This window comes from Chenopodium quinoa, unplaced genomic scaffold (genome assembly GCF_001683475.1).
Source record: "Chenopodium quinoa cultivar QQ74 unplaced genomic scaffold, ASM168347v1, whole genome shotgun sequence".
Classification (NCBI taxonomy): domain Eukaryota; kingdom Viridiplantae; phylum Streptophyta; class Magnoliopsida; order Caryophyllales; family Amaranthaceae; genus Chenopodium; species Chenopodium quinoa.
In genome coordinates, this window is record NW_018743722.1 from 2189303 (window position 1) to 2261391 (window position 72089).

Below are 72089 nucleotides of genomic sequence, written 5' to 3' on the forward strand. Positions count from 1 at the left end.
TCAAGTTTCCAAAAGGTAAAGTGGAAGATGTTCCATTGAGGGTTGGGAAGTTTGTATTCCTGGTGGATTTTGTTGCACTTGAAATGTATGAATATGCTACCATTCCTATCATCTTAGGTAGACCCTTCCTTGCTACCTCGGGTGCTATGATAGATGTCAAGAGTGCAAAGATTTTGCTTAAGGTAGGAGATGAGTTCATTGAATTCGATTTGAATGAAAGCATGAAATATCCATGTTCTTCTCTAGAAAATTGCATGATGATTGACTCTCTTGATCATGTTATGTCTTCCATGCATGAGCACTTGCTCACCTCTAACGATGCTCTTGAGAATGTTTTGTTGAACAAAGATATGATAGGTGCACCATGCAAGGAGATGGCATTGTATGAGGAATTGCTTAATGGAACATGGAGGAAGTGGATGAGAAAATGTGCTTGAAGATCTCAAGCCAAGAAGCTTTGCAAGCGGCCGCGACAAAAGAAGGTAAAGGTGTGCCTATGGTAGAGCTCAAACCTCTACCATCACACCTTAGGTATGAATTCTTACGCCTAAATTCCACTTACCCCATAATTGTTAGTGAATCCTTGAGTGAAAGCCAAGCTCAAGTGTTATGTTTTGTCTTGAGAAAGCACCAAGGTTCTTTGGGCTATACTATTGACGATCTTAAGGTATAAGCCTCGCTTTGTGTACACACCACATAACGCTTGAGGAAGGCACCCTTCCTTCTGTTGAACGACAAAGAAAGCTACATCCTCAAATGGGAGAGGTGGTGAAAAAAGAGATCACCAAGATTTTAGATGCGGGAATCATATTCCCTATCTCAAGCTCTAGGTGGGTTTCTCCCGTTCATGTCGTTCCTAAGAAAGGGGGTTTGACTGTAGTCAAGAATGAGAGAGGTGGGCTTATTCCTACTAGGACGGTCACCGGTTGGCGGATGTGTATAGACTATAGACGTCTAAATACATCAACCAAGAAGGATCACTTTCCCCTTCCATTCATTGATCAAATGCTTGAGAGACTAACAAGGCACAAGTTCTATTATTTCCTTGATGGCTATTCGGGATTTTTCCAAATCCCAATCCACCATGATGATCAAGAGAAGACAACATTTAAATGCCCCTATGGAACCTTTGCTTATATGAGAATGCCTTTTGGCCTTTGTAATGCCCTCGCAACTTTCCAAAGGTGCATGATGAGCATTTTTGGAGACATTTTGGAGGAAGAAATTGAGGTGTTTATGGATGACTTCTTCGTAGGTGGGGTTTCATTTGAAGAGTGCCTTGTGAATCTTGAGAAATGTCTGGCAAGGTGTGTGAAGGTTAATCTTGTCTTGAATTGGGAGAATTGCCACTTCATGGTGGAGGAAGGAATTGTGCTTGGACACAAAATCTCTCCTGAAGGAATAGAGGTGGATAAGGCCAAGATTGAGGTTAATGAGAAGCTTCCACCTCCGGTGAATGTTAAGGGAGTGAGATCATTTTTGGGACATGCGAGCTTCTATAAAAGATTCATCAAGCATTTCTCACACATTGCCAAGCCCCTTAATGATCTTCTTCAAAAAGATGTTGAATTTGTGTTTGATGGTAAATGCTTGGAGGCCTTTAATAGATTGAAGAAGGCTCTAATCTCTACCCCCATTGTTTAATCCCCAAGATGGGATCTACCTTTTGAATGGATGTGTGATGCTAGTTATAGACACCTAAAAATGTCTTCCCAAAACCAAACTCGATGATGAACAACCTTTCACCGCCACTATTGGTCGGGTTCAGTATTTAATCCCGAGAGTGCTTAAAAAATCGTATATAATTACATTCAATTTTTTGAATAGTCCATGGATCGGTCTTGATGTTTAGTCAAAGCATAGTTTTGTAAATTTCAGCCCAAACCTTTTTTTTATTTTATTATTTATTTTAGCCAAAATAATAATAAATCAGAAATAGCCCGAAATAATCAATCGGCACTTAAAATGCTGAAAGAAATTAGGGTTAAAAATGAATTTAGACGGAAAAAGGACTACAGACTCCCGTGTCACGGCATTTGTCCACCGTGTCACGGGAAACTGCCCCGTCTGACGGTGGGATTCCCCGTGACACGGTGCACCTGCTGTGACACGGGGAATTTCGTGTCCGTTCCGCGTAAACCCTTTACGCGTTTTATTCCCCGTACCCTAAAATATTTCCCACGTCACGCAACTGTTCACTGCCTCACGGGAATGTTCCCCGTCTGACGGTGGGATTTCCCGTGCCACGGTGCCCTTTGCCGTGTCGCGACGCATTTTTTTTAGGGTTTTTATCTTTTTAGGGTTCCGTGTGTTCCCTCATCACATTTTTTCTATAAATACCCCCTCATTTCTGATGTACGAGGCATCAATTAATTCTCTATTTTTCTCTCCAATATGCTCTAGCCTAAACACTAGCCTACCCTTCTTCTTTCAAAATTCCTTCTTCAAGCACTCCAAGGAGTCCATACATTACTCGTGGTTCTTCCTTAAGCCAAGGCGTGAAAGGTAGAACTGTTTGAAGGTTTGGCCCCAAATTAACTCTATTTAATTTAATTTAATTATCATATTATTATTATTTGCTTGAATTTACTAGCTCGTTTATTATTTTATAGTTGCAAGCAAACAGAATCAAAGTAAGAATTATGCTTTTTTTATTTCTATTATTTTTTTAACGATTTTATATTGTTGGATTTATTGTTGAATTGCTTCCAATATTAATGTTAATTCTATTATTGTTATTATGATCACCATATTGCATGTTAAAGGGAATATGTAATTGAAAATCACGTCTAATAACATAATTTGGACAACTGGTTTAGGTTCCTTTTTAATCTTGTTGTTTAATCAAGTGATCACAATATTTTAGAATTATGTGTTGCATTAATATTAAACTAATTTAGCATAATAATAGATTGGAGCGAATTGAATCTTTGTTTGTATGCCTTTGAGATCGCAGGAATGCTTTTCGCAATAAGAATCGAGTAGAGGCCAATACGGGCGAATGTGACTCCATGATTCACTTCGTACCATCATCCTCGATCCTCCTTTCGTGGTTCCGAACCATATGGAGTTAGTAATCTCGTGGATTATGAATGGGATGTAACCTTCACGGGTCAATCGTTGTTGCCTATCGTTGTCCCTTATCGTGGTTGCCTTTTTATGATCCGTGAATGGTTTACAAGTTCCTTAAAAACTTGTTGGAGGCTCCCTACTTTCTTTGTCCCTAATCGTGTTATGTCAATTCCCACTTCCTATGACTGCCAAGCATATTCACACATGCTTTTAACGTAGGCGCACTTCGAGCGACGCCTAAAATAGTTATTGGGAAATTAAAGGCGTTTTGGGACAACGTGTGGACAAGAAGCTTCATGTGATTTAGTATATGTCCAAGACACTAAATGGGGATCAAAAGAATTACACAACAACGGAAAAGGAATTTTTGGCCATTGTTAACTCTTTTGAGAAATTCCGTTGTTATTTGTTGGGTTCCAAGACCATTGTCTTCACGGATCATGCGGTTCTCAAGTATCTCTTTGCCAAGAAGGAGTCCAAGCCAAGGTTGATTCGTTGGGTGCTTGAACTACAAACTTTTGAAATAGAGATTAGGGATAAGAAGGGTGCGGAAAATGTTGTGGCGGACCATCTTTCTCACCTTGAGGGTGGTCAAATTCATGATGATGGTTCACCAATTGAATATAGAATGGTCGATGATGTCTTATATGCCACTAAGGTAAAGAAGCTCCCATGGTTTGCCGATTTGGTAAATTTTCTAGCATGTGGGGAGTTTCCACCTTCTCTCTCCAAGAACCAACGAAAGAAACTCAAGAGGGAGGCAAGACATTACTATTTGGATGATCCCATCTTGTATAAACGAGGGGTTGATGGCTTGCTTAGGCGTTGTGTTCCGAATGAAGAGGTGCGTAGTGTTCTAAAGATGTGCCATTTGGATCCTAGTGTTGGCCATATGGGTGTTTCCAAAAACCGCTACTAAGGTTCTTCAAAGTGTTTTACGATGGCCTCATGTCTTCAAGGATTCATGGGGTTTTGTCAAGTCATGTGATAGATGTCAAAGAGTTGGGAATATCTCCAAGTGGAATGATATGCCACAACAACCTATTCTTGAGTTGGAGGTGTTCGATGTATGGGGGATTGACTTCATAGGACCATTCCCATCTTCATATGGGAATCAATACATACTTGTGGCGGTGGACTATGTTTCTAAGTGGGTTGAGGCCATTGCTTCCCCAACAAATGACCACAATGTAGTGTTGAAATTGCTTAAAAAAACCATATTCCTAAGATTTGGTGTGCCTAAGGCGGTGATAAGCGATAATGGTTCTCATTTTGTTCACAAAGCCTTTCAAAGATGTTGAGAAAACATGGGGTTCATCAACGCTTTGGCCTTTCATATCATCCTCAAACGAGTGGCCAAGTCGAGGTCTCCAATTGTCAAATCAAGCTTTTTCTTGAGAAGACGGTTGCAAGGAATAGAAAGGATTGGTCGGACAAGTTGGATGATGCTCTTTGGGCCTATAGAACGGATTTGGAAATGGCGGCATCATATATCGCCTTGTCTACGGCAAATCATGCCATCTCCCTGTAGAGCTTGAACACCGTGCTTTGTGGGCAATCAAGAAGATCAATTTTGATTTGGAATGGCGGGGGGAGAAAAAGTGGTTTTATCTTCATGAGCTAGAGGAGCTTAGACTTGATTCTTACTGTATGGAATAGTTTCAAGCCTTTAAAAATCCCACTAGTTTGAACCCCACTGTGATCATACACTAAAGTACGGTGGCGTCCAAAAGGGAAGAAGATAGAGCAAAAGAGTCGCCAACAAGTTTTTAAGGAACTTGTAAACCGTTCATGAGGTGAAGGTTACACCCCTTAACGATCCAAGAGATCGCCAACTCCATAAGGTCATGAACCAAATAAGGGTTCGCGGATGATGGTACAAATCCAACCTAAAAGAGATTGAATCTGCCCTAATAATAGGCCTCTACTTTATTCTGCTCGTATTCATGTGCGCTTTCTAACTAACATACGATCAATAGGATTAACTCTAAACCTGTTTAATCTATGTTGTTTGAATATTAATGCACAAATGAATCTATTATTGGCGATAACTTGAAATATAATCACAATTAACCTAACAAGATTATTAATTATCTTATTAAGCGTGATTGTAAATACCAATTCACTTTAACCATGTAATAAAAGGTGATCAACCAATAACAATATAAAATAATATGCATATCAAGCAACATAATAAATAATAATAATAAATCATAATCATAAACATTAGAAAGAACATAGGAAGCATCATACTTTATCATACTTAATATAAGTTATCCCAGACATAATACTAGGAATAAAAATAACGACCTAAGCATGATATCTACATCATAAAATCAATTAAACCATTAAAGTACTTACTTGCATGCCTCGTACCTCTTTCTAATTACAAAATACACACGTTAGTAACTTCAAGGAAAATAATAAACAAAACAATTAAATTAAATAATTGAAATAGAGATTTGGGACCAAACCCTCAGAAATTAAAACCTTTCACGTCTAGGGCGAAGGCAACTTCGAATATGGCTAGGTGTTTCAAGATCTTGTGAATGCGGAATTTTGTATTAAAGAGCAAAGTTTAGAAAGAATGCTAAAAGATCAATGATTCATAAAGTAATTGTTGACGATTGATGATGAATGAAAACGAAGTTTATTAAAACTTAAGAATAAAAGAATTGGTGAATGATAGATGTAGATGATTATTGAAAACGGAGTTTTGAATACGATATTTATAGAGAAAAACATCCAAACAAGATAATTTATCAAAACAGAGTATGAAGATCGAAAAACTAACTTGGCGCCAGCCCTGGCTCATTGGCGCCAGGACCAGTGGCTAGCGCCAGGCGCCAATGGCTGGCGTCTGGCGCCAATCCTGATTCCAGGCGCCAAGGCCTGGGGTTGGACGCCAAACCGGCTTTTAACGCGTTTTCGAAAATATGATAATTTTACTGTACTGGAAGATAAAATAATATAATTTCGGTCGAAAATGCTATTTGATCCAATTAAAACTCTGAAGAATCCTAATTAAATTAAGAATGATAAGACCTTCTAGAATGTTCTAGAAGACCAAAACCATTCCTAATTACATTAGGAATGATAAATCATATTAGGCCCTCCCCTAGATCATTGGGTCGTACTTAAAACTCAAACCGGGCCCAGTTTAGTAAATTGGCCATAAATTCCTCAATATTCATCGGAATTGGGCTTATAATATATCGTTGGAAAGGTCTTTGCAAGCCCCATCCAACTACACCACTATTGGACCCATATCATGGACCAACCAAACTGGATTGGCTGTTTTCTTAAAATAAAGTTTTCAAAATCAGGGAGAAGAGAAAAGAAAAGAAAAGAAATAAAACTTTCCGCAACAATAGACCTTTCCACACTTTCGTTTCATTAGATTATGATTCGACATGAAAGGCACTCATCACTGGGTTTGGTTTTGGGGAGACACAAATGGGTGTCTACACTTACGATTGTGCTAGCACCTACAAAGCTCGTTCCAAGGAAGCTCGCGACAAGATTATTGAGAAGAAAGGGTTTTGTGTTGGTGATAAAGTCCTCCTCTACAATTCAAGAATGAAGTTGTTTCCCAAGAAGCTCATGTCAAGATGGAGTGGCCCATTCTTGATGAAAGATGTTTTTGATAATGGTGCCGTGGAGATTTCTCCTTTGGATTTCTCATCTTCTTTTAAGGTTAACGATCATCGCCTCAAGAAATATTTTGATGGAGTGTTCATTGGTATTGTTTAAAAAAATGATTTTTTCTAGCAACCTTGAAAGGGCGGTAAACGTCGAGCTAACGACGTTAAACAAAAGCGCTTACGGGAAGCAACCCGGAATCTCACCTCTATTCTCTTTTCATTCCTTTCTTTTATTTTTCTTTGTTGACTTTTGTTCTTATCTTTCCTTTTGTTTTTGGTTTTTTTTTTAGTTTATCTTCAATCATCAACTTTGGACTCAAGGTGTTTGATGAGAATGGAAAAAGAAGGATTTGGGAATGCATGGGAGAGGGCACCCGCGGGCTTGGATATGCCTTGGGTGCCCTTGATTTTAAAAAAAAGAGGCAAAAACCGATCAGTTTCAACCCGTCGTTGCCCCGCGGTCTCCTCGCGGGCGCGGGTGGCGTAGAGAGGTCGCGGGTAGAGTAGAGAGGGCGCGGCTTATTTGTTGTAAAAAATGATTAGTTTCTCCTCGTGGTTGCCCCAAGGGCTTCCCGCGGGCGCGACAACTTTGGTGCGGGCGCAACCCTTCTAGAGATGGCGCGACCCTAGTTAATAGGTAAAATCATAAATTTTGGCAGTTTCGACCCGCGGGTGCCCCATGGTCTGCCCGCGAGCGCGGGCGATTCTCCGCGGGCGCGACGAATGCGAAAGAGGGCACGGCTGGCTGGGTTTCTTTTTTGTCCGGTTTTCTTTCTCTTTCTCTCTCCTCTCTTATTTTTCAATCTCCTCTTGTTTTTCCCCTTTCTCTCTCTTCCTCCACTTAAACCCTAACCCCTAAATCATTATTCTCACACAAATTCACACAATTCCTCCTTGTTTTCACTCAAATTTCCACCATATTTTCCATCTTACTCCATTTTCATCAACTTCAGTCTCTTTTCTCGTGGTTTTTCGGGAAATTCGGGTCCTTGAAGCAATTTTGAGCATTGTTTGAGTCTTCAATCTTGGTATACTTCTAACCTTTGTTTTTTTTTTTGTCAATTTCATTAGATTATTATACATTGGTTTTGATTTACCTTGATTAAGCATGACTTTGATGTTTATGGCTGTTTCTATGGTGATTATGGAATTATTTTGAGTGATTTGTGCTTATTTTTTAAATGGATTGTTAATTTTGTTGGTTGTTGGTTGTTATTTAAAATTTGGTTGTTGTGTTGCTTGTAACAGGTACTTTGTAGTTTATGGTGGTTTTGGGTAGAATTGTAAGGTGGTTTAAAGAATTGGTGGTAGTGTTGGTATTGATTTTGGGTGATTGTAGAGTTTCTTGTGTTGATTGAACTTTGTGACTATGGATTTGGTAAGAAAAGTTAAGAGTAGCAAGAAACATTCTAACCAATCCCCCGGTCAATCCTCCCAAGGCCAATCCTCTCATGGCCAACCTTCAAACACCAAACCTCCTCACAACCAAACTCCCAAGATGATTCCCCACCTTCTCCTTTACCCCCTCTCAAATTTCACAATCGGTCAAAACAAGTTCCAATCTATAACAAAATGAAAACCCGGAAGTTTAGACCAACCCGCAACTATCTTCCCGATGATATGGTCACGTTAGGAGTTGATGCCGATCTTGACATCCTACTCCGTAAACTTTGTTTGGATAATTTTGTAAAGTCTTCTCCGAGAACCTATTTGGAACCTTGCATTGAGTTTTTCTCTACTTTTGAGTATAATAGGACGGGGGATACCGACTATATCATCTCTTTCCAACTATTCAACGTCAAGCATACCATGAACCTTGCTGAATTCAATAAAGCCCTTGGTTTCAATCCCAATGCCGATATCTTTGAGCCTTTGGTTTCCCTTATCAAGTCCGTTTACAATGAGGTTGCATGGTGGAGAGCCATTGCTCATAAGAGGGCTTTTAACTCTAAGAATTCGCTTACTAGTGAGATTATTCACCCGGCTCTTAGAATTCTTCATAGGGTTCTTGGTTATGCCGTGTTTAACAAGCAAGATCTTGGGAAAATTTTGAGGGAGGAGATCTTGTTTCTTTAGATGGCTACGAAGCCGGATTTGGGGCCAAGGTTAAATCTTGGGTACATTTTTATGGATTGTTGCAAGGAAATCATTCATGAGAAAAAAACAGGTGAGATACATTGTGGAGGTATGATTACGAGATTGGTGTATCATTTCAAGCAAGAAAGGTTCTTGAAGTCTTGCACTCCGGTTGGAGGGAGTGATGACGTGTATCTAGATTTGAAGCAACTTAAAAATTTGCGCTTCATTACTAGAACTAAGAGAGCAGGTGTTTATTCTTGGCTAGTGCGTAATGAGCACCATAGTTTACTCCCAAACCCGGCTGCCACCTCCATTAATCGAGATGCTAGGACTGTTTGGAGGATTCCTAAGGACAATGGGAGAATTGAGGATGATATGGAGGAGGATGATGATGATGTGAATGAGGGTGACGGTGATGATGATATGAATGAGGGTGATGGTGATGATGATGATAATGATGATGAGGGTAGAGAAGGAGGATAAGGAGAAGAAAAACAACAATTTTAACAACAACAACAATTTTAACAAGTACAACAACAACAACAACAACAAAGAAGAAAAAGAAGACAACAACATCAAAAACATGACTACCAAGGAGATGCCTATCTCCGTGAGATGGAGGCTATGCGAGAGCATATCGAGCGCATGCAGTGGAGCATGAAAGGTATGTATTCCAACCATCAAACATTGTCTTTTCAAACTAGCGCCCTATATGACGCTAGTGTGTGTAGGGGGAGGTCACTCCTCGTGAACTACCCTTATGCGCCACCCCAACAAGGGCCTGTGCCATCTTGGGGTGGTGACAACCTCCCCACGTACCCCTATTGGCCCGGGGTTTCACACCCCGATGAGCCAAGGCGGAACTTCCCAGATGAGTCCGGTCATTATGACTACTGGGTTTCGGGGGGAGTGATTATAGGGGTGACCCCGACTACTACTAATTCACCCCACTCACCCCGAGCTCTGTATGCAGCCTGAGCATTTTGACTAATTGTCCGCGTCCTAACTTGACCTTTTCAAGGGTCGTTTTGGGTTTCCTTCCGGTTTTATCGGAGTTTGGGATGTGGGTGATGATGGTGCCGACCCTAGTGGCCAATAGTCCCCCCCTTGGTTGTTTGATTCCCTTTTTGTTTCCTCCCCTTTAGCTTTGCATGTTTATGAGTATCGCAGTCGATGCCCTTATTTTGTGAGGGAGGGACTCAAAAGGATGTTTTAGGGTAGGTTTTGGGGGAGGCACCTTGGACTCAGGGGATGTGTTTGTGTAGACACCCATTTGTGTCTCCCTAAAAACAAACCCAGTGATGAGTGCCTTTCACGTTGAATCATAATCGAATGAAACGAAAGTGTGGAAAGGTCTAGTGTTGCGGAAAGTTTTATTTCTTTTTTTTTCTCTTCTCCCTGTTTTTGAAAACTTTATTTTTAAGAAAACAACCAATCCAGTTTTGTTGGTCTATGATATGGGTTCAATAGTGGTGTAGTTGGATGGGGTTTGCAAAGACCTTTCCAACAATATATTATAAGCCCAATTCCGATGAATATTGAGGAATTTATGGCCAATTTACTAAACAAGGCCCGACTTTAAGTACGGCCCAATGATCTAGGGGAGGGCTTAATATGATTTATCATTCCTAATGAAATTAGGAATGGTTTTAGTCTTCTATAATCTTCTAGAAGGTCTTATCATTCTTAATTCAATTAGGATTCTTTAGAGTTTTAATCAAGATCAAATAGCATTTTCGACTGAAATTATATTATTTTATCTTCCAGTACGGGAAATTTATCAGATTTTCGAAAACGCGTTGAAAACCAAATTGGCGTCCAACCCCAGGCCTTGGCGCCTGGAATCAGGATTAGCGCCAGACGCCAGCCATTGGCGCCTGGCGCTAGCCACTGGTCCTGGAGCTAATGAGCCAAGGCTGGCGCCAAGTTAGTTTTGTGGTCTTTAGACTCTGTTTTGATAAATTATCTTTTTTGGATAATTTTCTCTATAAATATCGTATCAAAAACTCCGGTTTCATTCATCAACAATCACTTTATGAATTACCAATAATCAAAATTATTCATCAACTCTCTCTTCATCTACATCATTCATTCATCAATTTTCAATAACATTAATCTTTTAGCATTATGTTCTAAACTTTACTTTTTTCACTCAAAATTCCGCATTCACAAGATCTTAAAACACCTAGCCATATTCGAAGTTGCCTTCGCCCTAGACGTGAAAGGTTTTAATTTCTGAGGGTTTGGTCCCAAATCTTTCTTTCAATTATTTAATTTAATTGTTTTGATTATTATTTTTGCTTGAAGTTACTAACACGTGTATTTTGTAATTAGAAAGAGGTACGAGGCATCCAAGTAAGTACTTTGATGGTTTAATTGATTTTATGATGTAGATATCATGCTTAGATTGTTCTTTTGATGATTTTTAGTATCATGTCTAGGGTATCTTTAATATTAAGTATGATTAAAAGTATGATGCTTCCTATCCTCTTCCTAATATTTATGATTATTAATGATGATGATTATTATTATGTTGCTTGATATGCATATTATTATTGTTATTGCTTGATCACCTTTTATTGCATGTTAAAGGGAATTGGTACTTGCAACCACGCTTAATAAGATAATTTAATAATCTTGTTAGGTTAATTGTGATTATAATTCAAGTGATCGCCAATAATAGTTTATTTATGCATTAATATTCAACCAACATAGATTAAACAGGTTTAGGGTTAATCTATTGATTGTATGTTAGTCAGAAAGCGCACATGAATACGAGCAGAATAATGTAGAGGCTTATTATTAGGGCAGGTTCGATCTCTTTTAGGTTGGATTTTTACCATCATCCCCGAACCCTTATTTGGTTCATGACCTTATGGAGTTGGCAATGTCTTGGATCGTTAAGGGGTGTAACCTTTATCCTCGTGAACGGTTTACAAGTTCCTTAAAAACTTGTTGGCGACTCTTTTGCTCTATCTTCTTCCCTTTTGGACGCCACCGTACTTTAGTGTATGATCACAGTGGGGTTCAAGCTAGTGGGATTTTAAAGGCTTGAAATTATTCTCTATAGTTTTTGGCGACTCCACTGGGGAGGATTTCTATTTTAATTCCTGAATTTGTTTCGGCAATGATTTAGAATGAGTGGATGAGACTCGAAAGGTTCTAAGTATTTCATGTGCGTAATTTTGATTAACATTGTGACATATGCATAAAAAGGTTCTAATTGGAAAGACCATCCGTAATGAGTCAAAAACATAAGGATTTTACACGTAGGAAATTTGAGAAATGTCTTTCACAACTAGGACTGAAATAACATCGCGCGAAACAGGATGATTTTATTGAGCACAGAAAGCTGCTGAGGCATGTGGGAAGTAGCGTCAGGGGCCAGAGCTTGGCACCAAACTTTTAACCTTAGCGCCAGACGCCAGTATTGGCGCCAGGAGCTATAGTTAAAAGTTGGCGCCAGTCTCTGTTTGCTGGCGCCAATTTCCCCCAATACCGAGCCAGAAATATGCGTTCTAATTTCGACCGGTTTTTTCGTATTGTTTGCTCGATCCTACTTCCTGATCGAATTTTTTCTCACTTTTCTGAAACCCATATGTGTTCTACATATGGACATAACCCTCTGGTATTCATGCTCTATCTACCTGATTGAACGCTCCTGGCAACAAAGGGTACATCTGAGAGGTTGAATTCACCAAACCATGGAAGTGAGTTTTTTTCTAAAAACTCGCGGTGTCCTATCCACACGCGTTAACCCTTCACGGTTAGGCTTCTACGCGATGCATCTGGACAATTAACCATGGACCCTATTTGACTAAACCATATCCTTTAGAGAACTAGAGCCATGGTTAGGTTGCGAACTCATTGCATCATGTTGTGCCTACTTGACTAATTGTGCATTATTTGTTGTGCATATATATTCTATGTTTTTCTTAACCGTTTGTTTGACTTGTGTTAAGACTAAATAAACTGATTAATGACTAAAGGACTTTGTTTAATTAATTAATTAATTAATTAATTTGAGCTAATAAATAAACATAAAATCGAGTCATAGTTCCTTTAAGTCAACCCGAATTTTTATTCCCGTATACTGCACAAATATCAACCTGTTTTGGTCATATCTAGAGTTCTAGAAAGAACTACGATTCGTAAAACCTATGGATCTGTAGCCCCGAGTTTTATCTTTAATTCTGAGTTGGTTTCATCCCAATCAAAGTCGCAGATAAAAAGTTATGACTAAAATACCACAGTCTGTCTAGTTTAATGCATATACGTGAAGTCTTAACTTAGTCTTTGCTTGAGTCTAGTCACATAGTCTAGCCACATGGTCATGACACGAGTCTTAAAGTACCATCTACACTCACTAGTCTTAGAACACACTTTGAGCACATGTCACCATGGCCATGTCTTAGGTTCATGCATGAGTCGGTCTTTTCCGTCATTTGAGTTGGGGGGTACATTCTATTCCTAATTCTTCATATCCCTCCATCTAAATATTTCCTTACATTCTTCCATTTTTCTTCACCTCCTCCATCCATTGCATGTTGAATAAAGTTTGAGTCAAATAATTAACAATAAGTATCCCCAAATTCCTTTTCCACAGTACTTGGTCGAGGAGAGAAGGGCGATTAATCAAGGACAACCTCTTTATTCAAGTCTCTCTTTTTGATAAACCAATTCGTCAAAAGAGGAAGGCTAAGAAGATAATGGCAACTCAAGAAGAAGTCAATGAGCTTAGGAACCAATTGGTTACCATGACTGAAACACTGAAACTACTCACCCTCAAAGTTGATGATCCCGCGAAGCAACAACGGATGGACCTCATGCAAGAAAGCTTGAGCAAGCTATTTAGTGACTACAAATTTCAGGGCATAAGTTTACAAGGGGTCTCGCTGGACAAGGAACTTCTTCCGCATAAGTTCAACGCCACTGACATCCCTAAATTCAAGGCAACAGATAACCCTTACTTCCATCTAAGAGCTTTTGAAACTATAATGACCATTAAGGGTATCGATAAGAAGGTTTTCCCCTCTCTTTTCTCACTATCTCTTGAAACCGTTTGCCAACAATGGTTCTTCTCCCTTGACAAGGAGAAAACCTCTACCTGGGAATCGATAGCAAACGCTTTCGTTGATAGGTACAAGTGCAATATTCAAGTTGAAACCGATCATAGACAACTTGAGATGCTAAGACAAAAAGAAAATGAAGGCTTTACTTTTTTCTTTAATAAGTGGAGGGAAACTTCCGCTAAGATGATTGAAGTCCCCACCGAAAAGGAATCTGTGAGGATGTTTATCAAGAATCTCCAAGAAAAGTATTCGAAGAACCTAAAATATCAACACAATTTGAATACTTTCAAGGCCGTTTATGACATCGGAATTGAAATCGAAGATGACCTTGCAAAGCAAAAAGCTACTAACAATAGTAACCACGGTGGCTGGAAAGGAAAGAAGAACGACAATCCTTCTTCTTCCGAAAACGCCCACTCTAGTAACAATGTTAGTACCTTTGATCTCAGTGAAGTTTTAGCCATAGATAACCAAGGATCTAAGAAGCAACTAAGGAAAGACTTCACCCCCATTGGGATGATCTACGATACTGCCTTCGATCGACTCCATGCCAAAGGACTCATTACTCCCATTGGACCTATTCAAGATCCTGTACCTGAAAAGAGATTGCCTAGTTGGAATCCAGACGAACACTGCAAGTATCATCAAGGTAGGGGTCATACTACTGAGAGCTGTTGGAAGCTTAAGGAGGCTATCCAACATTTTATTGATAATAACAAGCTTCCCATGCCTCCAGTTAACAAGAAGAGCGAGTGATGATAAAGCAAACAACACAAGACAAGAGGCGAGCTTCAACGATAAAATTTCATGGCCTCTTTTTTCTATTTCTTTTTCATCTTTTCTTTCCCCAACAAGTCTAGCATAGGCACCTTTTCTTTTCGTTTAGATTAATTTTGTAGATTTTTCCTTTTTCCCTTAATAAAATGAGCATTTAATTCCTTGCATATGATCATTTCATTACATCGCCTTCAAAAAAAAAAAAAAACAATCCATGTCAAGCTAAGCACAAGGTATACCAATGATTTGAGGCACCCCTTGTATCCACATCATATCTCCTTTTGCCTTTCAATTTACACATCCTTTCTTCATAAACCACTTTGAGCCTCGTCTAACGATAGACCTTTTTTTTTCAACCTACATCTATCTCACCTTGGGATGGGATGGCGTGCAACTTATGCAATTCTAAAGAGAGCTTGAGCAAATTCAAAATAAAGCAATAGTAAAAAATAAGCAATAATTAAAACGAAAACAAGTGTACAAAAGGGCAAGTGTTCCAATGTCTTTGATATGAAAGTATCTTAGATAAGAACACATCTCAGATTGCGTCTCTTATCGAGTGCTCGGTACTGTCCCTGAGAAACATGAATGCCAAGTGAGTGATAGACCGCATGATCGAGATTGCTCACACTTATAAAAATAAAATAAATGCTAAAGCAAAAGAGCTAAAAAAGAGTAGAAACTCAAGCATAAAATTATAAAGATTCAAAAGTAAGGTTGCACACCTTAGGGGCTTATCTAGGGTCTTGAGCCTTTATCCCCTTCTTCTTTAGCCTTTAGCCTAACCACGTTACAACCCTTAAAAGACCTTTTTGAGGTATACACACTTGTGCGAGGTTTGGCTAGAGCTACGTTCGGCTTGATTCCTAACGGATACGTAGGCAACCTCACATCGAGGTGCGGCCGTAATAAACATGCATTCATATTCACATTCACACACTTGCACCATGATCATATCAAGGAATCGCCAATGCTCATCCCTTTTCACTTAGAGCTAGACTTGGGGGCTTGATCCGTACATCATTAGCTTACCTAGCCTAAGAGTCACCCCCATTTGACTCTTTTCAACAATATATTTTTCCACACACTTAGCTCTTGCGGCCTAGCTTTAGTGTCACTTTCACACACTGCACAGATACATGACCAAATATACTTTCCCTTAGGAACCCTTTGTCATGAAATCTTAACGCTGAAGCATGCTTCGTCAAAATCGCTCATCACTCATTATCATCATTGCATCACAAAGTATGAAGTGTTTAGCCTCCGTGCCTAAGTTACCTAAATACCTTCATCATGGAGTCAACAGTTGAGATAGCCTAGGATGAATTAATCCTTGAACCTTGAGAGATAGCATCAAACAATATTTGACTAAGCTCATTCAACATGCATCTTCAAACTTTTGATTTTCTTTTTTGCGTCTTTCTTTTTCGGGAGAAAGTCAGTACCCTCCACAAAAATCCACAAAAATGACGGAAAATTAATCAAAGTTACTTCATTTTTGCATTTTTGCATTCAATAATTTTTGCATTTTTGCTTTTTGCATTTTCGAGTTGCACGATCACATTACAATGCACACACGAGTCATGAGTCACTCGTGTCATGTTACTTCGAGCCGAGTCAACCTCGAGTCAATCACAGCGAGTCAATTTTTTGCCTTGAGTCGTGTCAAGTCAATGAGTTGAGTCAAGCAACGTTAAGCCTTAGGTCAACCCTAAGATGATTAAAGAGATTAGCAAAGTTCTATAATCAAAATAAATACAGGTGCAGCAGAATAAGGAAGACCCTATCGCAGCGATCGCAAGAAATAAAACGGAAAATTGAATTTAAAGAAGAATTCGTGCTGGCGCCAGTCCCTAGGAATTGGCGTCACTTTTTGTTCTTGGCGCCAGACGCCAATTCCAGCGCCTGGCGCAAATGCCATATGTTTGGCGCTGATTGATTTTCAGCGACGCCAAAGCAGCCAGCCACCTGTTGATGTTGTGCTAGCCTTCTGCGATATATTTTGGGTTCCTTGGTACGCCAGTTAGCCCCTCTAAGAAATTTGACACGATTAAGTAATCGGCTTGATTATGTAAAGTGATCGACCTAATGAAAAGATCGTCTCACTAAGCTTAAAGCGCCCAAGCATTGGCTCATTAACAAAAAGCCACGACATACTGGTTCATTCGCAAAAGGACATCGACGTATAGGTTCAAAGCAACGAAAGCGCCGACGTACAGGCATAGTGGAAGCAAAGTTCTAGCAAGCTTTAAAGATCGACAAGTGTTGGTGTTCGGTAATTCTCTTTGGAATATTATCGCAACAATTGAGGATGACTTCAAGTAAAGTTATTTTCGATGGCATTCGCTAAGATTGTGGAGGTTGTCACCCAAGATTTGAGAAGATAGCACGAGATGGGCGGTCTTCGACGGCATTCGCTAAGATTGTGGAGGTTGTCACCCGAGATTTGAGAAGATAGCACGAGATGGGCAGTCTTCAATGACTTTTGCTATGATTGGAAAAGTTGTCACTATGATTCAAGAAAAGGCTCAAGATGTAGCAACATTGATCGACGGCGTTCCCTAGATTACGGAAGATCGTCAAAACAAACAGCAAGATGGCGTTCCCTAGATTGTGGAGAGTTGTCACAAACAACTGAGGATTATTTCAAGGGAAGCAATTTTCGATAGTATTCCCTTGGACGTGGAATATTATCAATGCGGATGAGGATTGTTTCAAGAGAAATAATCTTTGGTGGTATTCCCTTGGACGTGGAATATTATCAATGCAGAGGAGGATTGTTTCGGGTGAAGCAATCTTCTAATTGGAAGCAGTTACGGGCATAGCAGTTTCCAAGCGGGATGACATTCTCTAGCTTCCAGGAGGTCGTCACAACAACAGCAGCAGCAACAATCGGTTACTTTTAGAGACGTGTGCTCGGCGGTGCAAGATACGCGTTTCTTAACTATGTTATCTGTTTAACTAATGCTAGTTTGGCACGTATCGACGTTACAAGTTTGATTTAAGACCGCAGAACGTTCTGAATCATTCTCCGTCCCTATCGCTACTTTGACTTTCGTTTTCGAAACTTGCGTTTCTCCAATCTCAGTCAAAGTGGGGGCTTCTGTAGACACCCATTTGTGTCTCCCCAAAACCAAACCCAGTGATGAGTGCCTTTCACGTTGAATCATAATCGAATGAAACGAAAGTGTGGAAAGGTCTAGTGTTGCGGAAAGTTTTATTTCTTTTCTTTTCTCTTCTCCCTGTTTTTGAAAACTTTATTTTTAAGAAAACAGCCAATCCAGTTTGGTTGGTCCATTTTATGGGTCCAATAGTGGTGTAGTTGGATGGGGTTTGCAAAGACCTTTCCAACGATATATTATAAGCCCAATTCTGATGAATATTGAGGAATTTATGGCCAATTTACTAAACTGGGCCCGGTTTGAGTTTTAAGTACGACCCAATGATCTAGGGGAGGGCCTAATATGATTTATCATTCCTAATGTAATTAGGAATGGTTTTAGTCTTCTAGAATCTTCTAGAAGGTCTTATCATTCTTAATTCAATTAGGATTCTTTAGAGTTTTAATCAAGATCAAATAGCATTTTCGACTGAAATTATATTATTTTATCTTCCAGTACGGGAAATTTATTAGATTTTCGAAAACGCGTTGAAATCCAAATTGGCGTCCAACCCCAGGCCATGGCGCCAGACGCCAGCCATTGGCGCCTTGCGCTAGCCACTGGTCTTGGCGCCAATGAGCCAGGGCTGGCGCCAAGTTAGTTTTGTGGTCTTCAGACTCTGTTTTGATAAATTATCTTTTTTGGATGATTTTCTCTATAAATATCGTATCAAAAACTCCGGTTTCATTCATCAACAATCACTTTATGAATTACCAATAATCAAAATTATTCATCAACTGTCTCTTCATCTACATCATTCATTCATCAATTTTCAATAACATTAATCTTTTAGCATTCTGTTCTAAACTTTACTTTTTTCACACAAAATTCCGCATTCACAAGATCTTGAAACACCTAGCCATATTCGAAGTTGCCTTTGCCCTAGACGTGAAAGGTTTTAATTTCTGAGGGTTTGGTCCCAAATCTTTCTTTCAATTATTTAATTTAATTGTTTTGATTATTATTTTTCCTTGAAGTTACTAACGCGTGTATTTTGTAATTAGAAAGAGGTACGAGGCATCCAAGTAAGTACTTTGATGGTTTAATTGATTTTATGATGTAGATATCATGCTTAGATTGTTCTTTTGATGATTCCTAGTATCATGTTTGGGCTATCTTTAATATTAAGTATGATTAAAAGTATGATGCTTCCTATCCTCTTCCTAATATTTATGATTATTAATGATGATGATTATTATTATGTTGCTTGATATGCATATTATTATTGTTATTGCTTGATCACCTTTTATTGCATGTTAAAGGGAATTGGTACTTGCAACCACGCTTAATAAGATAATTTAATAATCTTGTTAGGTTAATTGTGATTATAATTCAAGTGATCGCCAATAATAGTTTATTTATGCATTAATATTCAACCAACATAGATTAAACAAGTTTAGGGTAAATCTATTGATTGTATGTTAGTCAGAAAGCGCACATGAATACGAGCAGAATAAACTAGAGGCCTATTATTAGGGCAGCTTCGATCTCTTTTAGGTTGGATTTGTACCATCATCCCCGAACCCTTATTTGGTTCATGACCTTATGGAGTTGGCGATCTCTTGGATCGTTAAGGGGTGTAACCTTCATCCTCGTGAACGGTTTACAAGTTCCTTAAAAAACTTGTTGGTGACTCTTTTGCTCTATCTTCTTCCCTTTTGGACGCCACCGTACTTTAGTGTATGATCACAGTGGGGTTCAAGCTAGTGGGATTTTAAAGGCTTGAAATTATTCCCTAAAGTTTGAAAAGGCTTTGTTGGATTTTTCTTGCTTCGCTCTTGGTATTCTAGTTGGCATGATGTTTGTCTTGTTGTCTTGATTTTGATGATGATGTTCTAAGGTTTCTTTTGATGATGATGGTGATGATGGTTTCTTTAGGTTTTTGTACATAGTTTTCAAGTAAGCTTTCTTTTGTTTGCTTTTGTTTGGAAGTTACTAACAATTTCGTTTTGTATATAGTCCTTTTCTTTTTCTCACCTTGCTCGTAGCTTATGCTTTGGTCTTCGGAGCTTCTTGAAGGAGGTCGTTCATGCCCCTTGGTTATTGTAGCATAGCTTGGACGCTTGGTGAGACCCTTCTTGTTTTATCTTTTTACTTTAATTCCTTTACTTTTCTTAGTTGCTTAGAATAGGATTAGTTTTAAGGGAGTTGAATGGTTCGAGGATGTATGATTATAACACCTAGTGTGTTTGGGGTCTTTAGCGATGTGGCCATTTGACCGCTTGTTTGTCGATTGGGAAATACGTGTTATGATTGCATCTTTGTCCTTTTCTTTGTTCTCCTACCTTTCCTTTATCTTTGCTTTCCAACTTTTATTCTCTTTTCTTTTTTTTTTCTTTTTGTTCTTGGTTTTGTATATAGCTTTTTGAGGCTTTATTTTTCACTCTTTCTATTTTGAATTGGACTTATAAACAATGGACTCTTGCTTTTGAATAATAATTTTCCTAGGTAGTAATGGTATGCACGGTTTGAGAGTACGTTTGGTTGATTCTAGGATAAAGCATGCTAAGGTAGTTGTCTAGAACTAGGGGGATCATGAAGCCGGATTCTACTTGTTTGTGGCATGTTTAGTAGTTTCTCTCTATCTTTGATTTGACAACCTTACTGAGTATTTGCTACAACCATGTGAGATTCATACTTTTTTAAGCTTTCAACATATTCTTTCATGAGCGGCATGGATCCTTGACTTTCGCAAACCTAATCTATAATCTTAACGTATGATTCCTAAGACCGAACCACCTAGGGAGGACAAATGCATCTTTTCGGGGAGGTATTTTTCCTTTTTTCTAGGATAGTGTCCTTCTTTTTACTTTTGTTTTTGGGATACATATGCCTACTTGCTATCCCTTTCAGCCTTTTCCCTTTTTTCAAGCCACATCTTTAGATCTTGAGCCTTTTGTTTCATTTTCATTTTTGGTTTTTGTGAAGCAATGGTCATTGTTGTTGGAGATTTTGGTCTATAAGTTTAAATCTTGGTTCAAGTTTGTGAGCAAGTTTGTGTTGTATATACATTGCGAATAATGGCAAATGACTAGTAAAAAGACGTCCCAATTCAAAAAGGCAAGGACAAAATAAATGCAAGTTTGAAAAGAAAAGTCGTCCAAAGTCAAAAGAGGCGAGGACTAATGCTTTGAACAAGTGAAGGAAAATTAAAAAATAAAAATAAAAATTGAAAATGAGAACAATGAAAAACAAAAAAACAAGAAAAAAGAAGAGAAAAACATAAGTATTCAAGTTAGTGTCTTTCTCCCTTTTGTGCATTGAGGACAATGCTTCTTTTATCTTGGGGGGAAAGAGTTTGCGCTTTTTGTTTATATGTTTGAAGATTGTTGCTGTAAATAAGCTTGGGGGTGTTGGTATTTTTGTTTGGTGATTGCTTGGTTATGGTGTAAAGAAATGCGCAATCTTTGCTTCACAATTTAGGTTAACCACCAAATTTTAAATTTAGCCTACCTTAACCCTTTTTGCCTTACGTTACAACCTTCGGGAAGACCTTCTGACCTAGGGGTTGAGTCATTCATCGATGGGGGGAATCATGGGTCATAGCCTAAGGAAAGGGGATGTGTAGTCAAGATGTCAAGTAGCCCAAAATTTGATATTTTTCCGGTTCCTTCGAGGAACCTATGAGATGCTCACTAAGGGGAGATATGAAATTAGTAGGGGGAACGCGGTAAGATCGTTTGGGATGAAAGTGGAGTGTGACAACTAGTTCCTATGCTTAGCATATTTATGTTTCAATCAACCTTAGGTATCTTATAACCTCCATACCATAATTAATTTTAGAAAGGTTGTTATTCATTTAAATTATAGTTACTTTTTAATGTCCATTTCACAAAGATTTTTTATTTAGTTTTTCAAACTTTGCTCTTTATTCTTGTATTTTGCCTCGTTTTTGCTTCTTTTGTTTTACTTAATAAGAGTTATAGGTTAGCTTTAGGAAACCTTTACGAGAGCATCACTCGTCTTCTAGGGCGATCTAGGGGTTTAAATGGCTTGTCTTTAGTTGCTAAAATTGACCGTGATTCCTACGAAATTGAGTTAGTGTATATTCTCACCTCCCTCTTTTTCTTTTTACTTTGAATAAGCCCTTCTTTTTCCTTTTTCTCCTTTGTTTTGCTCATGATGAGAAAAAGTCTATCTTGGGGGAATTTGATGAGTGTCATTTATGGCACTTATAAGGTAGTTTTTTAGGATGATTTCATCCCTTTTTCATGCTTTCTTCTCTTATTTTCGGTCCTTTTTCCTTTAGTTCCTCTTTTTCCTTCTTTCTTTGTGTTCTTCGTGTTTTCCTTTTATTAGGATCATTTTCCCTTTTATTCCTTTTCTTTGTTTGCTTTTGTAGGTACCTAGGAGTTGTCTTTACAAAGGGATCAAGATCAGCAATATTGACTAAGCAAGGAGGAAGCAAACTGCTCAAAGAGGGCTTGGAGAGGCCTTGGAGAGGGCGTCAACTTTTTCCAAGTTGCCGCGGGCGCGAGTCTTGAAGGCCGTGGGCGCGGGTTGTGTTTCACCAAAACAACAAAAATCGACTGGGAACTCCCCGCGGATGCCCCGAGGGCTCCCTGCGGACGCATGTAGATTAGAGAGGGCGCTCCAGATTAGAGATACCGCTGGCCTCTAATTACTCTTTGGGAGCAAGACAATTGTCGCGCCCTTGCCGCGGTCATGGTGCCTTTTGTCGCGGGTGCGGGTGTTGCCCAGACAGCCCGCGGAGTTTGTTATGGGTTCCGTACCCATTTCTCCGCGGGCGCGGGATTTCTTAGAGAGGGTGCGGGGAACCTGTTTTCCTTCTTTGCTTATAAATACACTTGTAATTCCTTTTTGAAAACCAACTTTTAGATAATTTTCATTAGCTACTTTTAGTGAGAGAAGTTAGAGAGAAGTTCTTGGATTTTGATTTGTATTTTCAACATTGGTTCAATCAAGTTTGGATTTCTTCATCTTCAATCATTAATATTAATGAGAATCTCTTCTTTTTGTTCATCTCTTTACTTGTTTGTCTTAGATTCATGTTTGATTGTTTGATTTCCTTGGATTTGAATTTGATATTGTAGTTAATATTGCTTTCTCTTGATTTTGATTTAGAATGATGATTAATGCAATTTCTAGTGATTTGTTCTTGAGTTACACCATGAGTAGTGAGTAGATTAATTAGTTTCTAGGGAGAAGGGGAAGCATGCTTGATTGATGATTTGTGCTAGCTGATGATCATTGATTGATTGAATTGTTGCAATTAAATTGGTAGACGTAGTTTTGCACGTGAATAATTAGATTATGAGTGATCAACCTATAAGATTAATTTAGATTGCATTGCAATTCTTAATGACATGAACCATCAATTTAAGAATTGCTTTAATTAATTGAGTTTGATTGTGATTTTCCTTGATTAGCCATTCATAGTGACCCCTAGCTTGGCCTATAGGAGATAGCTTTTGGATTGTTTTGATTGCTACTATTTTTTGTCCTTTGTAACGATTGAATCAATTGAATGAACTATTAATTAGCATGGTTATTGAACTTACATGTGGAACCTATATCCCTAGTGTTTAGCTTCTTGAATTACTTGATCAATTTATCTTTGTTATCATAGTACCAACCATTTTCTCACTACAATCTTCGGAGTAGCTTGACTTAGGCTATAGTTAGTACCAACTCACTCCTTTGGGTTCGACCCTTGACTTTCCTTATACTCGTATTAGATTTGTTTAGGTTGTATAAATTGTATTTGACCTAGGGATAGACTATTGACGACGCTTTTATTCCTTTATCAGATGTCCTGGCTTTTTTAAGCCCCCAATTTGAGGCAAAGAGCGAAAAAATTATACGATTTTCGAGTATTTTAGATATCATATGGGAGGGATCATCCCGACTTAACCCCTTAAAAAAGAAATGAACAAAAAAGACAGATTTTTATAAAAAGGAAGGGGAATCCAACTTTCCCATAGAAGTATAAAGAAAGAAAACTAGACATGTTTTTGAAAAGCAAGGATTATTGACTTAATATTTGAATCATCGTGATGACTTGGGAGTGAGGTATACGTGTGATAGCGATAACGATCATTTTTTTTTCATTTAGCGATCATTTTCAATCAATATTCCTTGCTTAGAAAATATGGAGATATTCCACGTAGTCGGACATTTTAGTTGCTCTTGACAAGTGAAAAGACCAATTCTCAAGAGTTGTAAAAAACATCTAAAATTGACGTCGAGGCTGTCGATATATCAAATCAATTTATTGTATTAATTTTTTTCTCTTAGGCAATGTATATAGAACCTGAATTACCTTGGTAATAAATAGCCCTATTATTAAAAGAAAATAAGATGATTGTGATTTTTTTTAAACTGATAGTCGTCTCATTTTTCTTTGGCAAAGGATATGGAAAACATCAAATTTAGTTTGATTCAATTGCTTTACTAACATGATGTAATCAAGCCAATGACTATCAAATCATCCAAATCATTTAAATTTTTTTATATGATCTTGTAATCATAACTCAACACTTCATGCATTTTATATATGGGCATGACTACTTAATAGTAGGTCCATATGTGCAAACGCCAAAGATTGGCCATATTTTCATGGAATGATGATTTTGGTATATGGTTATGGTCTACCTCAAGGAGGGCCTTTCCAAAGTCGTAACGTGGCTACGCTTGGGGTTATGAACAATGGGCAGGCTCAAGTATACTCCCAAAATCCTTTACTTTTGGAACTTATCAAATTAGAACCTTTCTGCTTTGTGTGACAACTCCTACATTAGGTGCCTTTTCCTTGTCATCTCTCCTTTCTTTTTTTTTTGACAAGTTTTGTTTTGGGTTTAGAACGATTTTTTCTTTTTTCTTTTGCATTTGATCTTTCCTTTTGGATTTAGACTAACTTTGTGTCCCCCTCTTATGTTTCGTTCCCCCAATTTCCTATTTGTATCTTTGCACCATTCTCATCCCAAGGTATGGAATAATGTAGGTTGAATAACTATGGCTCAATTGACGAGGCTCAAAAGGGCTGCCAAAAAGATGGATTTTCTCTAAGGTTAAGAACATGGGATTATATTTATGGAGTTTCAAGTTGCATCCTGTGTTAGTGAAATCTTCATATCCTTTCTTTATGGGCCACAGATGGGCCTCTTTTCGTTCGGTAAATCTAGTAAGCCAAAGCTTATCAAGATTCTCAAAGTGTTGAGTATGTATGCCTTTTGATATTGCCTGTTTGTATGTATACGTTTTATTTAATTCAAGTCAATAACAATAAAGGGATTGAAAAGAGAACAAGATAGACGTACTTGAAAATATACTTTTTATTCATTAATTAATGAGAGTACAAAATTAGTATATTCGACAGCATGAATCTCTTAGTCTATCATAAAAAACAAAGGAAAGAAACAAAACAAGACCTAGGGTGCTACATCTTGAATTGTTGACAACTTCTTGAGATTTCGTCTTCGAGCTTTGTCCGTTTTCTGACGTAGGTGAAATCCTCTCTAAAAATCAAGTCCATCTATATGATTCATGGTTTCATTTATCAAGTCCCTTTCAATTAATGTTCCCACAGTATAGACTTTTTGAAATGTGTCTAAACCAAGGTATTGTAAATGGCACTTGTATGGTGGAGACATATTGTCTACGAACTTTTGGACAAGTTCATGATCTGGAGGCCTTTGTGGAATAAGAGCAACCTTTGATCGCCACTTGGAAAGAATTCAATGAAGCCTTCTTTGTTCCCCTTGCTTAAGCAATTCGAGATCGCGCAAGGTAGTTGTGAGCTCAATGTTATCTCCATATTGGGTTAAAAACGCTTTTTCAATGTCGCTCCAAGTGGAAGTTTGTTTTGCATCGAGGTTATAAAACCATGATCTAGCAGTTGGGTCCAATGAAAGAGGAAAATTACATGCATATAGACTTGGCTCAACCCCTTTCAATGCCATAGTTCCAATAAAGATCATTAAGTGAGTTCTAGGATTGTCTGTAACCTTAAAGGTTAGCAAATCCGTAGTCAAGAAATTTTCTGGGAGAGTCTTTCCACTAGGTTGTGGTGCAAGCTTATAATTGAAGTACTTATTCCCTTAATTAGCTCGAAGGAAAAGTTTCTCCATGGCCTCTACTCTTTCGGCTCTTGATTTTTCTTGCAGAATGTTTTCTTTTTCTTTTTCTGCATTTATTTTAACCTTTTCTGCTTTTTTATGAGCCTTCATTTGGGCTCATTCTTCTCGTAGGGCCTTTAGGTTTTGAAGTTCCTCTCTAAGTTTCTCCAATGCTGCTTTTTCACCAATGATTGGACTAGTATGCGAATGTGGAAGATGATCTAGTAATGTGTATCACGAGAAATTGAGCGCATTCACTTAAACCTTTTATGCCAAGCATTCAAACAAAGAACCAAATTCAAAATGATTGTTTTATTTCTTTTTTTTTTAATCCTTGTAATACGAATTCACTTGAAGCAAGTTTGTTGATGAAGAATTTCAAAAAATTCACGAACAATCATTAATGGAATGTCATGATTTGTGTTCACTTCAACAAGGTAATCATATAAGGATTTTACTTTAAATGAATTGTTTTAGAAAAAGGTATAAGAGAAAGTCAAGAAAGTTGGATTGAAAATGCTCATCAAATTTTAGTAATATTAATCAACCCGAACATACTCCTTAAAATGACCAAATATAATATGGTATTTGTTAATCACTTACATTGCAATGGAGATCTATATCATTTTTTTTTCAATTATGATTCTCGTATTGCTCATCTTTAAAGGGTAATATTTTACTATTTTCTTAAAAAGAATGATGGCCTCCGAATGTAAAATCCAAGAAATAATTAAATCATTTTCTCGGTTTTTTCATTCATTATCTTCTCTCTCTCTTTTTTTTTTTGTGAATAATATTTTTTTTGTATCATACTATCTTTTTTTTTTTTTATTATTTTTAAGAACAATATTTCTTTTTTTTTTTTTCGTTCTATTTCTCATTTTTTTTTGTGAGGCAGTCATCCCAAGTAAAGTTCTCGGGATTTTCTTTTTAAACCATAGAAGAGGTAAATAAATTATAATCTTAATCAAGGTTGACTAATTACAACTAAAAAATGATGAACACGAAAGTAGGCACGTTTAAGAATAAACATATTGATGACGTCCTATTAACAAATGCGAACTTCTAACGACAAACCTCATAAAAAGTAATGTCATTAGTTTGATTATAAAGTACATAAATGAATCATCATAATCAATAATAGTATCGCGCGCAATTTTCCGTCTTGCGCTAAGGTGGAAAGTGCAACTTCAAAAGTAGCATCTGCCACGTTTTTTTTTGGCAAAAACGCAAAAGGAACGATCAAGAGTAGCATCAAACATTTTTTTTCGATTTATTTTTTTTTGAAAAACGAAATCGACGATCAAAGTAAAGGTAACTAAGTTAGACAACGTTGTTAGCCAAAGAGATATTTTTAGAACCTACTTAACGATTAACCTTGAAGCAGTAATATCGTTTTCTCCGTTTGATATTGCTCGTAATGAGTCAAAGTCAACGTTGAATAGTGGGTACGCGCGCGCAACTTCAGAACTTGCACTTGGAGGGCGCGCGCATCTTTGACAGTTGCGCGTGCCACCTGGTAGGTTCTACATTTTAATTAATTAATTAATTTTTTTTTTTAATTTTTTTTTGCAAAAACGCAAAAAGAACAATAATAAAATACTTTTTTTTTTTTTTTTTGTCGAACCATAATTTTTGCGAATTGTTTTTATTATATCTCTAGGTAACATGTTGGAATTAGTTAGATTAGACACGAAACACATATTCATGTAGTCACATAAGCACATAAAAGGAACCATCAAAGCATACAATGTCATCCTAATGTCAAGGCTTGGGTGTCCAAAGGTACCATATTAAGGGACGATGCACGAATCAATCACTCAACGTGTGGACCCACGACATAGCCCTCCCAACATTTTTTTGGCGATATGGGTGGGATGATTAATATTGATTTTGGAATAGAAGCCTAGTGTTGGCAACCCCTAGTCAATGAGCCAATCCCCAATGGTTAAACTGTGCTATGATTATGCATGATGCAATGTTGCTTGTTTGATTTTTACTCTTGTGAAAAAGGAAGATATTATGCGTTCGAGTCTCGCTCTCTAACTAGAAATTATCCAAGTTAGTTCTCGTTACAATCCATAGGCAACCTAGTGTTGGAAACCTTGAACCATAACTACGAACTAATCTTGTAACCTCTAAGTCCCCAGTGGAGTCGCCACTGTAAGGAGGGTGATCCCATCGTAGTGGGTGCTTCCTTAGATGACCATGGCCATTTAAAAGCCTAGAACTTCACACTTGTTAGGGTGTATTAGAATTTGAATTCCCAACTGTTTGGGAGACCTTGAATTAGAAATGATACTCTCATCACGCTTTTTTGTAAGAAACAAGTAGGAGTCGCCAATGAGTTTTAGGAATACTCATAAACCTCGTTCATGCCTTTCTCCCAAGTAGAGTTCAAGGGACAATTAGCACGAATCATAAGTTTACCCATGCCCAAATTGGTCTACATAAACCAGAAATGAGTTCGGAAGCGAGGGTACTAAGATAACGTTCTCTTTAGAGGGGAATCACTATCTTAGCCCTAGTACGGCCTCTACTAGCTCTTCCTTTTTCACAATTTCATTACCAAAACATATATGCAACGTGATACCTAAAGACTAAGTTAGTTGATTTTATTTACAAGCATTAATCACATAGGAATTACATTGTAAAAAGTCGTTATTCTTATTTAATCAATATTCGAGAAAGAACAATAAGTAAACAATATTCGCCTTGTCTTAAGTGATAAAACAACAATTAATTATTCAAATTCTAATATTGATTAACGAAAGAGTACTATGCGAATTAATTAATTAATTTTTTTTTTAAATTGATCAAACAACACTATTTATTCAAGTAAAGTTATTTAAACAATAAAGGAAAAGTGGTTTATCTAAGTGCTCAGGAAACTAACCATTCTTCTTTTATGTTAAATCGCCATTTAATGTGTTTATGGACTTTCTTTCTTCTTAGTACCTCCAAGAACTTCAATGTATTCAATTAGGGTTGGAAATTATTTGGGAAGGGAGAAGAAAAAGTAGTGTGATAGTAAGAGAAGTTGAGAGATTAGGGTTTTGAGAATACTAGGGTTTTAATTCTGATTTTTCAGGTCCTTGTAATGCCAAACGAAAACTTCCATAACTTTTGATTGCCAAGTCGAATTAAGGCGTGTGAGATATAATTGGAAAGCTCTGAATGTCTACTTTTCAATTCTGTTAAATTTAGGTTAAAATATTTTATGTATCAAAAGTTATGGACGTTGGAGTGCAAGGGTGTCGGTTTTGGGCCCGGTTTAGTGTTTTGATCATAACTTCTTCGTTTTGGCTCGGAATTGGGCTTATAATATACAGTTTGAAAGCTCTTTGAAAGGGCTATCCATCTTTATAGGCTTTTCATGGGAATTTAATGGTTAGTTTATCTATTTGGCTCGGTTTTCAATAATGTAGGTTCCATTGGATCCAATCATTGTATTTGACGCATTTGGGTCTGTTATTTATCAAGTTTAAACATGTATGAAGATGTTTTAGGCCTAATTAGTAATAGGAAAAGGCTCTAAGATAACTTGGTCTCAAATATAGGTTTCAACTTATTTCATAATTCTTTTCATAGTCTATAAACATTTCAACTTTGATCTAATATGAAGAACGGATTTTTGTAACATCATCGAACTTCCTTTCGGGACAAGAGGCCAAAAGTAGGTTCTACAGTAGTATAAGTGAGAAAATTTGATCCATATACTTCATGACATAATAGCCGCACTCAACTCCGCCTGTTTGTCAAGAACACTGAAACGCAATTAATAATTTTTTTTCTAGTAATGTCAATACACACATAAAACTTAAATGACCATAGTAATGTAATGTAAACCAGCAACATCTACCTTAATGACATTCCACGTTATCTTTGTATTCCGAGATCCCTTGTTAATATTCATTAAAGTTCTATATGCCCTGTACACAAATTTTATACGAATGCATTACATATGGACATAAAACACTAATCAAACCTACAAAAACAATCGGCAACATCTCTCCATAAAATTGACCAATACGGCACTATGCCATTATTAAAAGCATAACCACCAATAATTCCGGCATATAACATCCGCAACATTACAAAATACAACCATCTCTTCTCAAACACCATGAAAAATCATCACTTATAACCTTTGGCAATTCATCTTATCACCACCAGCATCCATATTATCAAACAAGTAACAAAAAAAGATTGAACTGTAAACTTACACAGACAATGCTCCTTTGAGATGCACACTATCTAATGATCAATCTGCCAAAGAATCAAAGAAAAAAGCTTCTCCTTTTTGAGGGCAAATAACAATTAGCATCCAATGATGACTTATGAATAAACAACATACAGTAAGTAAAAAAATAGATAAATCATTCACACACAAAAAAAAAAAAAAAAAAAAAAAAAAAAAAAAAAAAGAGGTTAAGAAAGTAAAGAGATTAATTATGAGTTGTGTGTGCTTACTCCTGATAGAAAGGGGCAAGTATATATTGTTTCGTACCTTGCTTAGTCATTGAATGGTTCAAATAACATGTTAGCGAGGAAGGACGAGATTTAACCATTCCTAACCTTTGGGGACAAAAAATTCCAATGGTGTTTTGAACTTCATTCTTATTGATTTTGTTTTGCAAACACCTAAACCAATTGCAAAAATATTAATATGATAAACAATAAGCATTTTTAGTCAAAATTTACAGGAAATTTCACAATCTAATTAATATTACCTTATCCAAATATGAACACATGATATGTTTAGCCATGCCATGTCAAGTAATTGCTAAAGATCCTCGCCAAATACATAAGCTGTAAAAGTGACTCTCGCAGGATATTATAATATATCCTCTTCAAACTCAACATCAACGCTGAAATCAATGTCTCGATTCTTATACAAGTTGTATAGATCCTTGCCGCTGAACCAATATCACCTATTTTATTACCATCTTGGATATTTTCTTTGTTCTTTTTCTCTGGGTTTTGGTTGATCTTCATAAGAAAAATAAGAGAAGATAATTAAATGCTTATACTTTATAATTTAATTTTATCTAAAATAAAAGTAAGTTACCTCCTGAGATAATCTGACTTGTTTTCGAGGCCATTGTGCCCAACTTCCTTTTACATCATCACCAAGATATATTTATGTCCGAAAAAAGGTAAAGGTAGGGGTGTATTCTCCTCCCCGTCAACAATATCTAAGATAGTCACTTTGACATGATCATTAAGTAATGGAACATTATGAATAATCTCTCCCGGTTCAGCTTTACATAAGGTCCCTCTAGCCACAACACGATATACTTGATCTTTTCCAAGGACCAGTAACTCACATGGAATAGACTCCTATACACAAGTTTTTAATAATATCACTTTTTATAATCTAATTCTAGAAGTCATGTATGATAATAATGATATATAAATAATTACCTTAGATCCATTAATGAAAGGATCGGGATCAATAGAGTGACAACTGCTACGAGGATGAAGAGATGTAGGACCATTCATATTGACTTCGACATCATTTTGTACATGTATGCCACAAGACTTCAAATTAAAAGCTCAAGGGTAACAACTTTCATTTCTGCTCTTGTTTTCTCTCTTACCAAAACATATGACACTTTAGACTTATTTTCATAATTTCTAATACGACCTAATGTGTCGCCTAATTTATAACGAGTGACGCCTAAAGCTTATGAGTCAGATATTAATTTCAGGCGATGTATTAGATTTATTAGCTATATTCATATAAAAACCTTACGCATTACTTAATTTATATGAGGCGACTCCAAACATTTATGAGTCACATAATAATAATCAGGCGACACTTTACATTTTTTCTAAACTTATTATACAACCTATATATAGTGTCGCCTCATCTATAAGGGGTGACTCCAAAGTCTAATGAGTCGCATATTTTTAACATGCGACTCTAAAAGGGCGACTTTTAAAGGTATTTTTATAGTACGTACGATTCTGAACTTTCAAGCGAGCTCAAAAATTTGTTCAAGCTCGGCTCATTTAATACATTGTATGTTAGTGAAAGGTTATAAACGGCTCGTTTATTAAACGAGTTGATAAACGAGAGTTACATGAACAAGCTTTGTAATAAACAAGTTTCTCTAATAATTTAATTGTGCTTTGTACTTTTGACATTTGAAAAATCTTAAAATTAGCATAATAATTAAACCATAGTTATAAACCTAAAGATTCAATCTTAATTATTAAAAAACCATAAGAATTAAATTAACAATTGGGAATAAATAAGTTACTCATGAATATAAATAAACGAGTAGTTCGCAAAAAACGAATTGTTCATCAACTCATCTAAACAGGCATACCTATGTTCGTGTTTATTTTCATTTATTAAACGAGATTTAAAATTTGTTCAAGCTCAGCTCATTTATTAAATAAATAAACATTAACGAGCTTTAACCGAGCTCGAATCCGAGTACTTTATTGATCGGCCTGGTTCATTTATACCCCTATCCATGGGTCAACCCTAAGATAATTATAAACATGAGCAAAGTCCAATAGCCTAAAATATAGCTGGAGGTACACTAAGAGGCAAATTGATTAAGCGCAAATGAACGAATAGGAAAAACTCTGACTTGGATTCAAGCACAACACAGCACGATGCAGCCTGATGTAATGCAACACATTATGACGTATTACGCGATAGAGTTGCGCGATCGATCTGATTCGCCCGCGTTAGTATTTGATGGTCTCACGACTTAGATTGGTTGGTCTGGGACTAATCCTTTTGATAAAAATTTAATAAATTGATAGATATTTGATTAGTAATCAGCCTGATTACATTTGATTTTATTGGACTGATGACGATCAAATTATCGTTTGAAAAAAATGATTGAACAAGATTTGGAACATTTGAGTAGTGATTGATTATAATCACAAAGAATTCCTATGATGGAAGATTTCTATAAATCAATTTGAAGACTTTAAGAATCTTAGATATGGTTCTTAAAATGAAATTTCCAAAGATGGAAAGGTCAATTACTTCTAGGAGAAAAGACAAGAAAATTTGAAGACTTAAGATAAAGAAGTCTTCAATAGGAGGATCTAAAATTAAAAGGGTTTCTTGCTTTGATTGGAGAAGATAGCACGAGATGGGAAGTCTTCGACGACTTTTTCTAAGATTATGGAGGTTGTCACTTGATTCGAGAAAATAGCACGAGATGGGAGGTCTTCGCCGGCTTTCTCTAAGATTGTGGGGGGTTGTAACTTGATTTGAGAAGATGGCACGTGATTGGCGATCTTCGACGAATTTTGATAAGATTGTGGGTGTTGTCACTTTATTTGAGAGAATAGCAAAAGGTGGGCGATCTTCGACGACGTTAACTATGATTGTGGAAGTTGTCACCTAAATTTGAGAAGAACGGTTCGTGATGAGGCGGTCTTCGACGACATTGGTATGATTGTGAAGGTTGTCACCTTGATTCAAGAAAATTGTTCGTGATATAGCGGATTTTGACGATCCTCCCTAGGGTGTAGAAGATTGTCACAACAAAACTAAAGTTGGGTAGAAGCAGCGGTCTTCGACAATGTCCCAAGGTATAGAGGAGATTGTCTATAGCGGTGAGGTAATGCCGTGATAAGTTACTGCCACAACCTTGGAGATGACGGGGTACAGTCACCTTCGACGATGTTCCTGAGGTACTGTGGAGGTTTGTTACAAACAAATGAAGATGGCGAGGCACTATTACCTTCAGATGGAGTGCACGAGGCATTATGAAATTCGTCACAACAAATACAACAACAAAAATCGGTTACCACAAAGGTATGTACTCAACGTTGCAAGATACACGTCTTTAACTCTTTTATCTGTTTAACTAATGCTAGTTTGCAGGTATCAGTGTTACAAGAATGATTTAAGATTGCAGAACGTTCAGAATCATTCTTCGTCCCTATTACTACTTTGACTTTTGTTGTCAAAACTTATGTTTCTCCAAAATTAGTAAAAAATGTGGCCTCTGTGGACACCTTATTGTGTCTCCCCAAAAACCAAACCCACTAATGAGTATCTTTCACGTCATTGATTATCAAACAAAGTGAAATGTGGAAAGTCTTGTGATGTAGTCGTTTTAATAAAAATACTTCTTTTTGTTTTCGACAATATTTCTTTTCTTACAAATGGAAAATGTTTAGTCCAGTTTATTTTGGTCTATGATAAAGGTCCTATAATAGTGTAGTTTTATTAAGCTCGAAAAGAGCTTTTCCAATGATATATTTTAAGCAAAATTCCGATGAATAATGAGGATGTTATGGAAAAAATAATAAATTGGGCTTGAAATGGTTTTATATGGCTTGATGATCAAGTGGAGGACCCATTAATTACTATTCCTAAAATTATTAGGATTGATTTTAATCTTCAAGAACAATCTAAAATGTTATTTTGAATTCTAGTGGGATTAGGATTAGTAATTATATCTTTTAGAAAATAAAAAAATTTATTATAAAACAAGTGTTTTTTAAAGAATTAAATCCCATTTTAAAAGATAAGTACGGACATTAATTAGTTAACGTGTGAACCATCGCAAAACGATATAGCTGTCGCGCCGCAATGGAGTTGTCGCTCCGTGATGGGAACAGTTTTACTTTGAATTAAATTCGATCGTTTTCTGATCGTTTCGGGATCTTTCTTCTTATAAATAGGGTCATATTTCCCCATTTTTATTCATCAACAATCATTCACAATCAACAATTCTAATTCTATTCTCTCTCTTAAGCAATAGCTTGTTCTTTCTCCCTTATTCTAGCCTAGCCTTTTTACAAACGCCATACCAGATTCACGAGTTCTAGACACACCTAGCCAATCTCGAAGTTGCCTTTGCCTTAGACGTGAAATGTTTACAAATCCCTATTTCAATTAGTTAAAATAATTGTTTGGTTTAATATTTTCCTTAAAGTTACCTTTCATTTAATATTTGAAGTTGCATTTGATTTAATATTTAAATTTATCTTGTTATTATCATGCCTAGGATCTTGCTAATATTATACTTTATTGAGTGTTATTATGATGATGATAAGTTGTGTCAATCAATAATATTATTTTGTTGCTTGATATATATTATTCTTATTATTGCTTGATCACGCCCTTTGTCGTAAGTTTAAAGGGAATTTTTATTTGTAATCACGCTTAATAAGATAATTAATCATTTTATATAGGCTGATGTGATTTTAATTCAAGTGATCACCAAAAATAAATTTGTTTGTGCATTAATATTCAACCAACGCAGATTAAACAGGTTTAGGGTTAATATAGTGATTGTATGTTAGTCAGATTGCGCACATAAATATGAGAAGAATAAAGTAGAGGCCTATTTTAAGGGCAGATTCAATCTTTCAGGTTGGATTTGTACCTTCATCCCCAAATATGCAGTCATGGTTCAAGACCACTATGGAATTATCGATCTCATGGATTGTGAAGGGGTGTAACCTTCACTTTGTGAACGATTTACAAGTTTCCAAAACTTGTTGGCGAATTTTTTGCTCTAGCTTCCTTCCCTTTAGACGCCACCATGCTTAAGTGTATGATCACAGTGGGGTCAAGTGTGGAATGCTCGAAATATTGCCTATAGACCCGCACAGGCGTTCCATCACTACATAATGCCAGTCACGAAGAGAAGGGTACGGAATGGGGATGAGGAGTGGCGCACCCGGCCACTGGAGGTGCGCGCCTGATCCCCTGTCATGCGCGTTCATACACATCTGTTGTGCACCTCTTTCCCTGGAGCAGGCGTATCCTCTGTGTGATAATTGATGTTATCCGTGCGCTACACTCGATTGCCATTGGGTATGGCAGTCCCTGATCATGCCGACGGTGGGTTCGACACTACTTATTTATGCAAGTGCAGTATGAGAGTGGAGGCTTGAAGTCTTGGAGCTAGCACATCTTGTCTTGTGAGATATAATGGAGTGATATCCTGACATCATGACTGATTTGGGTAATTCTACCCCACCGCATGGCCTAATGAGAGCTTGACACATATGTAACCTAAGATGACCTCCAGATGGACCTCTCAGGGGCCAACACGTGTCAAGCAAATATGCCGTTAGGAATTGGCGGCTCTCAAGGCCTATTTCTCAATGTATCCGCAAAATGGCACATCCCCAAATCTTAGGTCATCAAACCCTTGGAAAAGGCACACATTCCTAAGATCCTATAAATGGGGAGATTCCCCCATTTGTTGGGGCAGGTTCTAATCATAAATCATATTATCCTCAAAAACAGAGAAAATACCTGATCTCAAAATCCGAGAAGATATTTACTTTCTGCATGTTTTTACTCCGAACCCGTACTAAATTAACCTTCAGAGGCAGACCTCTTAACATTTGGTGTTCCGTTATTTTGCAGGTACAGGTGGCTTGGATCAAGTCTGCAAGCTGTAACTCTCCCAAGCGGCAGCAAAAACCCTAAAACATTTGGCGCCGTCTATGGGGAGAATTCCACAAAGATGGTTTCACAACAACTTGTACCGCCTCTAGAAACCAACCGGCGTCCGGTTGATGGAGAAGTAGTCTAAACATACCATGACTCTGACAACAAATATGAGATCGAGACCTATGTGACCCCTAATGGGTCACTAATCTCTAAATACATTTGTTCTAAAGATAGACGGGAGCGGAACAATGACCAGGCGGGCACAAGCAAGCCCCCTAGACACCTGTCTAATCTGACACAAGCGGCAGGATCAGCCCTAGTCACCGGAGACGAGCTCATGAAATTCATGATGAGTTTTAATGGTGAAATCAAAGACTTAATCATAAAAAAGGCGGCTGCTCCTACAAAAGAGCATTCGGCTACAAAACTAGCTCAAGCTGAAAGAGATAAGTCACTCAAAAACCAACAGCCTACTTCTCAGCCTTTAACGAGGGAGAAGACTCGGACCTTGATTAATCTTTCTAAAATTTGTTTCCTAGAACGGTAAAGAGAAAATCAACCCGGCATGTTCAGCCAGACGGTAGTAAAAAGACCTATTTTGATGCTAGACTTGAAATCGCACAAAAGAAAAATCTTCTATATCCGAGTCGGCTTCCACGTTGACTTTCCCAAATAGCTTCAGGAATACCTTGGTGAGGAATTCACAATTTGTTCATGGAACTCCGTCAAGATATCCTTCCGTCCACACGATTCCTCATGTAGTCAATTCGGCCTAGTATGAGGCCTAGCCGTTACACAGGATGGCTTCACTGCATTACATTTAACTGACCTTCTTCGGAGTACAAGCGACATACAATTTCTAGCCTATGGACTGAAAGCTCATGCTGTAAAACCTTAGAGAATAAGCCTCTGCGTTCTCCAGGGAAATAACCGAGCCCAAGCAGCCGTCTAAGGTTAAAAATGTGTTGGTAGGCACCTATGATGGTACCACCAACCCAATCACCTTCTAGCATACAACCACCTCATGTATCTATAAGGGCTTAATAATAACGCCTAGTGTCGCTGCTTCCCAGCTATCCTCAACGGTATAGCCCAATAGAGGTTTGGCAACCTGTTGGCTGGATGTGTAAACAGCTTAAAGACGCTTGCGTTCTTGTTTCCTTCAATCTTTTCTATGAATATCCCTTCAAAGAAACATAACTCTCGATCTAAGCAATGTACAATAGGGAGATAGAGAAGGATAGTGCTGCTACGTTAAGCGGTTTAATTTGGTGAGAATCCATATTTAAGGGCTATCTAACAAGGTAGCCTATACATACTTCTTCAAAGGTCTGAAGGTTGGGTCGACCTTCAAGTTTGACCTCATTCGAAAGAAAATTTACACCCTCCAAGGAGCTATGATGGAGGCAGAACCCTATATACAGCCGACCGAACTCTTCTCCTCCAATAAGTAATCGGACCCTAAAAAGTCTGATAAGCAGAAAGAGAGTTGGCCTGCTCAGCCAGCTTAGAAGTCTGAAGAGAGCAATAGGAGAAAAGAAATCAGGGCAGTTGATGACTCTGATCTGACGAGGGTAGAACCTAGGTCATTGGAAACTAGATTTCCCGGTAAAAACAATATTTATAAAACTAAACCCAACCTTAGGTATAGGGGCAAGTCAAGGATGAACCCAATGGAAGGCGGTTTTGCTAAAGTCAAGGCTAAGCTATTTCGAAAACTTAAAGAGAATGGGTTGGTCTAAGCTATCAAAGGTAATTCAATTAATGAAGTTGAAATCAATTATCAATACACAAGGGAATTTAAGATCCACATGCATCAATGTTAAACTTGCTAATTCAAGGGAGTTCAACCTATTAAGCAGTGCGAGGGAAAACGAAATATGCAATCAAAATCACTCAACAAGATATTTCCTAGGGTCAAGCTAGATGTCTCTACAAAATACTACAAATGAAAAATTTCAAATCAATATAAATCGATAATAATAGCCTCAAAATCAATTGTTCATGTCATAGCTATTATGCAATCTAGCATTCTCATCAAGGTTAGATACTCCTCTTCAAATGAAACACATCACAAATTTCGTCAACCAAATTAATCACATCATCAAATCAATCAAAGACCCCAAATTAGCTATAAATTATCAGCAATACATGTTTCACCACATTCCCTAGCAAAGGAACTACTCACTACTCATGGTAAAATTAAAAAGCATAACAAAAGTAATCATCAATCGCATCGTTAACATTGTAATCCAAATAGCAACAATCAACTCCAAGCTAAACAATAGAAATTCAATAATATATCAAAATCAAACATAAAATTGCATTCAAAAGTAAAGGATTCTTACAAAACTCTTATCAATATTAAAGAGGAATTTAGATCTCAATATCATAATCATCAAACACAAAGTTTCTCTCTCTAAAATCTAAGAACAGTATCACAAAATCAAGAGCTTCTCTCTCTAAAAATAAATTATAATTATATCCTCTAATGATCTAATTCTATTCTCTCTCTAAAATATGAAGTAAAATCTATATATAGTAAAACTAACTAAGGGGAAGTTAGTTAGACATCCAAAAGAGACCTCAAAATGCACGACCTCTCACTCCTTAGCGTAGTGGCAACAAAATAGGTACGAAAACAGGGAAGAGAGGGAGGCACGACCGCGCCAACCACCTGCACGACTACTCCTCTCTCGCACGAGTCCGCGCCATGGGAGAAGGGGATGTCCTCTTGTGCGCTCGAAGATGACTCCATGAGCTCCGAATGATGCACAATACCACCTCCGAAAATATAAGAAAAGATAGAGAAAAAGAAATAAAAGAGATGCAAATATAAAGAAAAATCATCTTAAAAGAAGTTAAATGAGTGCCATAAATGACACTCATCATAATTAGTCGTCCTAGAAAAGAAAATTTAAACCGTACGTTCCCATATACGAGTTGAACAAGGACAGGTACTCCATCCTCATGGAGATAAAGGACTGGCTGACTTTAGAGAAGTTGAATCCAGTGAAAAGTTTTGTTGAAAATCATAACAAAAACAAAACATTGCCACTACCACGAGGATGTCGGCCATGAAACTAACGACTGTTACAGCTTCAAACAGACTCTTGACCGTCATGACGGCAAAGGAGCGCTAAAATCCTATGTGAATTCCAAAGTGATTTCCCAGATGAATCTGAGGTAGTCCTCTAAAAAGACTCCCTCCTGATAGTAGTTCGGACACCAATGAGAAGCCGATCTACACTTTAGCAGTAGGATTCGCTTGAGGTGGCCCGACCATCTAGGGAAAAAAAGGACCATCGAAGGGAAGAGGTTAATTCTGTTGATGAAGGGCCGACGTCTGCCACCAGCGCATTTCCAGAGGTCATCATCACTGAAAAGGACCGAGGCAAAGTCTTCCGGCCGCATGATGACCCTGTGGTCATTGAATGCAAAGTTGCTAACCAACTGGTTGGCCACATTTTAATTGACACGTGTAGCTCCTATGACATCATCAGCTACAAGTGCTTTTCCAAGCTCAAGTCCAAGCTGGAAAGCATGCACGATGTCTCCTACCCTCTTGTTGGTTTTAGGGGAGGAGTGGTGCACCTAGTCGGATGGATAGATCTCCCTATCCGACTAAGAGAGAAGGACAAAGGGCGGCACATGACCGTCTAGTTTCTGGTAATTGAAGAGCTGACCGCTTATAACCTCATTCTTGGCCGACCAACGTTGAACGAGTGTAAGGCCATCTTTATCCCATCTCTTATGTTGCTCAAGTATGAAAGGGATGATGGCTATGTTGGCTCCCTGAACGGAGATTAGAAGATGGTTAGAGAATGCTCTCTCTCATACGTCAAACCCACGGATACAACAGCCGGATAGGGGAAGGAGTCAATAAACCTTGATCATATCAAGGATCCTGATCCAGCCCCACCAGCCGCAAAGAAAAGAAAACTGAGAATTGATATCCCTCTAGATGACAGTCGTCTAGAGTGAAAAATTAAGGTGGGGACGGTTGCTTTTGAAATTTGGGTACAGACTTGCACTTTCTGCTAAAAGAACTCAAGGACATTTTTGCCTTTGAAGTGGAAGAGATGGCAAGCATAAGCCCGGATCTTGCTGTCCATAAACTCGTCATGGATCCAAAAAAGAAGTCAATCTAGAAAAAGAAAAGAAATCATGACGACGAAAGAAGTCAGGCAGCAGCTGCAAGGGTTAAAAAGTTGTTAGACGCTGGATTCATTTGGTCATGTAACTTTCCTGTTTGGGTTGCAAACGTTGTGCTCGTAAAGAAGCCGAATGGTACCTGGCGCATGTGTGTTGATTACAGTGACTTAAACAGAGCATGTCCAAAGGATAGTTATCCGCTTCCAAAGATCGATAATCTAGTCGACTCTAAGGCCGGACATGCCCTGATGAGTTTTATTGACGCCTACTCAGGCTTTCATTAAGTTCCCCTGTAGGAAAAGGATCAATAGAAGATGAAATTTGTCAATTATCATGGGTTATTCTGCTATAATGTGATGCTGTTTGGCTTAAAGAATGCGCCTACTACATTCCAATGAATGATTAATACAATCTTCATTAATCAGATTAGGAGGAATGAAAAGGCACATATTGATGACAAGATAGTCAAATTCAAGCAGTAGGCGGATCACCTTGCTGACCTCTGAGAAATATTCTTCATACTAAGGCGGCACAAGGGCATGCTCAATCCTAAGAAGTGTGTCTTCGGTATTGAGTATGAGAAGTTTCTTGAATTCCTGATTGACTAGAGGGGAATAGAGGCCAATCTTCAAAAACTGCAGGCGATCATTGACATGATGTCACCCTGCAATGTCAAAGAAGTACAGAAATTAACAGGTTACCCAGCAGTGTTGGGGAGATTCCTCAGTTGGTTAGGCAACAAGTGCTTTTACCTCTTTAAACAAATCAGGAAGAAGGCTATGTTTGAATGGGGGGATGATGTTGAGGTGGCCTTCCAAAAGCTAAAGAAACATTTGCACTCTTTCCCAAGGCTGTTCAGCCCTCTGCCCAAAGAGACGCTCTACATGTACTTGGCTTTCTAAGATCATGCTCTTAGTATCGTTCTCCTTGCTGAAAGAGACGGCACCCAGCTCCCAGTCTATTTCATTAGCAATGTTCTCAGAAATGTAGAGCTTTGGTATCCCATTGTTGAAAAGTTTATCCTAGCTCTTTTTATTGCTGTCAAGAATTTATAACCCTTCTTCTTGGCACAGCCAGTAGTGGTCTATACTGATCAACCGATCAAGCGACCTATGACAAACCTAGAATCATCGGGCCGAATGCTCAAATGGGCTATTAAAACGCAAAGTCTAAAAATCACTTACGAACAAAGGAAGGCGATAAAGGGACAGGAATTTTCTGACTTTATATTCGAAATGACAAGGCCGAATGCGCTGAAAAACACCAATCAGGTTTGGAAAGGTATTTGGACGGGAGCTCCACTAAGAACGACTGTGGTGCAGGGGTTAAATATCAATCTCTTTAGGGAGATAAGAACAAGTATGCACTACGGTTCAAATTCATAGCCTTGAATAATGAGGCTGAATACGGAGCCCTGCTAGCTGTAAACATCTAAAAATGTCTCCCCAAAACCAAACCCGATGATGAACAACTTTTCATCGCCATTATTGGTCGAGTTAAGTATTTAATCTTAGAGTGCCTAAATCCATAATAAATCCCAATACATTCATAAACCAACCCAATTCCTAGCTTATTTCCCCAAACCATAACTTATTTTCCTCTTTTCTTGCCTCTAAACCCAAAATCACTCATTTTGTGTCCCTTAAAATCATTCTTTTTGTGTCCTTTTTATAAAACATTTATACCAAATTATTTTTGTCCATAATATGGATCCAATTATTTAATAGTTGGATGGGGCTTGAAAAAATATTTCCAATTAGATATTATAAACCCAAATCCGAGTTATAACAAATAAGTTATGGTCAAAATACTAAACTGAGCCTAAACCGAACCTAAGCCCACCTTACCTATGACCCAATGATCAGGTGAAAGGGTCCAAAGAATTTAATCTCATTTCTAAACCAATTAGGATAAATTAGAAGCTTCTATTTTCTAAAAGATCTTAATTATCCCTTTAGAAAAGATAAGATTAAAGAGTTTGAAATTGAATAAAACTTCTTTTTTTGAAAGACCTAATTTTATTAAAATTGAAAGATGTTCAAAGATAGTCAGATATGATTTTCGTGCCTCATAGATTTTATCTAAATCTTATATGGTTGGATAACCCTTGAAATCATCTTTCCAATTACACATTATAATATTAATTCTGAGCTGTAACAAAAAAGATATAAAAGAAATACGAAACTCTATCCAAAACAGACACTGTCCCAATATTTCGGCCATAAATTTTATTCTACGAAGGATTTTAATCTGATTCGAATGGGGTTAGAAAGTAGACTTCAACAGCTTTCCAACGACATATTATTTATCAGCATTAAGGCCGCAAGCGGCCAAATATAACCCGTCTGATAGCCACTCATGGCGGAGAATATAACTCTGGGGGTGAATTCCTTCTCCCCTTTTCTCTCTTTGGTTCGAACGACCAAGGCGAAAAGACCTCGATCCAATATATGTTCCTTCGCCTGCTGGGGGCAGGCGACAAATCCTCCTCAACAGCTAGGAGGGGAGGGTTCCTGTTCCACCTATTGTACATCTTATTTTTTCAGGCGGTTGAGGGAGGAGAATATGTAAAACTTCGTCCTCAGCTCCACTCCTTCCATTTGGATTCCTTCCCAACAATCATCGTGAAGCCCTTGTGGCTGGTGAGGGTGAACCATCTAAACCTTCTTGATTTTTGGGTCCCGCTAAGGTAGTGCATATGGGAAAATTCCTCAAATCTTGGCTCTACCTCAAGTATCTTGCACGCGACAACATACCCCAAGATATTTACCCAAGAGTTTGGGGCAAGTTGCAAGACACCCAACTGGTATACATCTAAAATCCTCTCCACAGTCGGATAGACATGGAATCTAAGACCTGCTTGGATGGCTTCATCATAGTAGCCAAAACATTCGTCATCGTAGCTGGAACTTTCCGGCCATACTACCGTATCAATAGCGTCCGGGACGTTGAGGAGAAAGTCATGTCCCATGACATGGTCAGAGATAAAATGCCCTAGTTTATCTTTCATTGTCGTACGTCTGCCTTGGGGAACATGCTGATAATAGGAAGCAAACTCCAGTCAGCGAAAAGAGGACGGCTCGGCCAAGCCTTTTCCCTTGTAAACCAACAGGGACTCCCTTACAGCCTCCAGCTTAGAATGCGCCTCCTCCGAATCTATGGTGGTGCTATTAGAATTGGGTGACTTAGAGTCCTCATCTGAGCTCTCGGACTTAGAGTCCGAGCCAGGTGCCTGGTGGCTAAGGCCAATAGTGTCCTCCCTCTTCTCCTCATCCGAAGCTAGATCAATCGACTCGGAGATAGTTCTTTGCATTTCGCCCCCAGACTCCTCCGAAATTGAAGAGCCTAGAGTACTAGGAGGATTAGGCGAATGGTTAGAAATCTCATCCATAGGCGCCCTAATGGAGCCCTCCGAATAGAAGGTTGAACTCTCCAATTGGTACCAGGAACCATCCATCCTATACTTCATACTTGTTTGCTTCGTTTTGGTCATGGTGTCCTGCAGAAACACATGCACATTCGGATTTAGAGTAGTTCGCAAAGGGGAGTCCAGGAATGAGCATTTGGCACTCCAGTTCTAGATTCTACCGTCCCCGGTGACCGCCTTATTGCTAACCTAGGTTGTGCTGTTGCGTTTGGGAAACCATTTTCGAAAAAGAAAAAGAAAAAATAAAAAATAAAAAAGAAAAAAAAGGAAAAAAATACGGTTACCTTACGAGTAAAGGTAAGAGAGCTGTTTGAAATACTAGGACGTCTTATTACAGGCTGACTAGGTGCCGAGCGCCGAATGCTTTAACATATGGGGCAAGATTTCTCAAAGTCAATAATTAAAAGATTCTCTCTAAGTAATCAAGCAAACGTGTGAACACGATGAGGGGTCAACCCCTATTTATAGAAACGGTGAAAAATTTAGGGTAAAAACCTTAAGTTTTACCAATAGTAAACAATACATAGCCGACACCTGTCACAGCCGTCACGTGGCATGCCACGTGATCCTTGTGAACAAAAAATGATTTGGGTATTTCTACACCACCACATGGCCCAATGAGAGCTTGCCACGTGTCACGTGAGAGGGCCTTCGAATGGAACTCTCACAGGCCAACACGTGTCAAGTAGATATGCCCTCAAGAACTAGCGGCCCTCAAGGCCTAATTCCCGAGGTAACCGTAAAACGGCCCAGCCCTAAATCCTAGGTCATCAAACCCTAGGAAAGGGCACACATTCCTTGGACCCTATAAATAGGAAAATTTCCCTATTCATTGGGGCAGGTTCTAATCATTACATCATTTATTATTCTCGAAAATAGAGAAAGCATACACCTGATCTCGAAATCCGAGAAGATATTTACTTTCCACACGTTTTTACTCCGAACCCGTACTAACTTAACCTTTGAAGGCGGACCTCCGAACATCCAGAGTTCAGTTGTTTTGTAGGTATAGGCGGCTTGGATCCAGTCTGCGAGATGTAACTCTCCCAAAGGACACAAAAAACCCCCAAAATAATGAGCTTCTTAAAACCCAAGGAAAAGCCATAGAGAGCCTTGGACACCACCTCTCTCCTAATAACAAAGAAAAATAAACAAATAAAAGAGAAAAAGCAATAAAAATAAAGAAAATGCAAGAAAAAAGGAAAAAACAACTAAGAATGAATAAACTAAAGAATAAAAGGCTAAAACTACAGAAATAGACATATATAAGGTTATGAAAACAACTAAAAATCATCCAAAATAAACATAAATGAGTGTCATAAATGACACTCATCAAATTCCTCCAAGCTAGACTTTACCTCGTCCTAGAGCATAAACAAAAGAAAGTAAGAAGAGCATGAAATACTTATTCAAATAAGAAAAAGGAAAGAAAAGGATAAAAATGTATACTAAGACTCACTTCGTAGGAATCACGGTTGTTTTTAGCTACAACAAGCCCTTTAAACCCCAAAGTCGTCAATGAGGATGAGCGAAGTCTTGTAAGGGTATCCAAAGTGTTTGACCCATAGCTCTCAAAGATAAAATAAGGCAAATCATAAAAAGGAAAATTAAATCAAAGAGGAAAAAGTAAAACTAAAGGCTTATGAAATTGACTTTTGCAAATGCCTAAATACAAGTGAATAAACAACTTTCTAAAAAAAATAAGGGTATACACGTTCCAAGATATCCAAGGTTGATTGAAACAAAAAATATGCTAAACATAGGGAACTAATTAGACACAATTCACCTTTATCCCAAACAATCTTACCGCATTCTTCCTTCTAGTTTTAAATCCACCACTAGTGATCATCTCAACGAGTCCTCGAAGGAACTGAAAAAGAAGAGATTCTAAGGTTACTGGACATCTTAACTATGTAAATCGCTCTATAGGCTTGACTCACATCTCCCTCCACCGACTTGTGACTCAACCACAAAAGGTCAAAATGTCTTGGAAAGGGTTGTAACATATGGGAGAAGAGGGTAAAGGTAGGATAAATTTTGAAATTTGGTGGTATACCTATTTTGAAGCAAAGGGTGATCAATCCTCGACACCTTAATCAAGCAATCACCAAACAAAAACACCAACACCCCCAAGCTTATTCAAAGCCAAAGATCACAAACTTACATACGAAAAGCGTAAGAACGCTTCCCCCAAGCTTAAATGGAGCATTGTCCCCAATGCTCAAAATAGGGAGAAATACACTTACTTCAAAATATTTTTGACCTATTCATTTTCCTCATTTTTATCACTTTTGCCAAAGCAGTTTCTTGGGGTTTGCTCTTTTTCATTTTTTTCTCTATTCTTTTTTTCCACTTTATTGCTTTGTTCTCGCTTCCTTTGACTATGGACGACTTTTCAATTTTTCATTTGTCGTTATTCACAAAATATCCATAATACAAACTTGATTTAGTCATAAGAACCAAACAATCAAACTTATGCACCATATATTTCAACAATAGGGACTAATTCCTTCACAAAAACCAACAATGGATACTTTTAAAACACACTACCTTAGCATACTCTATCCTAGAATCAACCAAGCATACTTTTAAAACGTGCATACAGTTAGCATATAGGAAACCATTTATTCAAAAAGTATAAGTTCGGATGGCATTATGTCCAAGTTATAAGCATAACATTAAAGTAAACCAGAAACTAAGCCTCCAAATTATTTTTTACACTTTTGTTTGAAAGTGAAGAAAAAAAGAAAGAGAAAAGAAAACAAAAGCAAAGAGAAGGGAAATAAAAGGATAAGAAAAGCACAAAGATGCATGCCAAATCATATATAAATCCCAATCAACAAACAAGTGGTCATTCGACAACAACGTCAATGACCCTAAACACCCATATGGTGTTAATAGCAAAATCCTCGAACCATTCAACTCATCCTAAACTATTTCTAATCTAATAAAACCATTAAATAAAAGTAAAAAGGAAAATTAGAAAAATCTTACCGAGCAATCTAAGCAAATCTACTATAAGTTAGGTAAGGGAAAAATTTCACCTCCGCGATGCTCCACAAAGCTATAGCAAGAACTAAAAAGTTAAGTGAGAAAGGAAAAGAAAACTATACAAAAAGAAAAATGTTAATAACTTCAAAACAAAATAACAAAGTAAAACTATACACTAATCTACAAAGAATTTGGAATTATAGGGTTTTGGATTCAAGGGATTTGGATTCAAAGGAATTACAATCATCAATATTAACATCATGATCATAATTTTACTAAAAAAATAAAAACAACAAAGAACTATCATCAAATCATCATTGAAGCAACAACATCCAACAACATCACCAAAGCATCAAGAAACGCATGCCCAAAGCATCAAGACAAGAGGATGACAAGGATATCCATAACAATAATATTGGCACACCGGTGCTTCCCCACAAAGAAAAGATTCCCCCACGCTAGACATAAAACATCTTAAAATGAAAACAAAAGATCACATATAAAAGATATGGAGGAAAAAGCATGAAATGGGGGAACAAATGACTGTTAGGCCCGGGCTCATCATCATTGTCATCACTATCATAGGGAAACCCGGATTGGGAACCATAAGGATCCCATCCCCTGGTATAGTTGGGTGGCCAACCATAATGACCCCGGAAGTCGTCTTGTTTCCAAGGGAGTATCTTGGTTGGGCAAATCAAGGGGAAGAGGATGGGTGGGATCGACATAGGGGTAGTTGGGGTCACCCCTATAGTCGCTCCCACAAGACACACGGTAATCATAGTTACCGTGCTCATCCAGGAAAGAACACAACTCAGTGTCAGGTCCTTGCGGACCCAGCCTATATGGGTATGTAGGCTTACCATCTCCCCCCTACACAGTACGGGACCGAGTTTAGGCGGAAGATATGGATAATTAACCACGGGGGTGATTACGCCACGGTTGACACTTGCATCATATAATTGTTGTTGTTATAAGAACATACCTTGTTGCATTTCCATGATTCCTATAATTTGATTATAGATGGGCTCAAAGTCTTGATCATACATACCCTTCATTCTTAGTTGCATGCCGTGCATTTGAGCTTGCAAGGCCTCCAAGCTGGGGTTAAAGAATTGATGTTGTTGTTGTTGTTTATCATCACCATCAAGCTCATCCTCCATCTCACCACCACCCGGAAGCCTGTTGCTCAATGGGATTAACCAAAAGTTAGGGGCATTCTGTTGCATGGAGGTCAAAGAAGGGTTAGGAAGGTAACAACGGGGCACATTCCTAAGCAACCAATCAAACACCTCATCATCATCATTCTTCGCTAGGAAGTTCACTTGCTTTAGTTGATAGATGTCAAGGTAGAGCTCTTTCGGATCCCCTACCAGATTTCATGACCCTAGGTAACGATCATACCTGAGATAAGAAGCTAACCGAGTGATCATGCTACCACAAGTTATCTCCCTAATCCTCCTTCCACTTACCATGGAATCACAGCTCCTCGTAAAGATGTGCCCCATATTCAACCTCCATCACCACTCCTCTCTAGTGGCTAACCAAAGCACAAACAACTCTAGCTTTGACATTTTTCCTAAATCTTTTTTGGGAAAACCGAGTACTGGAAAAGCTGATGAAGAATCCAAAGACAAGGTTGATAAATGTCACTACCTAAGGAGTTTAGGGAGGAAAATATTTCCTTTCCCGAGATAGCATTCCACCAAGCATATTCTACAAACCATTCAAAATGCTCATGCTCCGAGAAAAGGAGGTCGGGGCCGGGTCGAAGTCTAGACTCGCATTAAATATTACAAGGGATAGAAAAAAAGGTTTGTTGAAAAGTCGGAAAGAAATTTTAAATTCGGCATCACCCACCAGAGTAATAGAGAAATATGAAAGGAACTCTCTTATAGGCCAAAGTTAAGTCCGGTAGAAAGTGTTCACGAAGACACCAATCCGGAGGTTCAGAAAATAACATCCACAATTCTTTATTCATACCGAATTTAATCATATCTTGTCAGTGGAAGAGGTGTGTAGACACCCATTTGTGTCTCCCCAAAACCAAACCTAGTGATGAGTACCTTTCACGTCAAACTACAATCGAATGAAGTGAAAGTGTGGAAAGTCTAGTGTTGTGGTTAGTTTTATTTCTTTTCTTTCTCTCTATTTTTGAAAACCTAATTTAAGAAAACAGCTAATCCAGTTTGGTTTGGTCCATGTCAAGGGTCCTATAATGGTTTAGTTGGGTCTGGATCAAAAAGAGCTTTCCAACGATATATTTTAAGCCCAATTCCGATGAATAATGAGGAAGTATGTAAATACTAAACTGGATTTGATATTTATATGCGGCCCAATGATCTAGAGGATACGCCACTTAGCCCCTATAAGAAATTTGACATGATTAAGTAGTCGACTTGATTACAATCACAACAAGTGATCGACCAAACGAAAGATCGTCTCACTTGGCTTAAAGCGCCTAAACATTGGCTCATCGCAAAGGCACCAACATAATGGTTCAGAAAGCAATAGAAGCACCGACATATAGGTTCACAATTCAAAAGCACCAACATAATGGTTCACAAAGAATTCCTAGGATGGAATATTTTCACAAATCAATTTGAAGCCTATAAGAATCCCAGATATGGTTCTTGAAAAAGATTTTTCCAAAGATGGAAGGGTTGATTTTAGGATTTAAGATGACGAAGATTTCAACAGGGGGCTTTAAGTCTCTCGCTTGTACTTTGAGAAGGACGGTTTTAGGTGAAGCGTCCTTCGATAGCTTTCACTATGATTGAGAAAGTTATTATTTGATTTGAGAAAAGAACGATTCAAGAATGAAGCAGTCATTGACAGCATTCGCTAAGATTGTGGAGGTTGTCACCAAGATTTGAGAAGATAGCACGAGATCAGCGATTATCGACAACATTCTCTAAGATTGTGGAGGTTGTCACTAAGATTTGAGAAGATAGCCCGAGATGGGCGTTCTTCGACGGCATTCGCTAAGATTGTGGAGGTTATCATCGAGATTTGAGAAGAGCGGTTCGTGATGAGGCAGTCTTTGACGAATTTTGCTATGATTGGGAAGTTTGTCACTATGATTCAAGAAAAAGGCTCTAGATGTAGCAATATTGATCGACGAAGTTCCCTATATTGCGGAAGAATCGTTAAAACAAACAGCAGGATGGAGTTCCCTAGCTTATGGAGGGTTGTCACAACAACATCAATGCAACACAATTCGGTTACTTCCAGAGACGTGTGCTCGACGGAGCAAGATACGCGTTTCTTAACTCTTTTATCTATTTAACTATGCTAGTTTGAAGGTATCAGCATTACAAGAAGGATTTAGGACCACAGAACGATCTGAATCATTCTCCGTCCCTATCGATACTTTGACTATTGTTTTCGAAGCTTGCGTTTCACCAAACTCAGTCAAAGCGGGGGCTTCTGTAGACACCCATTTGTGTCTCCTTAAAACCAAACCTAGTGATGAGTACCTTTCACGATGAATCACAATCGAATGAAGTGAAAGTGTGGAAAGTCTAGAGCTGTGGTTAGTTTTATTTCTTTTCTTTCTCTTTGTTTTTCCAAAACCTATTTTAAGAAAACAGCCAATCCAGTTTGGTTTGGTCCATGGAAAGGGTCCAATAATGGTTTAGTTGGGCCGGGTTCAAAAAGGGATTTCCAACGATATATTATAAGCCCAATTCCGATGAATAATGAGGAAGTTATGGCCAAATTACTAAACTGGCCCGGTTTGATATTTATATGCGGCCCAATGATCTAAAGGAGGGCCTAATATTGATTTCTCATTCCTAATGCGATTAGGATTGATTATAATCTTCTAGAATCTTCTAGAAGGTTCTTTTCATTCCTAATTTAATTAGCATTGATAAATTGACTTTAATTGACTTTTAAGAATTTTAGTCAGAATAAAAGAAGTGTTTTTAAGGAAAATACGATTTTGTCCTCTCGTACGGTTAAATTTTATCAAAATAAGAAAACACGTGGAAAATTATTTCTAGTGCCATACGACAGCTCTGTCGCGTGGTGACAGACCCGACATCAGGCGACAGGCGTGTGTTTGGCGCTGCGGTCGTGTTTTATTCTTTTCGAAACTCTGATTCGTTTTTTATCATATCTGGCTGGTTTTCTCTATAAATAGCCTCCTAAAAACCTTCGTTTTCCATCATGAATTCTCATCAAGAATGTCTTGATTACTGTCTCTCTCTCTTTTGTAAACTAGTTTTTGCATACAAAATTCCGCATTCACAAGATCTAGAGACACCTAGCCAAGTTCGAAGTTGCTTTCACCCTAGACGTGAAAGGTTTTAATTTCTGAGGGTTTGGTCACAAATCTCTATTTCAATTATTTAATTTAATTGTTTGATTTTATTTTCCTTGACGTTACTAACACGTATATTTTGTTATTAAAAAGAGGTACGAGGCATCCAAGTAAGTACTTTAATTGATTTATTAATTTTATGATATAGAAATCATGTCTAGGTTGTTATTATGAATCCTAGTATGATTTTAGGATGCTTGATGTTTTGAATGACAACAATGATTCCTAGTATTATGTTTAGGATAACAACAATAATTTCTAATATCAAATTTGACAATTATGATTCATGCGATGCTTCCTATTGCCTTTCTTAATATTCATGTGAGTATCATGCTAAGACTAAAGCTTTGATTTTGATGCTTAGTGACATGCTAGGGTTTGTTATTAATCTTGTTAGTATCATGCCTAGGATCTTGGTATTATTATGCTTTAGCGTTGATATGATTATTTAAATTATGATAAATATGGCTATGATTGTTATAATTATGATTATTTTGATTATTACTCCCTCCGTCCCCGAATGATAGTCACTTTTGGGTGAAAATCACGGGAATTAAGGAGAAATAAATGAAGTACATGGGAACTAAACCCCAATCATTTGCAAAACAAAAGGTAGAGAGAGAAAGTGGTTGTCATTAAAAAGGGCGGATTACAAAGAGGAAACCTTTGAGTTTTTTTTGTTTTTATTACACAGCCAATGAAATTAAAGCAATTCAATAGCAATCCATGTGATTGTTTTTTAACCAATAAAATTAGCTGAAAAATTACATCATCCAATAGAATAAAAGTACACAGATTCATGACTAATGTTAAGACACAAATCCTTATAAAAACCACTCCTTCTCAAATTTTCAAATCATTGGAGAGGGAATTTTACAGAGCACAATTGCAGAAAAAACTTTGACACTTAAAAAAGAAATTCAAAGTGACCCTAATCACATCATTGCCTCCAACTCCAAATGGCTTCAGTCTTCAATTTGAATGATGACATGGAAGAAGATGCTGCTGCTAATGATGCTGAAATGCGAGAAATGTTTGAGTATGATCTCAACTTTGCCTACGATGATGGGATTGACTCATAAAATAACCATGACAACATTGGGTTTGACTTAAACCAAACTCCTTCCCCTGATGCAACAGATGCATCTGAACAAGCAAGAAACCACATAGAGACAGCAGGTAACAACAGCAATCAGCAAGCAACATCAGATCACCAAAGATATAGAAAGCAACAACAACAATCAGCAAATACCAATCAACCCAGAAAACGCTGAAAGTCATCATCAACCAACAAGGAGGAGGCTAATCCAGAGACTGATTGAGAGAGGGGAAGTCAGACCTCACACAAATACATTAAAGCCAAAGCTTACACTAGCAAACAGATTAGATAGGCTGAGATTCATACTCAACAGCATTGTAGGAGATTCACCAGGAACAAAAAGAGTGTACCATTCAATGTAAAACACAGTACATATTGATGAAAAATGGTTTACACTCACTAAAAAACCACATATGTCATATTTAGCAAAAGGAGAAAAAGGTCCACATAGAGTAATGCAATCATCCAAGTTCATTCCAAAATTTATGTTCCAAGGAGCAGTTGCAAAACCTTGGTACAATGCACAAAAGAAAGTATTTTTTATGGGAAAATAGGCATTTTTCCATTTGCAAAAAAGGAGCCAGCACTTAGGTCCTCAAAATACAGGAAAAAGGGAGAAATGGTCACAAAGGTAATTGATCCAATCAACAGGGATGTCTCAAGGTGGACGTTGATTGAAAGTCATTCAAGCAATTATGGAAAAATGGCCTCACACAGGTCAACACAACACAATATACATTCAGCAAGATAATGATAAGGCACACATTACTCAAGATGATGCAGTTTGGCAAGAACATTGTGAACAGCTAGGGTTTACTTTTATATTAACTCAGCTGCCACCAAACAGTCCAGACATGAATGTTCTGGACTTGGGATTTTTCAGAAGCATCCAATCACTTCAACACAAGAAAATGGCTAAGACACCAGACTAGTTGAAAAAGGTTGTTGAAGATGTATTTAGTGAGCTACCTCCTATTAGGCTGTTCAAGGTGTGGGTAACTTTGTGCCACACAATGAACCAAATTCTGAAAAGTAATGGTTCTAACAGGTTTGAACCTCCACATGTTAACAAAGATAAGCTGGAAAGAGAGGGCAGACTGCAAGATCCTATAGAAGCTCCTATGTGGGCTGTGATTGATGTATGGGAGAGAGTGTGCATGGACAAGCAAGACTCAGATGATGAGGAAGACACTGAAGAGGTCAACATTGACAACACACAAGCAAATGAAGAGCACAACACACAAGAAAGACCAAACACAGAGGCATATAGGCCTGTTATGGTTAATGATCATGAGGCATCCACTTCAAATGCTAATGCTGACTAGTGAATAGGGGTCAAGTGTAAAATTGTTTGGCATGTTTTTTTTTTTTTTTTTTTGCTTATCTTTTGCTTATGACATTAGGTGAATATAAATATGTAATGTATCCTTTATTATGAAATGAAACATGCATTTTATTTTGGAAAACAAAGTGCTCTAAAAATGTCATTGCACTCTTTTATTGTTAACTCAGATTGTCCCCAAGCATCATTGACACACCAACCAAACATCCACACACAATCCATAATCAGCAAAGAAAATAATTCAAGGGTAGTCTGAGTTATTCTCTAAGGATAGCAGAATAGTAGGGCATTTAAAGTTGGGCATCTCAAAAAAAAAGACTCATCATTGTAAAATAAAACCAACACCTTATGTTGTTTCAACAGACGAAGTGTATAAATAGGTAAACACCATTGTTTAAACTACTTACACACCCTATCTGTTGAATAACATAAGTATCATAAGTTAAATTACAACATACACAAGGTCTCAGGCCATTTAGTGCATATCATTGAAGACTTATATTGTGGAATACAATCTCACACAAAGGACACACAAGCAATCTCATCTAACTAAACAAGAAAGAAAAACACAATACATGTTACATGGCAGAAACAAAATGCCTGCTAACATCATACTCCCATCATTCATCATTGACCTGATCAAATCACAATCACTCACATAATGTGTGATTACCTAATGGGATAATTGTGAAGTGGTCAATAATTTGAATAGCTAAACATATATCCCATTAGTAATAACACACTAAGTAGAAGGACATGTTATGAGAAGAGGTCTCAGATTTTAAAGTTTTTATCATAATAGGCAAATTGACCAGCCAAATGAAACTTATATCATGCTTTATAGATTCCTTGAGGAAGATGATACCTTGTGGTCTAAATGACATGAACAAGATCCTATATGCCTTCTAAATGCACAAAAAATATCATCACATACCTCATCCTAGGCATATACTCATCATTTTTAACATAACAGGCAGAATATGCAACAAAAACCAACCAGCCATGACTTCATAAAAAAGATCCAACACAAAGTACAATTACATGAAACCAACAAGGCATACCCAACCAAGGCATATCAACAAGGCATATCTAACCAACAAGGCATATCCAACCAACCAATCACGATAATAGGAAAAAAAATTAAAAGCCAACCCACAAGGCGTATCAACAAGACTACCAAAGATCATCATCATCAACAGCAAAAAAAAAAAAAAAAAAAAAAACAAAAAAAAAAATAGGAAACTAACAAGATAATCCTCATGTTCTAAATACAACAAACCATCACATTCAAATCTTCCTAATCTTAGAAAACAAAAAAAACCACAACAAATAACACCATTGCATTATGAAACTTAGCTGTGAGATTCATTATCAGAATCCTTTCTCTGGGACATAGGCAACTTAGAAGGGGAGCAACCACCATCATCATCATTGGAGTCAGAGAAATCTGAGTCAACATTGTCATAGGGTCTTGGCAAACCCTTCTTCCTGCATTTCCTTCTGTACCAATTATGAGGCCAATAGTCAGAGTCTACAGGAGGCATGCCTTTAGGGACAATTCCAAATCTAATTCTCAAAGTCTCATTGTTGTAACTGTGCTCCCCATCACAGCCACTACCTAATTTACAGTCACATTCAGTGCATTGGTAGGACTCATATGTGTAGTGTGATATGGAATCAACAAATATCATGTCAGCAAGTGAACTAGTTTATTGGTCTAAAGGAATGGGAACACGGGGTTTGACAGGAGAGTAGGCAAGATATTTCACATTAGAGGTAGATGGGAGTTTTGCTGGAGATTTTGGTGGTTTGGCTGGAGAATTAGATGGTTTATCAAGCTCTTCTCTGCTTCCCTTCTACTTTCTATACATTTCATAGATGTGAGTGTGATAAGAGTGTGATTCTTTTGAACCAGGGGACTCACTCATGGTCACAGGAAACCTGAAAAGCAAAAGCAACCAGGGGACTCACTCAATCATGGCTTAATACACATGTAACCGATTAAGAAAGCCAACCATTAAAAATAGCAAGTTTAAAAGAGTTTACATTGTACCAGCAAGTGTAAATGAGTGTACAATCACTCAAGACAGCCACACATCAAACCAACATGAGTGTATGAGTATACAAGCAAACAAGACACCAAAACATGGAACTAGCAAGATTAAATGAGTATACAAGTACTAAAGACAACCACACATCAAACCAACATGAGTAAATGAGTATACAAGTACTCAAGACAGCCGCACATCAAACCAACATGAGTATATGAGTATACAAGTACTCAAGACAGCCACACCTCACACCAACATGAGTATATGAGTATACAAGTACACAAGACAGCCACAAATCAAACCAACATGAGTGTATGAGTAGACAAGCAAACAAGACACCCAAACATGGAACCAGCAAGAATAAATGAGTATACAAGTACTAAAGACAGCCACACATCAAACCAACATGAGTAAATGAGTATACAAGTACTCAAGACAACCACACATCAAACCAGCATGAGTATATGAGTATACAACTACTCAAGACAGCCATACCTCACACCAACATGAGTATATGAGTATACAAGTACTCAAGACAGCCACACATCTAACCAACATGAGTTTATGAGTATACAAGCAACCAATACACCCAAACATGGAACCAACAAGATTAATTGAGTATACAAGTACTAAAGACAGCCACACATCAAACTAACATGAGTATACAATCACTCAAGATGCATAACAATGGGTCCTTTGTTCCTGTTTCAACCATGAAGCATTCAAACAAAAGGACTCATGTTATAACAATGTCAACAATACATAACTAAACCTCTAACATTGTTTCATAAGTCATAGCCTCATATATTGAAAAGTGAAGTATACATGCAATTGAATAGATAAATATACATGCAATTGAACAGTGAACCTTAAATCATGTGAACAGTGAAACCCTAATTCATGTGAACAGTGAAACCCTAATTTAATTGAACAGATAACCTTCTCTAGGGCAAATATATAAAATCACAAACAAAAATATTCGCAAAATAATCATGATTTAGGGCAAGATATTTTAAATCCAAATCATACTCCATAGCATTGAACAAAATCAAGATCCATGGCAAAGAAGTAAACTAAATCAAAAATAATCCGAAAAATAAAATTATTTGAGTAAAACATCATAAAGAATCAACAAATACCCCATATAATCAAATTACTCATAACAGAAAATTGCAAAAATTAAATATACAGTAAATCGTAAAAAAAAACGATACCTATCACCTTTAAAAAGGGCGGATTCACAAAATTAGTTGAGGGCTTTGATTCGCTTGAACACGTACAGCAAAAATCAACAATTTTTCCGGCGATTTTGAACCCCAAATTGCCCAATTTGAAGAGAGAGAATGAAGAAATGAGTCGTTCTTCAATGGAAGAACCTAGAAATCCAAAGAAATGAAGAGAGAGAAAAGAAGAGAGAGAAAGCAATGTTACAAAAATAGTCAGAACACCAAAATTAAAGGGAGACAACTCATTCATTATGGCACAAGTACAAAGACAATTTTAAGGGTATTTTGGGTATCACAGATAATAAAGCCAAAAAAAATGAGGGCATATAGGTCATTTTGTGTTATTGTATGGGAACAAAAATTGTGAAATGTGACTAACATTTTAGGTGTCCAAAAATGGAAATAGTGACTATCATTCAGGGACGGAGGGTGTATTATTATCATTATTATTATTATGTTGCTTGATTTATTTTATTGTTATTTCTTTATCACACCTTTTATGCATGTCTAAAGGGAATTGGTACTTGTAATCACGCTTAATAAGATAATTAATAATCTTGTTTAGGGTTAATATAATTATAATTCAAGTGATCGCCAATAATAGATTTGTTTGTGCATTAATATTCAACCAACATAGATAAACAGGTTTAGGGTTAAACCTAATGATTGCATGTTAGTCAAAAAGCACACATGAATACGATCAGAATAAAGTAGAGGCCTATTATTAGAGCAGGTTCAATCACTTTTAGGTTGGATTTGTAACTTCATCCCCGAACTACCAGTCATGGTTCCAGACCTATTTGGAGTTGACGATCTCCTGGATCGTTAAGGGGTATAACCTTCACCTTGTGAACGGTTTACAAGTTCCTAAAACTTGTTTGCGACTCTTTTGCTCTAGCTTCTTTCCCTTTGGACGCCACCATACTTTAGTGTATGATCACAGTGGGGTTCAAGTTTGGGGTAATGCTTGAAATATTCCCTACAGGGTGAGAAGGTCTTAAGGTTCTTTTCTTAAGATCATTTTAGATTGGTTTATGAAGTGGGTTATTGAATTTTAGAGTGGGAAAAGGTAGAGGCTCATTGGATTCTTGTGGTAGGGGTGTAAGTGTAGGTTCCTCGATTCTCACTTGGGATCTATTTCCTTTTTTCTTCTTGGAGGTCAAATATTTCAAGATTTTTGACATGATGATACTACAAATATATATCAACCACACACACTAGCAACACCACAAAACCACCACTACTTCAACAAGACCACCACAACCAATACCACAATGCTACTACCACAAGCAAGAGAAAATTTCTAACTTCACCAAATAGCCACCACAATTTCACACCAAAGCTAAACAACCAACAGCAACAAATGTTAAGCAAAATAATTAGCTAACAACAATCATATGCATCACATTATCAATTTAATAATCAAAGTAACCAAAATGATACTTCTACTATTCACAATCATGAAATAACCAAATTTTCAATTAAAAATAATGAAACAGTACGTATAAAATATGAGTAGAGAAGATGATTATACCATACAAGGAGCACGACTAACCAAGTTTTGAGCACAAATTCACCCTAATTCAAAAATCCCAAATTTAACTCCAATGGTGGTTAAGCTTGGAGAAGAAGATATGGTGGAAAGAGGTATGTAGATTGGCTAAATTGATGAAAAATGAGTAGGAATTTGATGATTTTGTGTGAGGAATTAGTGATTTAGAGTGAAAAATGGAAAATGTAAGGGTTAGAGTTTGTGTTTTTCTTTATATAGGATGAGTGTCGTGAGGTAGGATAGAAATAAATAAGGGAAAAAAGAAAAGACAGAAGAAGAAGTAGGCCCGACGCATCTCGTGCACGCCTGCATAGATGGCCCGCGCCAAATAGCAACGCGCCCGTGCAGTAAGGCTTCCTCTTTGGTGTGCTCGATGGTGGGCTTGAACTTCAAGCTAATCTTGATCGGGATTATTATTCCCACTAAAGATACCAAATTCAAAACACCATGACAGTGGGTTCAACATCCCAAATTCATGAGAGCACCATAATGAGCTCACCAAAATCAAACTTCCTTAACATTACAAGCATTTCTTTTTCCATCTTAAACCAATGATCTAACACTCACCCTTGCAATTCCCTTACCCAAATGGCTCAAAATTTGAAGAATATCTAGCACACTCTCAACACGAAACACATAACACTGCCAAATAATGCTCATGCTGATCAAAGAAGTCCAATTTTCATGAATACAAACACGAAAACAAGTGAAAGAAAGGATTGAAAATAAAAGAAAATTATAGAAAGTTAAAATGAAAAGTGAAAGGTTAGAAGTCAGGGTTAACTCCTGGAAAGCGCTTGTTTTAGGTCCTTAGCTCGACCCTTCCTTTAAATCGTGGAGGGTCAAATAAAACTACTTTGTTTAAAGTGGTGGGGAGATTAAAATCTATGTCAATTTGTGGCAAATCAACTCCATGAGACACATCTTCTTGTTTTTGCACCATCGGATCAAGCTTTTTGTTCCTCAACTTCTTTTTCTTCTCCATGGGAACACTTTTTATCTTCACTAACTTCTTATTCCCTTTCGTGGAAGGCTTCACACCATCAACACATATAGAGTCATCTTTAACCTCCTTCGATGAGAGCTTAAGTTAGAGATTACCGTTAACCATGAAGGTATTTCGATCATTTCCTCATCTTCAAGCGTTGATGAATCCTTGACATCTTGACTACTAAACTTGCTTTCAACATTGTTAGAAACATCATCACAAACTACACCAAAATCGTTAGAGGAAGACACAACTATGAAAACATTTTCATTCAAAAGAGGAGAATTGACACGCATAATACCCTTCACATAGTACAAAGATTCATGCATTGACTTAAGCTTAAAACTCGACTTATCATCACCAACTTGCATAGTTATAAGAACACCCCTCACATCAATCAAAGCACCCAAAGTGGCTAAGAATTTTCTCTATTGGATGATAGGTATATTGTCATCTTCCACCATTTCAAGAACAGTGAAATCAATGTGGATAGTAAACTCTCCTATTTTGGGAAACTTGATAGAGTAGTTGGCTAATTGGAGTGTCATGTTGGTTTAAAGGAGCTCTCTTTGCTTAATTTTCTTGAAAAGGAGTAGGGTATAATGCTAACACTAGCCCCAAGGTGACAAAGAGCATTTTGAAAGAGATTGTCATTGATTTTGCAACAGATGGAGAAATTTCCGAGATCTTTCCTTTTTAGGGGTTAGTCATTATAGATTAAAGCGCTATAACACTCCCCAACGTCCAATGATTCCACTTCATTACACACTTGTTTACAACTCAATATCTCTTTAAGAAACCTAGAATAATTGGGCATTTGATTCAAAGCATTGGTAAAAGGGATAAAAAAGATGAATCTCCTTAAGCATAACAAGTAATCTCCCAACTAGATCATCAATTTTGCTCCTGAAGAATTTTTGAGGGTAAGGAAGCTTGAGTTTGATCACATTCTCTTGCACATTTTCTTCAATCTTTGTTATCTCCTGGCATCCTTACCTTTTCCCCTTGACACATCATGCCTATACTCTTCGCACGAATCACTCACCTTCTCACCCTCCACACTCTTCCTAGAAACACTTTCTTCAAGAACCTTACCACTCCTAGTTGTGATAGAATAGAATGATTCCTTAAAATAAAACACTTGAGAGGGTAGAGAGAAAGGACTAGCACTCTCCTTCAAGGTGTTTTCTAGTTGAGTGATTTGGGTCTCTAGAATCTTGCTATGTGCCATCATCTCATTGAACTCTTTGTCGCTTACCGTCATGTATGTGTTTAAGATTTTTGTTTGATTGTCAATGATTTCCTCCAAGTTAGATCTATAAGATGAAGTTTGAGCATAGGAATTATCACCATTGACTTGAGTTCTTGGAGTAAAACTGGGTAGGGGTCCTTTTTTGTTGTTGTTTTGAAAATTACCCCTATTTTTGTTACTCTAATTACCCCAGCCTTGATTTTTTCCATAGTTTTGGTGGTTGTTACCATAACCTTGATTATGGTTTTGGTTCCCATACCCTTGACCCTAACTTTGGCCACTATAACCTTGGTTGTTATAGTTGCCTCAGAAATTTTGGTTTCCTTGGTTTCTATTACCTCTATTTTGGCTATAGTTGTCAAAGTTCCCTTGTTGGTGATAGTTCCTATTCCCATTATTCCTTTGGCCATAAAATCTTGGCCCATTGTTGTTGTTGGTAAAAAAATTCACATGTTCATCATCATTATTATCAACATCCTCACAATTATCAACAAATGCGTGAGAACAATTAGAAGCATCATGTTCATATGACCCACGAATATCACATAATAGACAACAATTTGGCATATTATTGGAAATAGAGAGAGGAGTACAGTTGGAGGATGTACATCTCCCCTTATTATGGGAGGGAAGAATTGGTGCTTGTGACGAAGCACTCATTATATCCACAACCTCCTCTTTCGTCTTGTTCATGATGGGTCCTCTGTCTCCCACACCAAGGAAATATTTCCCTTGAGGGATTTGACAGCCATACAAAATTTAGAAGATTTGATAGGTAGGGATCCATAATATGGGCACTCTCTTTGATACCAAATTGTAGACATCTACTTTTGGCCTTCTATCCCGACAGGAAGTGCTCTGACGATAAATAAAACCATCTTTGTGTTGAATCAACGTGAAAAATGCATATGGGCAACTAATTGAGCCACAAAAATGCAAAACAACTAGCCTATCCCAAAACAAAATGAAATAAAGCCCAAATTAACTAAACCCGATCATAATTAGACTTAAGCCCGAGGTTAAAACTTAATTTTTACAAATTTAGAGGCACCTATATGTTAAAAATTAAAGCTGCCGCAGAAAAAACCCCGCGCATCTCAATGAGTCGCGCAAGTCTGGCGCGCGCAACTCACAAGGTTGTGCATGACACCGAGCACTACGGCTAATGATGAGCTTGTGGAAGATTTAGAATTTCATAAATATATAAACTCGAATCTTACCATAATACCACGCGCGAGACATATTGTTGCGCTGCCCTTAGCTGCGCATCTAAATCGCTTGCACTGGGCTGTCGCACGCAACCCATTTAGATGCGCGCAACACCTGCTACAGCAGAACACTTGAAACACTAAATGCATCCATTCCCTGTTAATAAAGGCTTAATACAAGGCTTAAACGGACAGAAATTAACCCCAAACTCTTGCAGAAAGTTTGTTAACTGGTGTACTCTTAACCCTCTTGTCCTAAACACTCACCCCCTCATTATTTGTTACTACGATGGAGGTTCCCGAATAAGAAGGAGTCCATAAGTATTCTGAACGAAGATTTAGCAAGGAGAAGTGTTAAATTCCCGAGCACTTAGATTAATCACCTTTACTTTTCTTGTTTAAGTAACTTTGAATCAATTAATTAGTGTTGTTTGATCACTTTAAATTAACTTTTAATTAATTAATTCCAAATAGTATCTTGTGTTAAATAAAGAATATAATTGAATAATTAATTTTTGATTGATCACCTAAGTCATGGCGAATCTTGTTTATTTATCATTCTTTTCACGAATATTGATTAAATAAGAATAATTACTTTTGTAATGTAATTCCTTTATGGCTGACGTGTGTAAATAAAATCAACTAACTTAGTTTTTAGGTATCACATTGCATATATTGTTTGGTGATGAAATTATGAAAAAGGAAGAGCTAGGTAGAGGACACACTAGGGCTAGGATAGTGATTCCCCCTAAAGGGATCGTTATTTCAGTACCCTCGCTCTCGAACTCAATTCTGGTACACGTAAACCAATTTGGGCATGGTTAAACTTAAGATTCATGCTACATATCCCTTGAACTCTACTTGGGAGAAAGGCATAAATAACGTTTATGAGTTTTCCTAAAACTCATTGGTGACTCCTACTTGTTTCTTACAAAAAAGCATAATGATGGGATCAATTCTATTTCAAGGTCCCCTAAACAGTTAGGAATTCAAATCCTAATACACCCTAACAATTTTAAAGTCATAGGATTTTAAAGGGCCATAGGAAATTAAGGAGAAGGATCCCCTATGATGGGCACACCCTCCTTACAGTAGCGACTCCACTAGGGACATAGAGGATACAAGATTAATTTTTAGTTATGGTCCAAGGTTTCCAACACTAGGTTGCCTATGGGTTGTGACGCAAATTAACTTGGATAATCTCTAGTTAGAGAGTGAGAATTGAATGCATAATATCTTCCTTTTTCACAAAAGTAAAAGCCAAACAACCAACATTGCATCATGCATAATTATAGCATACTATAACCTTTGGGGATTGGCTCATTGACTAGGGGTTTCCAACACTAGGATTCTATCCCAAAATCAATAACAATCATCCCACCCATATCACCAACAAAATGTTGGGAGGGGCTATGTCATGAGTTAACGTGTTGAGTGCTTGATTTGTGCGTCGTTCTTTAAGATATGGTACCTTTGGACACCCAAGATTTTGACCTTAGAAAGGCATTATGTGAATCTTTTCTTACGGTATGCTTATGCGATTATATGACTATATGTGACGTGTTTAGGATAGCTTTTTTAGTTTGGTTAGGTTCCCAATTGCGAAGTTGTCCCTTTGTAATTTTAAGTCGCATTCAAAGGGTATCATAAGCAAAATTGATAAAAAAAAAAAAATAAGACACAAACATAAAAAAACTGCTAGTAAAAAAAATCACACGAGCAGGTGGCTAGCGCAACACACGCAGTTGCTCGACCATGACCAGCGCAAGAGTCAAAGATGCACGCGCCTAGTGTAACGAGAACCTTTTGATTCCTCAAAAAAAATTGACTCGTACAAACAATATAATTATTAATGAATTGTTTAAAAGTGATGTTATCCATTCGAATGCATCTTGCTTCTTTTTCCTTTTTTTTCTTTTTGTATTTGTAGGGACTATTTCAAGCATTATCCCAAACTTGAACCCCACTATGATCATGCACTAAAGTACGGTGGCGTCTAAAGGGAAGGAAGATAGAGCAAAAGAATCGCCAACAAGTTTGAGGAGCTTGTAAACCGTTCACGAGGTGAAGGTTACACCCCTTAACAATCCAAGAGATCGTTCACTCCAATAGGTCTGGAACCATAACTAGTAGTTCGGGGGTGAAGGTACAAATACAACCTAAAAGAGACTGAATCTGCCCTAATAATAGGCCTCTACTTTATTCTTCTCGTATTCATGTGCGCTTTCTGACTAACATGAAATCAATAGGTTTAACCTAAACTTACTTAATCTATGTTGGTTGAATATTAATGCACAAATAAAACTATTATTGGCGATCACTTGAATTATAATCGTATTAAACCTAACAAGATTATTAATTATCTTATTAAGCGTGATTACAAGTACAATTTCCCTTTAAACATGCAATTAAAGGTGTGATGAAGCAATAAAAATAAATATAAATCAAGTAACATAATAATAATTATGATCATAATAATAATAATTAAAATAATCATGATAATAATCATCATCAAAATAATCATTTTAAAGCATAATATTAATAGCAAGACCCTAGGCATGATACTAACAAGATTAATAACAAACCCTATCATGTCACTAAACATCAAAGATTAAATATTTAGCCCTAACATGATACTAACATGAATATTAGGAAAGTATATAGGAAGCATCGCAGGAATCATAATAAGCATATTTGATAGTATAATCTTTTCCCTAAACATAATACTAGGAATCATTATTGTCTTTGAAAACATCAAACATCCTAACATGATACTAGGAATCATAACAACCTAGACAAGATTTCTATATCAATAATATCAATAAACCAATTAAGCACCTCTTTCTAATAACAAAATACACACGTTAGTAACTTCAAGGAAAATAATAATCAATACAATTAAATTAAATAATTGAAATAGAGATTTGGAACCAAACCCTCAGAAATTAAAACCTTTCACGTCTAGGGCGAAGGCAACTTCAAACTTGGCTAGGTGTGTCTAGATTTTGTGGATGCGGAATTTTGTATGCAAAAGGGTAGTTTTAGAAAAGTGAGAGAGAATAATCAAGAGATTCTTGATGAGAGTTGATGAGAAGAATTGATGATAATTCATGAAAATTGATGATTGAAAACAGAATTTTAAGAGGCTATTTATAGAGAAAATCAGTCGGATGGATAAAAAAACGAATCAAAGTTTCAAAGAGAATAAAACACAATTAGCGTCAGACGCTGGTCATTAGCGTCAGGCGTTGAAGGTTAGCGCCAAGCCTTAGCGCCAGGCGCTAATGCTTGCCGTCAGGAGCTAATAATCAGTTTCACGCGTTTTTTTATTTTATCATATCTTTTGATCCGGAAGTTCAAATCAGGCATATAATATGTCGTTGGAAAGATCTTGAAGTCTTGATTTCAACCTAATTAGAATCAGATTAAAATCTTTTGTAGATAAAAATATATGGCCGAAATAGTGGAAGGGTGTTAGTTTTGGATAGAGTTTCATATTCCATTCATATCTTTTTCGTTATGACTCAGATTTAATATTATAATATATCATTGGAAAGATAATTTCAATATCTATCCAACTATATAAAATTTGGATAAAGATTATGAGTCACGAAATAAAATATGAACATATTCCACTTCGTACAAAACAAGGATTCTAAAAAGGAGTAGTTTTATTCAATTTCAAACACTTTGAAACATAATTATCAATCCTAACTCCATTAGGATTTAAAAGAACCTTCTAGAGTATTCTAGAAGACTATAATCAATCCTAATAATTTTAGGAATGATAATTAATAATAGGCCCTCCTCTAGATCATTGGGCTGCATATAAAAACTAAACGGGGCCCAGTTTAGTATTTTGGCCATACTTCCTCATTATTCATCAGAATTGAGCTTATAATATATTGTTAGAAAGGTCTTTTCAAGCCCCATCCAAATACACTATTATTGGACCCTTATCATGGACCAAACTAAAATGGAATGCACGTTTTTCATAAATAAGGTAAGAAAAGAAATATTTTCAAAAATAGAAAGAAGAGATATTTAATAAAAACATCCTCATCACTAGACTTTTCACACTTTCTCTTTGTTCGATAATCAAATGACGTGAAAGGTATTCATCACTAGTTTGGTTTTAGGGAGACACATTTGGGTGTCTACAGTCTTTTAAACAAGTGTATCGATTTCCTTAACCTTTTGACTGGGTCCTCAACTCAGCAAGCTCCCCCGGACTCATCCGGTAAGGGGCACGAGCAGGAGGCAGGGTACCTGGCTCTAGGTCAATCCAGTGATCAATAGCATGCCTTGGAGGGAGATTCTTGGGTACATAGTTTTGAAGGCATCACATCTTTGAACTCGTCAAGGAACCCAGCAACTTTATCCGGTACCTCGACATTCTTGTCAGGGCTAATCTCCACAATTACAACTAAGAACGTAGGTTCGCCCTTGGCGACCGCACTCCTTACTTGTATGGTATAGCAGAAATCTCTATTATTCCCGGAGTCGCGTTGCATGCGACTCAGATGGGAGGTACTAGGTGCACCTTTCACAAGGAATGGCCCTCATCTCCAATGAGCATTCAACTAAGGTGGGACATCACGGATGCCTTATCCTTTTTAATGAACTCATTTCCCAGAACAAGTTCAAAATATTCAAGGGTGACAACAATCAAGTCAATATTCCCTTTCGAACTTCCCACTTATATATCTACACCGCGCACACTTCCTTTTGCCACTAGGGCATCAAAAATCACTGCTTTCATGCGACTATTGCAACTGGACAAGGGAAGGTTGAGAGTTTTCGCATTCCTTCACTCATAAAGTTATGATTGGAACCTGTGTTAACCATAGCCTTAATGTCATTTTCATTGACACGCACATCCACATACACAAGTCCTACATAAGGGTCAGTGGTTGTGGCTCTCACGGCATTCAATAGGCTTAGAGGGTTGACGCAGATGGGGACCTCCTCGTCCTCCTTTTCCAGTTCAGGTTCTTTCGCAACCATTGCACCGAGTTTTCCCTTTTTAGGGCAATCTCTAGCAAATTGCAAGCCTCTGCAATTGTAGCAGCTGTCATTTACTCACTTAGCTTGTTCTCTGCACCTTTAGCATAAGATACAACAACTTTAGCGTTACCATCAGATTTTTTATTCTTAACTTGGCGTTTGTCGCTATTTTGCCCTTTTTGGAACCACTACAACGCTATATTTTTTTTGTTTGATCTCAAAGAGGCTGCAACGGTAGTGTTACCTATCTTAAGATCAACAAAAGCATCAGCATCCTAATGTTTTGCCTATGAAATTTAGTTTAAGCCCAAGTTTTTAAACTAGAAACAAAATTAAAAAGCTTATCTTCCTTGGACATAACATTGATGTCCAGCATAACCAAACTAAATTCCTTCACATAATCACAAACAGACCTAAATTGATGGAGGCTCTTCAAAGCTTCACGAGCATGCCAAGAGGCATTGTTGGGAAGGAACTGGCCCTTGAGTTCTCTCTTCAGCATCGCCCATTCTTAAATGGGATTCCTTCCAACAGCCCGATAAAGCTCCATGCAATACCTCAACCATAGCTTAGCTTTTCCAGCAAGGTACATGGTGGAAACTGAGACCTTATTATGGTTTGGAACATGAGCGACCTTGAAGTAGTGCTCTATGTCCCATAAGAATTCTCCGCATTTTTAGCATTCCTATCACCCTAGAAGGGTTTAGGATCAGGGACCTTCACCTTGAAGGAATCATTTCTTCTCCGCCGTAGGTTTTCAATTTCCCTACGGAGGTTCTCGACCTCCCCACTAGATTTAGCGTGGGGAGAGGGACCCCTATAGTTTCTTGTGATGTTGTCCAACTTTCCAAGAATCTCGGCTTGCATCTTCCTAGTAGCTTCTAAGGATTCTTTTATGGAACCAATACGTTCCTTCATGAAAGGAAACTTAGCATTCATCTCAACCACACGGCGATTCATGCTTCTAGTTTGGAGAGTGTGGTAGTTCCTCTCTTTCTCCCAATGAAGAGCATGGAGGGGAAGTAGGAGGGGTGTGATTGTCACCAACGGTGCTCACATTAGGGGCCTTCTTGCTTTGAGCTGTCGACTTAGTCGGGACTTCGGTAATCTTGGTTGACTTGCTTCTAGCCATGGAAAAGGTGTGGCACTTTGCTTTCCGGCAGGTTAGACCAAATTAATTATCAATGAGGTTAACCCTACTGTGTGTGGTTATTAAAGGTAACCCTAGTAGATCATACTTGGAACCGCCCATTATTGTGTGTCCTAGGTAAGTCATCTTCATGAGGTAAGTCGTACGAGACACGACTATTTCCGAGCATGATCTATTACGAGGTAATGCCAAATCAGATGCTTAGTAGTCCACAAAGTTACACCACTCACTTGGATCCTTGAACCATCCGTCGGGAGTATCTTGTCTTATGGAAAGGGTAATCCGAATTAGATGTTACTTAGGAGAGAGTTGAGACTCTCTGGAAACATGAGGATGTTATCAAGACCTACCTAGATAGCCTAACGGGGACGTCAGGCTCATTGGGTGGGGCAGGTTTGTCACAATCAAAGACGGGGGCTAGTGCCTCCGCCGCTGATTTATCCACAACCTTGCACCAGCCTTGTTGAGTTAACAAGGGGAACATTTAAGTCGAATGAACTCTTGAGTAAACCCATTCACCTTGATTGTATTGCAATACTTCTCAAACTCCTTAAGATGGTAGGTTGAGAGGGACTCTCATGCTTGGATCCACTAAATTAACGCCTCTTAATCAATTGAATCCTCACTGGTCTAATTTAAAAATTATTTACTCGTGTTGTGGGAGGAGCAATTCCGCTTTCAAATCTATAGGCTCCCGGAGTTCTCAACTCCTTCAATGCAACTCTCGGATTAGCACCCATGCTTTCTCGTTATTCTTATTCAACTTGATGGTCTTCCTCTCTTAAGGGACCTGAGCTTAAGGAACAATTAGCAACCCTTGTCTTTGTTATGGTCCTCTCAATTTTCGGATCAAATGGCACTAAATTTTGATCTCGTGCCCTACGCATGCAAATCTCAAAGGAAAATATTAATAGCACAGCTACACATGTAGCATAAAAGAAAGAAAATATTTTTGTATTTTCAAGTAAAATGGAATAAGCTCAATCAACAATAGCAAATAACCATGCCGTTTCTTACCAAGGACACCATTTTGACATGAGGAAAACCTAGGTTGTTAAGTCTGATACTCCCCCAATCAAACTAAATTTATAACCAAATCCAACCCTAGGTCAAAGGGTAAGTCCGGGTAAAACCTAAGGAAATGAGGTATGAGCTATAGTCTCTAGTTAAGCTATTTAAAAATCTTAAGCAAATTGTTTGGTCTAAGGAATCAAATTAACACAATCAAAGATAACAATAGAAATCAATATCAAGGTACTAGGGATTTAGGATCCACATGCATTAACGATAAACATGCTAATTTGTCGGGAAGTTGATCAATTAAATAATGCGAGGGAAAACGGTATTTGCAATCCAAATTACTTGAAGAGCTATTTCTTAGGGTCAACTTGTTCTGGGTGTTTTTGTCCCTCGGGAGAGTTACAGCTCAAAGAATAGTCCAGTGCCGCCTACACCTACAAAAAAACAAAGACTCCGGATGGTTGGAGCTCCGCCTCCGACGATCAAGTTAGAACGCGTCGGAGAATGTGAAAAGGTGAGGAAAGTAAAGTGAGATCTTCTCGGATTCCGAGATCAGGTGTTTTCTCTAATGTCAGAGAATGTAGGGTATGCTGTAATAAATTGTAGATGTCCCTAAAATGGGGGGAATTTCCCTATTTATAGGGTCATTGGTAAATGTTCCCCTTATTAGGTCACTCAGACCTAATTCTGATGGGTTGCGGCGCCGAATTACGGTTGTCTTAAGATTTAGGCCCTAAAGGCCGCCTTTATATCAAATTTTGGGAAGGACACGTGTCAAATGGAGATTGTTTGAATTTGGACTAATCTAGTTTTAACACGTGTCACCACCTGAATGGCCCACGTGGCTTAGGTCAAAATTACCCAAAACATTTTCCCCTCTCAGATATAACGTGGCACACCACGTGGCATCTGTGACACGTGTCACTCAACCACCATATTATTATTTATTATTAAATTTTTTTTACTTTGAATTTTTAACTTTTCACATTCTGGGGAAATTACGAAAATACCCCTGTATTTACCCCTCTATAAATACAAGGTTTACCACCTTCCTTTTTGAAGTTTCCAAAAGTTTCTTAAAGAGATAAAAAGCATTTTAGAGAGAGAAGCTCTGACCACCTTCTGTGTTAAAACACAAACTTCTACTTTTCCGCTTGCCCTAGCCGGTTTAGCAACTGCTTGTGCCATATACAAGCAAGATGACCTTCAACCAGCCTATTGTAGCTTGTCAACACTTGACCCCTTCTAGAGTCAAATTATAAAGGTACCGTCTCTACCCCCTTCATATCATTCTTAATTTTTCCGTTTATATACTTTCATTCAATAAATGGATTCATCACCAACACGCATGGCACGACCTAGGTCAGTAGTCAACCGGTCTCCTTGTACGGCTGAGTCTAGGACTTGGGGTGTCGGCTTTGCGTGCATGGACCAATTTTGAACATCCCCAAAATCGACCATCTATGCGTTTGTGAAGGACACAATGGCTAGAACCAAACAAATATCCACCAGACGACGAAGGAAAGACGGTACATTTAATGCAAGATGATTCGGGAAAGTACTCCCTGGCTAGGATCCCTAAGACCCCTAGCGATACAATCTTGGATCAAGCTGAGTGTAGAGAGGGCGACGAGGTTGTTTCCCATGTTGAAATTGAGGAAGTTGATCTCAAATACAGAGACGGGGAGGGATCTGCATCTACCTCGTGGTCAGACAATGAAGAAGTCTCTCAGGAGGGAGACGAAGGGAATACTGCCTCAAGGTCTAGCTCTGAGGACAGTAGTGACACTCCTCTATCCCCGCTTGAGGATAGTGAAGTTGAGGAGGGGAGAAAATGGGAAAAGAAAGCAGATCCCTTTGAAATCCACGTCTTTGTCAAAGAGAGGGAAAGAATGGAGAAGGGGATTAATAGTTTTAAACTCAAATGACCTCTTAGGGAAGGGTACAAGATCCAGGTGCCGCCTGACTTAGGCACCGTTTCTTAAAAAGACGATCAGGAGAACGCCAACGCCTATTTTGGCTGTAATGAGGCGGGGTTTCTAGCTAGCCTCCGGTTCCCCATCCATGATGATGTGAAAGCCAACCTTAGGGGCTATGGCCTACACATCTGGCAGTTAACCCTAAACTCTGAGGTTAACATTCTTGGACACATTGATGTCTGCGAGATGCATTTTCTAAATCCTTGCTATGAGGCTTTTGCCCTGATGAGCGTCATTTATGGCGCTCACAAGAATAAGATTAAGGTCCTTTTTCTATATTTTCTTTCTATCTTTTCATATAATTTTCTTTGTTTTCCTTGGTTTTCCATTTTAATAACTCATTTTGAGTTGTGATTAGTTTTGATAAGTTTTTCATGATTTTAGTCCTTAATTCATAGTTTTAGTTTTATTTCCTTTATTTTTACTTTATTTATTTCCATTTTATTTATTTTATTTCATTTGTATCCTATTTCTCCCTCATGTTTGGTTGCTCGTGTAGGTGATTGCTCGGGACAAGATACGATTCAAATTGTCATATTTGGAGTTCCAATGTTCAAGCTTGATGTTTCGAGGTTTTAGATTCAAAATCAATTAAGTGTTGCAATATAACAAACTAGCAAGTCTCATCACAACCCAGCAGCCCTGATAGCCGCGGACTACAAGCCGCGGGCGCGGGCTTTATTGCACCAAAACAGCTAAATCGGCCAGGAACTCTCCGCGGTCTGGCCGCGGGCTCATCGCGAGCGCAGCTCCAGGACCGCAGGCGCGGCTCTAACACCGTGGGCGCGGCCCCTTCGTGCCCTGTTTCACGCAGCTTCCCTTGCTCCCCCTCACGCACCTCCTTTCCACCTCCAATTCAATCAACCAAACAACAACCAAATCAACCACCTTCGCACTTCATTGCAGCCACGCCTGACCACCACCTCACCAACCAGCCACAACCGTTAATTCATTCCCAGCAACAACCCATAGCCACCTTTCTCCCTTATACAGCAAACCGCACCTTCCTCTGTTCTCCCACGCAAACTCTGGC